Raw genomic sequence first — 72,089 nt, forward strand, 5'->3', positions numbered from 1 at the left:
CAAAAGCAGCATGCAACATGCAATTGTTTTGTCTAGATTCTAGAACATAATGCTTCACTCGTGAAAATGAAAATTGAAAATGTTTAACCACATGTAATACACCTTTCTAAATATGTTTTAGTACTTCATGCCTTGACTTGTGACACTAACAGAATGTGAATCATGAGAGTGAAATCTAACAGAAATTTGTTTTAAAATATTGACCTTTCCAACCTCCACCACTCACTTGTTTTTTTTCTCCTGTTTTTTTCTAAAATTACCTCCTCAGATCAGCATTTTGTGGATGTGCATTTCTTAGCTCTGATTGACAGAGTCAAAGACACCAAACACATCCTGGACAGGCTCAAGCATATGGAGATCATCTTAGACGAGACTTATGAAAATATCAAAGCTAAGGAAGGTGAACATGAACAGATGAGGGAGATTTTAAAGTTTGTGTGTTCAGCTGGAAAAACAGCAAAAGATGACTTCTATAAAATCCTTAAAAAGATGAAGAATCTGAGGCCTCTCCTGTCTGAGCTTGAAGCACGTTGACAAAGCAGCAAAACCTAAAAGACGGTCATGTGACTTTGAACACTGAATGGACCGTAACCACATTGATGACACAATGCTGAGTCTAACAGGATTTATTGTCCACGTTAAAATAGTCCAAATATGTTCTGCATCCATGTTTTTTCTGTTATTAAATTGCGTCATGAGAGCAACAGTCTGACCAGAGTCCCGGAGCCCCCTCCTCTAACGCTACCAGGTGTTTCCATCTCCACCTTCTCCTGGGTCTGAACCGAGGTGTCCTCCTGATGAGACATCTGGACATGTCTTATCAATGTTTGACATTAAAACTTAAACGATGAAACTGCAGAGGACACATTTATGCTTAGAAACAGACTGAAGTCATGTTTCATTTGTGTGGGATGTTTCTGAAGCGTTAAAGTGTGATGCAGAGGGATTTATGTACTTAATCTACAAATGTCACAAAAAATGTAAATATGAACTTGTGACTTTTGATGTATTGAAAAAAAACCCAAAAGATGTTTTACTTTGTTTTGCATAATATGGGAGATTTACAATGTTTTTCATCTTTTTTTCGTGCTCATGTCCCATTATAAGCGTCTCTTCTGCTGCAGAGTTAGAAAGTCCTTTGATTTGGACGATCATTTGTGGTTCCTCAGGATCAATAACTGTTCCTGAAGTGTCTTTTTAATGTGGAAAGTAGAAAGATGAAAGCAAAGGACAGAAAACAAGCAATTAATATCAGTTTTATGTGTCATGCGACTGTCACAAACAAAATGTAAATATGAACTTGTGACTTTTGATGTATTGAAAAAAAAAAATGTTTTACTTTGTTTAACATAAGAAGGAAGATTTACAATCTTTTTCATCTTTATTGGTGCTCATGTCCCATTACATGTGTTTCTGAAGTGTCTTCTTGATGTGGAAAGTAGAAAAAGGACAGAAAATGAGCAATTACAATCAGTTTCATGTGTTATCACGTATCCATGTCTTTTTATTAAATATTTTTTCATTGTTGCAAAATATTAGTCATTTTTTCTTTTCTTTTACATTTTCCTTTCCTTTAATCAACATTTTTGTTTTTAACTCATTTTTCTTTAGTTTCCTCACTTGTCTGTTATGTAATTGCCATTTATGCTGAATTTGGTGAAATAATCAGCGTAATAGGTGGTCATGGTAGGAATGACGTTCATAAACTGAGCTTCAAGTCTGCCTGAACTGGATAAAGTGGAACTGGATAACCCCAAACTCACATTTCATCCACCTGGACGGCTACGTTCAGGCTAGTGGCCTTCCACAAGTCTTTATTCACAACTCTGAAGTTCATTCAAAGTGTTAATTGATGACAGATATGTTTGGCGGCGTAGACTTTTAAACCAGTAATTTGTAAAAACACATCCTTAACTGCATTAATTGGTGACAGAGGCGGTTGCATGAGCCAACCAGCTCTGGTGGCAGAAGAATCCTCTCCAAACACTAGCGTTAAAATAGCTCCCCTGCTCTGTGTGTTTAAAGAAAAAAGTGAATCTTCATAAAGTCAATTTTATTTCAGATTTTATTTCACTTATCTAGAAATTAAGCAATAACAAAGCTGTGCTTCTTTACAAGTTAGTCTTGTTTCTGTGTATGAACATTGAACACTTGAACATTAGAAAACTCATCTCTTTTTTTTTGCCCTTACAAGATCATAAAACTGTTAAAAAAAGTTTACATTATTTTAAAGTCTTAAAGAACTGTTTTTTTCAAATGATGTTGCTCCTGAATTATCAACTAATTTTCTACTTTTTTCTCCTCAATATGTAAAATTCTGTCAGAAAATGAGAAAATAAAATCCAATAGTTAAGTAATAAATGAGAATAGCCACAAAATAAACGGCAAATGAGCTCAACATAAGCTTTATTTTTTTAACTTAATAAAGAAATGGATTTATAGTTTACATTGACTTAAATGTTTTTCAGTATTTGATAGGAAAGACGTTTAATAAATAAACAGCCAGCTGGAGTCAGGAAGCTGGACCTTGAGACAGTTTCAATAGCTTATCTGAGCCATGAGTCCCTCCAGCTCCGGACGCGCCTTAAACCGCGCTTGGAAATCTCCTTCGGTGTGCTGGAAAAACAGACAATAAAAAGGAAGAATGGAGCGATATTAACAACGACAAACTAAAAATGTCTCATAAAAATATTGAGTTCACCTTTTAAACTTAGAGAATATTTAACAGGATAAACTTGTTCAACTTTTTCTCTCACTATCAATAATTTTATTTCGCTATTATATAAATACTTCATAACTGATAGATATTATTGATTGTTTTTATTTCCAATTACCTCAAGAGTAAATAGATCTTTCCTTTTGACATAAAAAAGTGATTTTCTTTTTAGTTTTAGCCCATTCAGTCCTATCTTAACATATTCTTACCAGATACGTGTAACGTATTAATGTTATTTTGGAAGGTCTCATGTAAAGTCCAGATTAGATTTTACAGAGTTTGATGTCTCAGAGCAAACAAACAAACAGAAAACCCTAATAGTTATATATTGTGGACAACGTTGACGTCCCTGCACGTCAAACTGTCAGATAAACAGAATTACTACAGGCGAGGCGACATCTACGCGCCAGATTAGTGGAAATTATTTAGATATTATACATATATATTGGGTGTCTTCAAAAATACATGAGAAAAAACAAAGCACAATTGACCCATTTAGCATTTTCACAAGTTGACGAAATGTTTCACAAACTCCACACTGTGTTTAGTATATTCTTTACAGTCTAAGAGATCATTTAACCCAGGTTTGACCCGTGTATGTGTTGTGGTTTTTGAACTGGACCTGGTATAGGCGGCCTTGTTGCTCTAGAATGTGGTGAAATGGTCCTTTAGTCTTCTGGTGAATCAGATTCTAACTTCAGCATTGTAGCTGTGCTGCTAGTTCTTCTTAGGAGGATTTCAAGTTTTCATCTCTACATCTGTGGTTCAGTATCATCCAGAACGTCAACCATAACTTCGACCCAATGACTCACCTCCTTTACAGAGAGCTGTACGCCCTCCGGTTGGTTCTTGAGAAGAAGGTCCATGAAGACGGGACACATCGCAGTGTTCAGGCTGCTCAGCTGGAAAACAACAACAACAACATGGATTAAGTCCGGAGCGTGGAACTGCAGCAGAGAGGATTCACACACCAGTCGGGTCTCACCTGGACGACCCGCTCGTGGGTTTTCAGGACGGCGTCGACGTACGTCTTGGTGCCTTGTTCTTGCATCAGCATCACCTCGGTGGTCTTGGTTGGCAAAGCATAGCTGCATTTATGAAAACATTTGGAGACAAATTCATGAATGAGCCTTTGCTCTGCTTCAAAGATGTCCAAGTCAGATCAGTTACTGGACACCGGGGAAAACTTCTTCTCATCTTAATTCATGGTTGCAGACTAGTAAAATAAATTATTTTAAATTAGTGAAATAATTAAATTGTTTAAAAAAAAAAAAAAAAACAATGGACAAGATGAGTTAAATGATAAACTGTTGGTAGAATTGGAGTCTTTCGTGGAGCTATGATGTTACATAACTGTTAAAGCTGCAGATTCATGTAAAAACCTCATATTGTGCTTGATTTTACAAGGATGTGTGTTTATCTTTTTGAGGTCCACATGCGTCACCGTTTGAAGAAATATTTTTAATTCAACCTGAACATGTATTTAAGTGATTCATTTTTCCAGTTCTTTGTCGAGAGTATTGACCCGATTGGCAAGTTTTATGAGGTAAGATGAGACTAATTCCTCCATGTACATGTGTACTGGCTGACAGAAGAGGAGCTGAGTGCTTTAATTGTTCTCTAATGATTGAAGGGACTTTACTGGGAAATAGCAAACAACTTCCTTTCAATGGAGCTCAAATGCAATGAAACTTGTTCTGCTTCAGATGAAGCCGTTCTGTAGCTCCTTCTGCAGGCCCGTCATTACTGAGTTCCTCCTCGATGATCTGAATGCAGAGCAAACAAAGTTGTGCATGGAAGGAGGTTGAGTCGAGCTGCCTCACCTCTTTTCAGCTCAATCAAATGCTACGAGGATTCGTGCACAACAGACTGCTTCGTTTCAGTTGGTCCAGGAAAAATGAGTCCGAGTGAGAGTCTTGTTGTAGCTCTCTGGTCGGGGTGGATTTCCCTTAGTATTTAGTTGATAATCTTTTAAAATGTTATTTTTATTATTGTTCTTGTCATCCAGGAAAAACTACCTCTGTCCTTTTATTGTCTGTATCCTCTGCTGGTCCGTTATGTTGTTTTACCGTCTTCTGTCTGAAGAAGCAGCCTCCATCATCCTTTCTATGAATAAATACTCATTGTGCCTCTCTGCTTTAAATCCACTAGCTGCATGTTACTGGATAGTAATAATGACATCTGCATTTTATAACTAAACCGTCTGTCTTTTACAATCTTTATTACACAAATGCACTTTATTTTTCAGTTTGCTTTGCATTTACTGGATGTTTTGGTTTTTTATTACTGTGTAAAGCGCTTTGAATCGCCTGGTTGCTGTAATTTGCTTCAGCTGCAGATGAGTCACAGAGAGTGAGGTCTGTTCCAGTTTTTAGCCAAAATACTTGTGCCATGTAGAGGCTACATTAATAACAAATATCACGTCTTTCAGAGTGAAAATTCAAGATGTTGCATAATAAAACAACGAGTTGTGCAGCGTTGCTGTTACACACGTGCAAATAACATCTAAAGACCTTAAACAGCTCTTACATGATATTCAATAATACATTCATGATTTTAAGTCAGACTCAACTAAAGACACACTCACCTTTAGTTCATAAAGGTGTACTTATTTAAAAGTAATGAAGATAAGAAAACAAATATGTGACAATCATGTTCATTCAGACTCAGTAAAACCTCAGTAGACCAAACAGATCTTAAGTGAGTCAACATCTCTGCCACCCGTTTCGCGGGTTTAACTTGGAAAGCTGCTGCGCTGCTCGTCCTCACCTCTCTGCCACGTTGATGCCGAGCCGGTTGCAGACGTTGTGGATGTACTGGGAGTAGTGCTCCACCACCGTCATGTCGTAACCCGACACGTTCACGTTCAGAGTCCCGTACGCCGTATCTGTGGCTGCAAACATCTGTTTCATCTGGATCTTATCCTTCTTTTTCTTGGGCTGAAACAAAGAAACACAAACATCCAACAAGATTCTTAAGTGACTCATAAATTATTTGTTCAAAGCGCAAAGAGTAATAAAACGTTTTGTAGAAGACATTAGCATCCAAGAATACTCCAGATTATTATTGTTATTATCATTATTATGTCATTGTCTTGACATCTAAAACCTTGTAACAGAGAGAAGGTTAAACTATTTTCCTCTATGATTGCAATCATGTTTCCTAATCTTAAAGCCCACCTAAAAAACATTTAAACCTCTTAATAAACTAAATAACAAAAATACATGCATTACCAGGTAAAAACTGTGAATTGGATTCATTATCTCAGTTTTATATCATTTAATGTCTGCTTTCATTTTTCTTGTTTCTCTATTTTCATGAAAAAGGACATAAACAGAATAATTTCAAAGAGAAAACTGATGCTCATGTAATGTTATTGGGTTTCCTCTTACTTGCTTGTAGTAAAACTATGGCTAATTATGACAAATGTTTATATACTCACCGCCTGTTTGGGTAAAAGATATTTCCACCTCCCAATCCCGTGGGTTGGCATACTTCTGTACTGTCTTTCACTTGTAAAAGCCGGGCCTTGAATGGAAAAATAATCAATTTAAACATATAGATTGAAGCAAAGTAGCAGTAACACAAACAAATGTTGACGGTTTCAAACAACAAATGTTTCATAAGTCTGATTACTTACAGCACACAGGATGCTGGATGGACTGTGTGGCCCTTTAAAAACAAAAAGGACAAAAATTGATCTAAAAGACAATTCAACAGATTAAGGTACGTTTACCTTTCGTCTCTCACTGTCAGGTGCATCGTCTGCAGCATCCAGCCTAGTTTAGTAAAATCAACCTTCAACCAGTAAATATTATCAGCTGCTGCAGACACAGTTTCAGATGCAAACCAGCTCTTGGAGTCTTGGAGATGTGGATTGGCAAATTGAATTGTTGCCTGATTCACCTAACAAACACCAGCAAACTGGACCACATTACACCGGTCATGAAATCACTACACTGGCTTCCAGTGAGTCAAAGGATAGAGTTTAAAATCTTACTGCTGGTCTACAAAGACCTGAATGGTCTTGGACCAAAATACATGGTTGATCTGTTAGTTCCTATGAAGCTCCCAGACCCCTGAGGTTCATCTGGATCTGGTTTGTTGTGGTTCCCAAGAACCAGAACCAAGCAAGGTGAGGCAGCGTTCAGTTATTCTGCTCCTCACCGGTGGAACAAACTTCCTGTAGACCTGAGGTCTGCTCCAACTGTCAGCTCCTTTAAATCAGGCCTAAAAACATTACTGTTTACTGAAGCGTACTCTTAAATTAAATACTTACCTGCTGTACTCTACTGCCCTTAGTTTTCAGCAACTTGTGCTTTTTATTATTTTACCTTCTTTTCTCATCATTTTATTTAATTGTATTTGTTATTTACTGTCTAATTATGTCTTGCCGCTTTTAATGTTGATGTAAAGCACTTTGAATTACCTTGTGTTGAATTGTGCTCTATAAATAAACTTGCCTTGCCTAATCCATATCATTTTGACATTTGACACTTTGAAAACTGTAAACAAGGAGATGGATCAGCAAGTGCTGCTGGTGTTCTCGTCCCTGGTTTGTGCTTTTAGTCCGTTTTAGACTAGATTAGATTGTCCTTTATTCATCCCTCAGTGGAGAAATTCACTTTGCGCAGCAGCAGTACACACAACACACACATGCAGCAAAAGGGGGATAAAAAGTAAAACATGTATAATTACAAAATATAAACAGTATATACAATGGAATGAAAATAAAAGTAGTGCAAAAAAAAAGCAGGTAGGATGTGTATGAGGTTTAAAGATATTGCACATCTTGTTGTTACTGTCCCTTTGCTTCTGTGAGCAGGCCTGGTTGTGGAGTCTGATGGCAGCAGACAGGACTGCACGTCCAGTTGTAATCAAATTGAAAGTGCATTTTTTTCCCGAAACAGTCAAAGTTCTCTTTGTAAAAGATGTGGCCTTAATGCAACATTTTCTGCTGCAAAATTTGTCTCTTAAATCTTCATTACCTGAACAAAAATAAGGGCCATGGGGACTAATAAACCCTAGTGTTTCCCAATCCTGGTCCTCGGGGCCCCAGTCCTGCATGTTTTAGATGTTTCCCAGCTTCAACACACCTGATTCTAATAACCGATCCTCATCAGCTTGTCATCAAGGTCTGGACACCTCTGTTGATGACACTGCTGCTTGTATCACAGTGTGCTGCTGAAGCAGGAAACATCTGACACATACCAGGATTGGCAAACACTGCCCTGCACCATCACCAACTGATACAAAGTGGTTCACACTGAAAGAATGCAATCAAATCACATATTTCATAATATTTGCATTAAAGTGCTTGAAAAGAAAAAAAAAGTTTGCCAAGGGCATTTTTGTTTAACAATTAAACGACTCATTAAATAAATTGAGACTGAAAAATTCCTCACACACATCCAAATTGTTTTCATTTCAGATAAATGTCTCAACATTCCGATTATATAATTATGTTCCAGATATGTTATACATGTCAAGTTGACCATTCTACAGGAAAATTAAGTTAAAAGTGAGTCTTACCTGCATAATGCGAGTGTTTGACTCAAGACGAGACCCTGTTGTCTGACTGACACCTGCAGCTGGAAACCACAAAACCCGTTACAAAACAACTGTTATGAACATTTTGATTTAAATAAAACACAAATATATAGTAAAAAAATACACTAAAGGGTAAGTGGTTTATTCCAAATGAGTAATTCCTGTGAGTTGGACTCGGAGCTGATTCAGAGCAACACGCCGCTGTGACCTCTGACAACAAACATGCTGCAGAAAGAGGTCGGTAATACAACATTACCTGCCGGAAGATCGGGTTCATCGCTCAAACCCTTTCAGCACAGGTTATCCAATAGTGGAAATTGCTAATCAAAATGTAATTAAAAACACACGAAGCTCACACACGGGGGGAAAAAACACGGGGGGGAAAAAAACACGGGAAGTTGGAGCGTTTTCTATTGTGTCCGTCGGCTACACTCGCAGGAACAAACAGTTCCGGTCCTCCACCTCCCTAACAAGCTCCACCTGAAACGTCAAAGTAAAACTTAACTTCTTACTTTTCTTCATTGAAATACAATATACACTCTCAAAAATGTTATTTTTAAATGTTATCAATAAATAAGCAATCCATATGCCTAATATCAGGTCTTACACCTTTAAACCACTTTTGTTTATACTAAAACGTACTCTTGAATAGAATTAATTAAGCAAAAGTGAAGCTACTGCAGCAAATAGTTTTTGATGTTCATCCATCTCCTTTCTTCTTGTACTATTTATCTGCAAAGTAACACAACAGCTTAATCATTCACATTCAAGGGGCTTTATTATTGATATGCTGTTTTAATTAATCGTATCAAAATTAAATCAACTTTTCACATTCAAACATTATCAGGTTTCAGTAAAGTGCAAAATTTCACATCACCTGAAAATATTTTAATAATGTATGAACAGTGCAAAGGAACATCCAACATGTTTATAAACATTGCATTTAGTGCTTTTAAAGCACTACAGAATCATTCTGTGGCCTATAATTAAGACATTGAAGTTTTTCTTCTAGTAGCATGCCAAGCAGATAAACTTGTTATAGTAGCCATACAATCACACAACCTTTTCCTCTTTGGCTTGCAATGTTTAACTAAAATATGAAACAATCCTCCACACGACTTCAAGTCATTTGTTACTGGTCTGATGCGTCTACATTTCCATCTGATCACTACATCACCAATTTAATAAATTATTTAGAATGTGCATTTTTGTATTTATGCTAATTAAAGTCAAGAAATTGGTTTCAAAGATGTGTCTGTCATTCATCTTTTTCTGCACTGGTTGTTTGATCAGCACAGATAAAGCTTTATATGAACTGATAATACTTCTCATTTAAAACAAATGTTTGTGTAGGAAATATCTCACATATAAAGACTTTTATCAAAGTGGTTAAAAACATCAGGCATTGCAGACATGCAACGTTTCACTCCTGTATTTTGTCATACATTCAAATTATTGTGTGTACACACAGTATACCGTAAATATCTTCTACATTTAATCTGAAGCACCTGGATAATGTTTAGCAGAACTTTTCACAGGTTTAGCAGGAGATTCCCAATGGATTTACAAGTCCAGCTGGATCGAAGCTCAGGAGGATCAAGTGGGGAGCTTTGAGGCAAAATGTGGCTGCTGCTGGAGTTCGTTTCTGTTCATGAGCCATCCAACGAGAACACGGATGCAACTCGGCAGCTGATGTTGAAGTCTGAGCATCTGCTGCAGCCACAGTCAAAGTTCATGTTCTTTAACAGCTCTGAGAGTGTCGTGTATACAAATATTTTCCTCATGTATACGCTCTCTCTTCCTCAGATTCTTCCTCCTCCTCGTCATCCTCCTCCTCTTCTTCACCAGGGCTGAAAAGGAAAGGAGATCGACCTGGCACTTCTTCTTCTTCCTCCTCCTCCTCTTCTTCCTCCTCCTCGTCGTCATCTTCCTCCTCATCATCATCATCTTCCTCCTCTTCCTCCCCCTCACTCCTCATTTCCTCCTCGCTGCTGTCGTCGAGGTCATCGTCGTCGTCATCGTCGTCATCATCATCTTCCTCTGCAGCCTCTTCATTATCCTCCTGCTCCTCCTCCTCGGGATCCGAGAGATGACCTGATGGGCGACAGAATGTATCAAATTTGGGGGGTGTTTCTATAAAAACATAGCAGTTGATCATTAAAAGAAAAAGACTAAACCTTTTTGTGAAAAAGGATTCTTGTGACAATAAACTTATCATTAAATCACGGCTGATGTAGCTACAGATTAACTGACTGATGGAAATATAACTAAATGAATGAAAAATTGGTACACAGGGAATTGATGGCAGCAACAATGTGACACGGTAGTTCTTCATCAAGGAATTTTCTCATCTCCTCCTCCATGATCACGCCAACGACTTCCGTCTCCATGTCCACGTACTCTGGGTAGAACATAACTTTCCTCAGCTGCCTACGACACCTTCAACAAAAAAATATATATATAATGATATAAAATCAATCAATCACATGAAATAAGGCATAAAGATTGGCTTTAAAATCAGAATGCAAATCCCATCTTTTAATTTTGGACTTTATTTTACTGAACATGAAACATCTAAAGCTGGCAGTCAACTCCAGAATCTACTGAACTGAGATGCTTCCTTTCACAGGAGAAGACGCTCCAAAATAAAGTTGTAAAGGTTTTCAGCCACCCACATGGACAGAGAACAACGAGACACGTTTATTGTCTCCTAAAACAAAACTGTGTTGGTTTGAAGAAAAAATAAAACTACTCTGTAGTATACAATGATAATGAGGGTACTACAACTCAGCTGGTTTAAGGATAGTGGTATTTGTAAATTACACAAAGTGTATTTAGGAAGAACCTTTCCAAAGTTAATATTTTTTAACATATGAGGACCTGTCTAAAAAAAAAAAAAAAAAAAAAATACAACTAAAAGTAAACTGCATTTACTCGGAAATGGAAACAAATGTGTTAATTTTAGGGAATTTCATGGTACCCCCACCCCACTACCACCACCAAAATTAATTAATTAATCATCAAACGTAAAGTATAATCATATTACATATCTGAATTATTATGGAAGAGGTACTTACTGTTTTCCAGTTGTCTTGTATGCCTGAGTTAAAGACAAATCAGTCATTTTTAGACAAACGAAAATATAAAAACACTCATTAAAAACAAACAAAAAAGAAAAAACTGCTTAAAATTACACAGGATTAAAAGAAATACATTAATTTAATTAAATATCAAATTTTGTTGCCTTCACTTTATTTGCTGCTAATTGTGGAACATCTTGTGTTTATTTTAGTTAATTTAAATACTTTACACATATAATTTAGTTCATGAACATGACCTACATGTTACATGAGGTTTAATCATACAAGTTATTAGACTCTAGGTTCTCCTCGACGGTAAAGTAACCGCTGCCTCGTGTTATTTGTGCGTAACTGACTGAAACGGTGTCCAGTGATGCGTTTCACCTCGATGAATCGAAAAGGGTCGCCTTCCTGCAAGAGGCTTTCGATGTCAGAGTGAACTTGATGGAGACGAGCTTGGTCCTGACAGATCCTGGAGATGTTCTTCTGAATCATTGGTCCGCTGGTGTCGCATTGATTGTGCGTGCAATCTCGCAGTCTGGTGATGAAGTGGTTTACTTTGGCCTTCATCTCCTCCCCCAGTGTGGTCAAGCACTGCTCCGTGTCATCCCTGAACTTCTGGATGAGGAATCCAAGAGAGGAAAAGAAAACACGTGTCATCAGGAAACAAAAATTCATTCATCATGATGTAAATAAAGATTGTATTATTCCATATAAAGTCAAATGGATTTCAAGTCAATTTTATTAAATGGAGATTTTTTATATGATGTCTTCCAAGTAATCTTTCATTCAGTGCAGACATTAATTTATTTATCTAGCTTATCTGTCTCAAACAGTTACTACAAAGTAGCAATCATTTATTAAATACATTAAAAAGTATTCCTTCACATTTTGACACATTTTAATGATCAAATAAACAATATGGACAAAAGTATTTGATCACATGATGTTTCAATTAGCCCCATTCCCCTAGCTGTATAAAATTAGGCACCTAGCCACACAAATGTTTGTGAAATAAAATGGGTTGTTCTGAAGAGTTCAGTCACTCAAGCCAGATAATTTGACAGGATGCCATGTAAGATCGCTCAGGAAATGTCATCGCTGCTGGAATGGTGAAAGTAGGAGTATTTAGGAACCAAGAAAACCACTCAGCTGAAGCTACTCTGTAAGATCACAGAGCAGGGTCGATGACAGCTAAGGCACATAGGGCCTGATTTACTAAAGGTTTGCGTGTGTAAAAACCTGTGCAAACTTGACATCACCCGCAAACCAATGTGCAAGCTGATCTACTAACAGCGTGCAAAGAGGACTGCGCCTCTCAAATGCGCAAAATAGCACACGCTATTCATTTAGTACTTTTGCCCTGATGAATAATCAATATGGGGCGTACCCGCCAGAAATCCTAAATACTGGGAGGGGAAAATGCAAATTGGTCCATTTACCACGCGCAATGAGATTTACCAAGCCTGAAAGTTTTTGCGTGGATTGTGATTGCGTCTGTATTTAATACGTTCGAAAGGAAGGTGCTAATCTCCACATGCAAAAGGAGAAATATTTTATTTGAATGTTAAATCGAGTATTATTCAGCAAAAGGTTGCCACAGGAGGCACATTCATTTTTTTATTTGTGATAATAAATAAATAACGTGTTTTCATGGAGAAAAAAGTGTTTCTCATTGTGCGCCTATACTTGTTCTGCAGTTGTCATACCCCGGTGTTGTGCCGTATTCAGCACCCCTGCCGTGTCACGTTCTGTTTAGCGTCCAGTTTTGTGTTAATGATTCATGTTTAAATGCGCTCATGGATTCCACAATAGTCATACTTTCCCACAATCACAGTCACACATAACAAAAATCGGGTAAATGGTTATTGATGTCATTAATTAATAGCCTGCTTACTGTGTTGTCTTCCATAATATTTGTAAATATATATAATATAAACTCCTAAGTATGTGTTTGTGTGAGTGTGTATATATATAAATATATTGAAGTGTCAGTGTGTTGTTTTTTTTCTTGGTCTACTTATCATTGAATATACGAGGGGTGCTTTTCACGGCAGGGGTGCTGAATACGGCACAACAATTTGCCTCTTCCACTAATATCTCTATAACTCCAACTCGTCAAATTTAATTTTGCGCGGGGCTTCCGGCTTAGCTGTACATGGGGTGAGACGTGATTAGCGGAGCTCCTGCAGAGTTAATTTTAATTCAACATTTATAGGCACTTTTTGCATCACTCCCACGGCTTTGGTTTTAACTAAATTATTTTCAACGCGGTTACTTCGACAACTTACCACGGAAATGCCTCCAAAGTCCATTAAAGCGGGGAATAACCCTCCAGCTAACCCGCGGCCTGCTGCTCATGCTGTCTCCTCGCCCCGTGGTGATTCTCCTCCTCCGGAGAGCACCTGCGCTGCGCAGGTTCCAGCTGCGGAGTTCAGCCGGCTTAAAACCGAACTCCTCTCCGCTCTCCGCAATGATGTTGCAGCTATATTTCGGTCAGAGCTTCAGGCAGCACTTACCGAGAATTTAACGTCCATTAAGTCCGAGCTGCTTTCTCTTAAAGCCGATCTTTCTGGCAGTATTTCCTCCATGAAGGCGGACGTCGCGGGTCTCGCAGCCACGGTCGCTGGGATCGAGCTCTCGCTCTCAAGCTGCTCAGACGACATCGTTGCTCTCCAGAAAAAAGTGGATCACTTGTCGAAAGAATATGTGAGGCTGGAGGACAGATGCGAGGATTTGGAGTCAAGGTCTCGTCGGCAGAACGTACGGATTATCGGCGTCCCGGAGGAGGATCCTGACTCTTCATCTGCAGCCGGTGTTTCCAGGCTATTGGCGGAAGCCTTCTCCCTCGACGCAGAGCCGGTGGTGGATAGAGCCCACCGCACCCTCATGCCGAGACCGAAGCCCGGGGAGCGGCCCCGCGCAATAGTGGCAAGGCTCCATTATTACACCGACTGCGCTGACATCCTGAGAAAGGCGAGAGAGCGGCAGCAGATAAAAGTCCGGGGTATGAGCATCTCCGTGTTCCCGGACCACACAGCCAAGACAGCGCGGGCGCGCGCTGCCTTTAATGACGTGCGCCGTCAGCTGCGGGAGATTGAAGGAGTCCGGTATGGATTGCTGTATCCCGCACGGCTGCGTGTAACCCATGACGGCCAGCAGCGGGACTTCACGTCGCCAGATGAAGCCCTGGCATTCATCAGGAAAATAAAAAAAGTGACTACCAGCTAGTTTTCTGGGACGATTTATCCAGCTTGATGTCCGTGCGGGACTCTGGCCCGGGGTGAGTGACTGAGTCAATTCAGAAAATGGGACTTTATGTCGTAATTTTTTATTTTTTATTTTTTATTTATTTATTAATTTTTTTTTCTTTTCTCTTCTAACTATCAATGGGAACAACACCGTTTTAAATTGATGGCCTAATCATTTCTCTGGTATGATGCCTTGATTAGAAAATATGCACGCACCCCTGTCTTTTCTTAAATTGTGTGCATGTGTGTGCGTGTCTGTGTGGGTGTGTGAGTGCATATATGTATATATTATTGTTCTATAGGCCAAAGATCTCCTTAATTTACGTTTGTTGTTACCCTGACAAGACAGCGATTGTCAGAATGCCTCAGATTGATGGTTTCATATGCCTCATATTTTTTTTTTTTTTTTTTTTAAAGGTTTTAACTCTGCAGGAGCTAATTTTGTTTTTGTTTTTGTATTTAGCTTTATAGTCGAAAGCAGCTCTTTTCGAGAATGGCTTCCTTCGAAGCCAGTACGGCTGTTTCCATCGTTTGGGGATGGGATCATCTAATGTGCGTTGGGTGGGTGGGCGGGGGTTATGGGATGTTGGCTTTTTGTCTCTGTAGGTATGTATATACTCCTGAGTTTTGTTTGTTTTGGTTTTCCCTTTTACCTCTTTTCCTTATATCTCCTCTGGTGGTGGGTGAGTCGGTCTTATTTTCTCTCATAGAATGCCTATGAACGATCGTAATCTGCGCAAGCCTGATACTGGATCAAACATTACATTCACTAGCTGGAATGTGAAAGGTGTGAATAATCCAATTAAGCGATCAAAGATTTTTTCACATTTGAAACGCCTGGACACTGACATAGCTTTCCTTCAGGAAACTCATTTGCGAAATAAAGATCATTTCAGACTCAAACGAGCTTGGGTGGGTGATATTTTTCATTCAAATTTTGATTCTAGGTCTAGAGGAGTAGCAATTTTGATCAACAAAAGAGTCAATTTCTCCGTCTCCAGGACAATATCCGATAAGAATGGTAGATATCTTATTGTTGCGGGCACTCTATACTGTAACCCTGTATTGTTGGTGAATATATATGCCCCTAATTTTGATGACCCCAATTTTACGGATAGGCTGTTTGGCAACCTCCCTTTCTTAAATACGCATATTACAATACTGGGCGGTGATCTGAATTGTGTTATTAATCCTTCTTTGGACCGTTCGAATCCTCGTACTTTGACTCAATCCTCTATGTCAAAATCTATTACCGATTTTACAGTCAAGAACGGGCTTGTTGATCCGTGGAGGGTCTCACATCCTGGAGATAAGGAATTCTCTTTTTTTTCACAAGTACATCAGTCATATTCACGTATTGACTATTTTTTTGTTGATGGCTCTCTTCTCCCCAAAGTTACTTCTGTCGTATACCACCCAATTGTTATTTCGGATCACGCCCCTCTAACTTTGAATATAACATGGTCTGAGCGCCCCCGTTTTTCTTCTCCCTGGAGGTTTAATCCATTGCTTTTATCCGACGATGCATTTAATGTTTCTATATCTGCTTCAATAGATGATTTCATTGCATTAAACAAAACAGATTCTACCAGTTTTTCGCTAGTATGGGAATCACTCAAAGCATATTTGCGAGGACAGATTATCTCTTATTCAGCATACGCCAGTAAAATCCGCAGGGCTAAATTACAGGAGCTCACATCTAAAATTCAGGACACAGACAGACTAAACTCAGTTAACCCGAGTCCGAGTTTACTGAAACAACGGCTTGATTTGCAGTCAAAATTCGATCTTATAGCGACAGCCGATTCTGAACGGCTCCTATTACGCGCTCATGCCAACTATTATGAACACGGCGATAAACCAAGCAGGTTATTGGCTCACCAATTAAAAAGGCAAGCAACGTCGAGACTGATTCCCAGCATTAGAGATTCTAATGGCACACTTACCACCGATCCAATCGCCATCAACACAATTTTTAAATCATACTACTCCTCTCTCTATGAGTCAGAATCTCCACTTGACACAGCAGAAATGACCTCCTTTCTTGATAATATCACTGTCCCTACTATTAATTTGGATGTGGCTAATGGCCTCGATGCTCCTTTCAGCTTGCAAGAAATTGCTGCCGCCATTGAAGCTACGCAAAGCAACAAGGCCCCTGGTCCCGATGGGTTCGGAGCTGAGTTTTTCAAAAAATTCAAAGACAAATTAGCCCCCCTTTTACTTTCAATGTACAATGAGTCCCTTGATCATGGCTCATTGCCTCCCTCTTTAATGCAGGCGTCTATTGCCCTCCTTTTGAAGAAGGACAAGGACCCTGAATCATGCACTTCTTATAGGCCCTTGTCTTTACTGAATGTAGATGTCAAAATTTTAGCCAAAGCACTAGCAATTCGTCTTGATAAGATCCTTCCTAGCATCATATCTGAGGAGCAGAATGGTTTCATCAAGGGACGCCAGCTCTTCTATAATGTTCGTACACTTCTTAATGTGATTCTCTCTAAAGATTCTTCTCCACTCCCTGAAGTTGTTATCGCAATTGATGCTGAGAAAGCTTTTGATCATGTCGAATTTAACTATCTTTTTGCAACACTTCATAAATTCGGATTTGGACACAGGTTTATATCGTGGATTAGACTTCTTTACACTTCCCCTCAGGCCAGCATTCACACCAATGACAACTACTCCACTTATTTTACATTATCACGTGGCACGAGACAGGGCTGCCCTCTCTCCCCTTTGCTATTCGCTCTATCCGTCGAACCACTTTCAATTGCTTTAAGAACTCTTCCTCTATTTCGCGGAGTCTCTAGGTCCAATGTGGAACTTAAATTGTCACTTTATGCAGACGACCTCCTTTTATATGTATCTGACCCTTTAACCAGCATCGCACCAATATTATCTCTGTTGAAGAATTATGGATCCTTCTCCGGCTATAAGGTCAATCTTCACAAGTGTGAATGCTTCCCCATAAACTCCTCTGCTTTACAACTCAAACAATCTGATATCCCCTTTAAACTCAGCCTGTCAGGCTTTAGATACTTAGGGATTAATGTGACCCGCACTCTGCCCTCTCTTTTCACCGCTAATTTTTCCTCACTGGTAACTCGAGTGAAGGCGGACTTACAGAGGTGGAACTCCCTACCATTGTCACTGATAGGAAGAATTAACACAGTGAAAATGACTGTATTGCCTAAATTTCTTTTTTTGTTCCAATGCACTCCTTTATTTCTACCAAAATCTTTTTTTAAATCACTTGACCAAATTGTTTCCAACTTTTTATGGGCCGGTAAGACACCCAGAGTGAGGTATTCGCTTCTCCAAAAATTTAAATTTAATGGGGGTCTAGCACTACCAAACTTTATGCTTTACTATTGGTCAGCGCATATTCACAAACTAATTTATTGGCTTCAGTCTCCTGAGTTATTATGGTGCAGATTGGAGGCTCAGTCACTCCCTTCATCCTCTGTAACGGCCCTACTCTCCTCCTCTTTACCATTGAATCCCTCTAAGTTTACAAATAGCCCTGTGGTGCTTTCCTCCCTTAAGATTTGGTCACAGTTTAGGCGCCACTTTAAATTTGCTTCTCCATCCATCTATACACCTGTTACTAAGAATCATCTGTTCCCTCCATCACTAGTAGACACCACTTTTATGATTTGGTACAACCGGGGCATTAAGCACTTCAGGGATCTATATAAGGATGGTATCTTTTCCACATTTTCAGATCTGAGGTCAAAGTTCAATTTGCCTGCCTCCCATTTGTTTCGCTACTTCCAGCTTCGACACTGCGCCTCTGCTCTGTTTTCATGCTTCCCTTCCCTTCCTGCTAACCAACCGTGGGATGATCTTCTAACAATGAAACTCAGTCAAAAGTCTCTGATATCTAAGATATATGCACTGTGTATGACATTTGATGATCATTCTGTAGATAAAGCTCGGGAGGGTTGGGGACGAGAGTTGGGCCTTGACTTCACAGGGGAGCTGTGGGATAAAGCTATCCGTAGCATACGATCTAGCACGCCTTGCGCTAGATTTGAACTTATTCAATTTAAGGTGCTGCATAGAGCCCACCTATCAAAATCCCGATTATCGGAAATATATCCGAATGTTGCAGACCTATGCGACAGGTGCCAGGGTTCTCCATGCAATTTAAGTCATATGTTTTTCTCCTGTCCTAGGTTACAGAAATTTTGGAGTGATTATTCTGTGATCATGTCTAAAGTTCTGGGTAAAAAAGTTGTTATGGCCCCTCTCTTAGCAATATTCGGACTCACTGTTGACTCCTCACATATCAGCCCCACACAGTCAGAAGTATTGGCTTTCACATCTCTTTTAGCAAGACGTCGTATCTTACTTCTATGGAAATCCCCCAAGTCCCCGTCTATTTCTATTTGGCTTAGTGATGTTATGTTTTTTCTTAAATTGGAGAAGGTGAGATACTCTTTAAAAGGCAACGCAGCTAAATTCGTTCGCAAATGGCAATCTTTCATAGACCACTTTACCGCGTTGAAGACTCTACCCACCGACTGACCCCCCCCTCCCTTAATTTTCTTTTCATCTCCTTAATTTGTTTTTTTTTTATGTTTTATTTATTTCCAGTTAATGGGATATCAGTTATGGGCATCTACATTCACCACTGCATTTGTTTTTTGTATGCATTTTTGCTCATACATTACTTTCCTCCTTTGATCATTTCTTGCTCATCTGTTTATTTATTATTTAACGCTACAGAGACTCTGTTCCTTAGTTAGGTTTTGTGTGTTTAAAAAAAAAAAAAAAAAAAAAAAAGGAGACAATGTATAATGCGTGTGTTTGACTACAGATTTCCATGTTTTCATTGTATGTTGTTTCCTATAAAAAGATCAATAAAAAAAAAAAAAAAAAATTTAATTTTGCGCTTGCAACTATATCCTGCTTTCCATCCAGACTCTCCATGGCGCAAACAGTTTGCGCCGCAAACCGTAAGACACGCAACACCTCATTTAAATACTGAGGTTTGCACCTGTTATCAATTGCGCACGCAATCTTAGTTGATCACCCGCAAAACACACAACAACAGCACGCGCAAACTTTTTCAGTGCACACGCAATTTAGTACTCTTTATTTAGGATCTTAGTAAATCGGGCCCTTGGTGTGTAAAAGTCACAGATGTGCTGTCGATTCCACAGCTGCAAAGTTCAAAACGTCCAGTGACATTAATATAAGCACAAAACTTGTGTTGTGGGAGCTTAAAAGGGGCGGGTTCCCACAAGGCTGCACACAAGGTCAATGCCCAGTGCTGGATGGGGTGGTGTAAAGTGGAGTGTGGAGCAGTGAAAACGTGTTCTGTGGAGTGACGACGTCAGGTGGGTGATGGCAGACTCTGGGAGAACGTTTTTGGTGGAGGAGGGGTCATGATAGGGCTGTTTTTACGTAGTTTGGGCTAGGTTCCCCATCTCAGCAGTCTTAATGCATCAGCATACCAAGACATTTCAGACAATGTTACGCCTCCAACTTTGTGGCAACAGGTTGAGGAAGGTTCTTGGTTAAAAAAAAAAAACTTGGTTTGCTCAGTTCAGTGTGGAACAACCTGACAGGCCCAAACGTAGCCCTGACCTCAACCCCATCCAGCACCTCTGGGAACAACTGGAATGGAGATTGTGTCAGGGCTTCTCGTCCAACACCAGCGCCTGACCAAATTTCCACTGAATAGAAAGCCTTCCAAGAGCAGCTTATGGTGTAATAGCTGCTTGCAAAAATGCACCAACCTCATATTTAAGTGTACGTATTTGAATACAAAGTCATTTTAATCCCTGCTGGTAAAATGGTCAGGCGTCTGACTACTTATGTCCTTACAGCGGATCGTCTTCCTGCTGAGCAAACGCATAACTAAGTTGAACAGCTTTTTGTTTGTTGAGGTTTAGGACATTGCTTATGTTTCATGTTTTAATAAGAAACACACTTAAAAATAAAAACAAAACAAGTGAATGCTACCGGACAGCCTAGACTTGTAATAACAGATTGGAAATACGGTACATCTTGCTTGTGAAATTGTAGTTTCCTAGCATTTTATAGGATATAATCCCAGACTAAACTGGTTGTAGAGAAGGTTTTGTTTGAGAAAATATCTCAGGATTGAGATCAGAAAAAGTCTGCAGAGTAAATAATGTGAAGATGGTCAGATTGTGAACTCTTCACACGTGTTATTCATGCTGGACGTGTCATTGTACCTTATTCTGTCTCTCCTTCTCCTTCTGCTCCTGGAGTTTTTTCTCTGCCAGGCTGCGCTTCCTTTCTAACTTGTACAACTGCTTTTCCAGGTTGCCCTGGTGAAAATAAAGAAGAAGACATTTAATAGAAAGAGATTTAGATTTCAAATATAGATACTGAAAAAGTAACTATTAGGGGCGACATGGAAGTATTACAAATTTTCAACAGGTACGGTAATAATCCAACAATTATTTTCACTGGATCATCGTATTTGTTATTTACTTTTCTCACCAAGAGTCAAACAGTGATTTGACTTGAAACCACTTCATTTTTAAGCAATATCATGCTTTTGACGGCACCCTCTCGAGTATACACCTTTCAAATATTTTATAGACAAAATAATTCCAACTTTCGCATAAAATAATCCAAAGATTAACTGGTTATGAAAATATTATATGGATATCTCCTTCAGAGTAAAAGATATGCAATCTTTCTTTCTATCATCTAAATAAAAAAAAAACTGAGCCAATAATGAAACTATTACTAGCATGTCTGTCATCTTAACATATACATTTCTATTTAGGCTAAAAAACGCAACGCTTGTTTGTCAGTTTCCACTCATGAAACATTCAGCAGGTTGTGGACTCTAAGCAATGATCTAGAAGCATCACGATGTCACACTCTGTTCGGGAGAAAGAAAGAACAGGAAGTAGACTTCACACCACTACAGGAGCTCACCCAGTCATGTGACTCTCTCCATTCATTCACACGCAGCCAAACGACAATCAATACTCATTCTTCAGGGTTCCAGATCCATCACAGGCCTTTGTCTGAGGCATACACAGCAGGGCTTACGTGCACTGAAGAGGGGGAACATTTCCCAGCTCAGATCTCTACGCTAGTTTCAGGCCGTCATCTTCAATTTGAACATCATTATCTTATAACATTTATTCTTCATTTTTAAAAATGGCTATTTTTCTAAAAGATATAACTGTACAGGATTAAGTTGGTAATAGCATTGTGTGTGTGTATTTTGAAATAGTGCCTCAGTAACTCAGAAAAAAATGAATTTAAGAGGCACGAGCATTAAACTTTCTAACTATGCCTTTCAGCTTGGCAGCTGACATCCAGCTGACTAACCATGCAGCTTTGTTATGCAAATTAAACTCCCCTAATTATTAAAATCTGCAGAACACCTCAGCCTCCTTCTCGTCTCTGGAAAGAGTCTGGACAGAACTGGAGTTAAGCTCTGTAGGTTGCGCTACAGTTTCTGTTTTACAAGGTTTCCTTTGCAGACTGGGATTGATGGAGAAATTACTGGCACTTGAGAGCAGTGATGAACTAATCCAGACTGCATAGTTGACAGTATATGCAGTCTAAATTACTGTATGTTGTTTGGTTTGATTAAAACTCATTTACACAGTATGGGGTTTGAGATGGTCGGAAATCATCCAGCATGGAAACACAGAGCAACAAACACTCATTTCTTATGACTTAGGTCTTTGAATTCATGTACTTGGCAATGGTTTTAATCATTTATGATTACCTGGATTGTTAGTAACACATTTACCGTATTTTCGGCACTATAAGGCGCACTTAAAATTCTTAATTTTTCTCGAAAACTGGCAGTTATGTATTATGTATGAATTTTGTTGTGCTTACTGACCTCAAACCGTGTGATATGTGGTACACTCACTGAGAAATCTGTCAAAATGTTTTAGTGCGACTTTGGTAAGTGACGGTCGGACGCTTCAGCTGACACATTAAAGTCGGTCCTTGGTTAGATACGGGTTGCAACGTCAGGCGTTAGATAACTAATTATGTAGTGCTGGTAAGCAACCATCATCCAACATCTAGTCAATGTTACCTTACTATAATTAGACGTCAAGCCAACGTTATATTTTTAGCGTAGACGCAATTTTCAAATCTATATCATAATCTAGTTATAATCAAATGTTGGGATACAACGTCACACTAACTTCAGGTGTCCGCCTTCGCTGGCAACCATGAACCAATCAGAGAACAGGACGTACACTTACCTCCGCCACTTTTTATTTGTGGATTTGTGGAAGACGAAGGATTTAAAAAGTGAGTGTATTTTTCTGTATTAGTTACAACTGAACGATATTCTGAGTTATTGTGAATTAGTTGAATAAAGTTTGACTTACCAGACTATTTTATTTCGCTTTATATATGTTTTATCATGCGCCTTAAAACCCGGTGTGCCTTATGTTTGAATATAGACCTGTTCATTGATATTGCGCCTTATAATACGTTGCACCTCATGGTCCGCAAAATACGGTATATGTGGTGTGGCAAAAATCCCAAGGCATAGCCATTTCTGTTTCACTCAGTGTTTGATTTTTTTTTTAAAGTTATTTTTAATAAATGCTTTTTCCGTAAAAGTAGAGACTTTGAAAAAAGCCTGATGATCTTGAAAACAATACCTTGAGGTCTTTCATCGTGTTTTTCAGGGTCTTGATTTTGTGTCCCGAGTGAAATCCCTCTATGGTGCAGGCATTGCAAACACACATCTTGTCATCCATGCAGAAGTATCTGGTTGTGAGAAACGAATGAGAAAAGGATTGCGATAAAAGTTAGTGAATTAGTTTTGTAAAAAAAAAAAAAAAAAAAAGAAAATACATTCAAGTATACAAAAGAAACTTCATTCAGGCAATCTACAGTACAGACCAATAGTTTGGACACACTTCCCCATTTGTTTGAATGAGAAGGTGTGTCCAAACTTTTGGTCTGTACTGTATATATTGAAGGAAAAATGGCCAATTAAAGCAGGACAAAGGATCTTATGTCATTTTTAGTTCAATGAGTCCCTCAATACACACAGAGCTTAAGTACCACTAACCCTGTACAAGACTTTTATCTCATTTTTTCTTCCATTACTGACATAACTAATTAATTGAGTCTCTCTCTTGCCTCTGCCATTCTGTCTCTGTAGCTCTGAGAGATATTTTAATTTTGTTGATGTGTGACATAATGCCATTGTTGCAAGATACAACTGTGACAGCAATCCAAAGTTACTCTGGCTGGTTTTTGCTGATAGTGCAGAGTAGGCAGTAAGAGCAAATACACTTTCAGATGAAATTGAAACAGACATTTTAATATGAAAGAAAGTGCATAAAAACTGTTTTAAAACTTATCCATATAGCAAAGAATAAAATAACAATAAACTTGTAGACCAACATAAAGAAAACTGGAAGAAGTGATGTTGATTTATTTATTTCCATCTCCACTACCACCATGCTAGTTCAGTTATTTGCTTGTAACTCACACTTAAATGATAAACAGATTGATGAGTTCAGATAAACTAAAACTTTTTCTTTAAGTAGTTTTTTGCTTTGTTTAATATTTCCTGATTGTAACTGCTTCATTTTTTCATTATCTTTTGAAGAATATATACAAGTGTTTAACTTATAGTCAAAATACAACAAGATTTGTCAGGACGTCAAAAAGAAGTTTTTACTTTTTTTTTCTCCATGTATGAATGTATTTTAGGACTTATCACCAGCAAAATCATCAAACATTAAAATTACAAAACACATGGGGATAGAAATAGATACAATTATGTCAATTAGTTAGTTATTTCTTTGTCAATTCCCGAGAGTTTCAAATGACAGAATTGATAAGTTTAGAAGAATATAGTTCTGATTCTTTATGAAATTTGGCATTGGTTTTTGAATTTCACCACTATATACACACACGTATAGTAATGTCTGAACAGCAACCCACAACACTTTACATGAACATAATCATAGTTCAGGAAATAACTTTATATATAGGTGTGAGCATGTTAGAAACTTTTTTCAAAGACAGAAGCTAACCAGTACTGACTTATTGACTGATATGAATAGTTACAAAAATAAACAAGTTTAAAAAAACCACACACAAAACCCTGACAGGAGTAAATCCGAAAATCAATCTAAGGGAAAAATATATTCATTAATTTAGAGAAATGAACAGAATAATAAAACATTCATCCTACCTGTATATCTCATCATGCTCGGGACATTTCCTCTTCCAGAAGTCATTCATCGGCTCCGTGAGAGGATGTTCGCGGAACGCCGGCAGCTCCAGATGTGGTTTCACATGTTCCTGGCACATTGACACCTCACACTTCAGGCACGTCTTGACTGCAAGCACCGATGCAGCCGCAGCTGCAGCTGCAGCTTGCTGTTTGTCAGCCTCTTCCTTAGGAGCAGAGGAGGTGGAGGATCCTTCTCCAGACGTGATGGCTGATGCGTCGGCGCCCACCGAGGGGCAGTAGTCACAAGGAACAGCAAAAACACCCCTGACTTGTTGCGCTCCCAGAGCGCATGACGCCAATTCCCTAGACTTTAAAGCCGTGGCGGCCGTAGTGGTGCCTCTGCGCCTGTAGCGGTAGTCATCAGCAATATTGGCTAGTTTGAAGTTTTTCTGAAACTTGGTGCCACAGCGGTGGGTCTCGCGACACTCCGGACAACGGAACCGGCCTCGCTCCGCCTGTCGCCTTAGGCGATCAAGGCACACCTTACAGAAGTTGTGCCCACAAGGAAGCAAGTGAGGGTCACGGTACAAGTCCAGACAAACTGGACAGGTGAGCTCCTCCTGGAGCACGCTGGACTGCTCTGGCTGGGCCAAGGCCATGCTTGTGTCCAGTACAGAACTTTAGTCTTTTACAGATGATACTGAAACAAATGGAAAGGAAATATATGAAAAAAAAACGTTATTTGACAACATCTTTCAGGATTGACATATATAAATCTCTTGCTCTTTATTTAATGTATTACATATAAATAACTAGCAATGTATTGTTCATTCACACCACATTCTAGGGCTGTGCGATTAATCGATTTTAAATCTAAATCGGATTTATTAATCAAGACGATGTTAAAAAAAGGAAAATCGGAAAATCGATTTTCCTTTTTTGCAGCTGGCTGCATTACAGACAGAGCTCGTCTAGTCATCTTTGTTTGGTCAAGAAAATTGTAAATTTTGTCACTTTACTAAACTCAAGGAGGATTTACAGTATCTTTCAATTGCACTTAATTCCCAATAGGGAAATTTGTTTGCTATTTTTCTTTAAAATAAAGATAAAATATTTGAAACAATTTATTCCATTGTCTTTTGTAGTTTTACCAAAAAAATCGAAATCGAAAATCGGGTTTTCAGAAAAAAATAAAAAAATTAAAAAAAAATAAAAATAAAAATTAAATCGGGATTTTATTTTTGTCCAAAACCACCCAGCCCTACCACATTCACCTGCCTACTTTTGTTTAAGTAATTATTGTACATTTTCTGTAAATCCTGTAAACTTCATTTCACTTCTGAAATATCACTGTGTTTGTCTGCTATATGATGTATTTAATTGAAATGGTTGATCCTAACAACCAATGATTTATAAAGTAAAATCTTGAAATTGATCAGGGGTGCCAAAACCTTTTCACACCCCTGTATCCATGTTCTGGAAAGATGAACTGATAAGACAACAAATGTTAAATGGTTTACCCAGTACAGTGTGTTTCAACATCGTCTGGGCTCTATAGTGAATGTGCCTCTCGCTTACACCTTCACATATACTTTTAAAAGTGTTTCTTATGATTCAATACCAAGAAAATATGTGTAAACCCTGTGGGATGTAGCTTTTAGGATTCATTTGCCATGAAATGTGATCTGGTCTTCCTTTAAAATCAACAATAGATGAGCACAATGTGCTTAAACTGTTAACATTTGATTATTTAGACTTTAGACTCAAGCAAAACCAACTGGAGTCAGTAGTTTGTACATCTGGAGTCTAGTTAAAGAAATGAGCTTGGAAGTGTGCTTTAATTGATAAAAGATATTCCAAAATTTTAATCATACTGTTCATAAGAAACATCTTATTTTGTAAATCATGCTTCGCCCAAAAAAATGAATCTCTAAAGACGCACGATTAAGGGTATTGAACTGGATAAGGCTTGGAAAGGATACAGTCATCTCAAAGTGCACATAATGGAGACAGTTCACTAATGTAGTTTCACTTCCTAAATGTGGGTGATGAGCCAAGATGACTCCAACAGCACAAGTAACAGCTTGAGTAACAGCTAAAGGCAAATGTCTTTTTCTTTTATGCTTTTCTTTTAGAAGTTGTGTGAAATGAAGAAATGGTAAAAACAGAACATTAGAAGGGGTAGGACTAGAAAAGTTTTTTGAAACTTCATCCTACACCCTTTCAAACAGGAAATATTTATCTACATATAGATTTGTCTCTTTAATTTGCTTTGTTTTGCTTGTGTTTTTTTTTGTTTTTTTTCGGTATATACATTTTATGTATTCTGATTATTTTTTTGTTTTTGTTTTAACCTGTTTGAATAAATAATTAAACGAAAACGAAAACAAATGTCTCTTTTCATGAGTCTAACATACGTACTCACTGCTTACCAAAAAGAAAGAAAATTTATAAAGTCTACAACTTCACCGGTAAATGCTTTGTAGCCTCAGGACCATTACATTTGATTTGTTTTAGGAAAAATAAGGGCACAGCATACCAAAAGTGAAGTATAGTGGATGAAGTATCATTATTTGAACTTTATTTGCTACCTTAAGAGTCTTGCCTTCTTGGAAAATGGAAAATAAATTCCCAATATTACCAAGAGAAGATAAGGTCAGGATGGATGTTAGGCAGCTGGATCTAATAGCTGAGCTGAAGCTCTTTCATTAGGAGGAATAGTTTTTGTTTTAAAAAGAAATAAAAGAAGCTCTCAGAAGTGCCAAAAGTACTTGTTAAAGCCATTGCTGATTTGACCTGCTATTACTTTCAAGTCCTCCCTCACCTTTTTCAACAATAAACAATTGCAATTGTAATTGTTTGTGTAATTACCTTAAACACATTGTGTTTCTCTATTATTGTGGCTCATTGTTTTGACTTGAAGACGAGATCACATGTCATGATATATGACAGATTAGAAAGACAAATAAACAAGTTTTAATCATGTTCAAATCTATTCAAGTATCTCTTGGTCAAGTGTGAGACTCAGTCCTCCATAATCACATTTCCATCACTTCCACTTCCTTTGCTGTGCAGATTTCAGCAAAGGACAAAGAAAACCTCAGGTAGCTGGATAAAGAAAACCCAATATTACCAAGGTATCCTGCGGGATAAGGTCAGGATGGATGTCAGGCAGCTGGATCTAATAGCTGAGCTGAAGCGCTTTCATTAGGAGGAATAGTTTTTGTTTTAAAAAGAAAGAAAAGAAGCTCTCAGAAGTGCCAAAAGTACTTGTTGAAGCCATTGCTGCTTTGACCTGCTATTACTTTCAAGTCCTCCCTCACTTTTTTCAACAATAAACAATAAGGACATTGCAATTGTAATTGTTTGGGTAATTACCTTAAGCACATTGTGTTTCTCTATTATTGTGACTTATTATTGTTTTGACTTGAAGCCGAGATCACATGTCATATGACAGATAAGAAAGAGAAACAAAACGAGTGTGAGACTCAGTCGTTCTCCATAGTCACATTTCTATCACTTCCACTTCCTTCTTCCTGTGCAGATTTCAGCAAAGGATAAAGAAAACATCAGGTAACTGGATAAAGAAAACCTCAGGTAACTGGATAAAGTAAACCTCAGGTAACTGGATAAAGTAAACCTCAGGTAACTGGGTAAAGTAAACCTCAGGTAACTGGATAACAGAGGTGTCAAGTAACAAAGTACAAATACTTTGTTATCTTACTTAAGTAGAAATTTTGGTTATCTATACTTCACTGGAGTTATTATTTTTCAGACGACTTTTTACTTTTACTCCTTACATTTTCACGCAATTATCTGTACTTTTTACTCCTTACATTTTAAAAACAGCCTCTTACTCTATTTCATTTCGGCCTTTAAATAAAAACTATCCAGTTAAATTGCGCCGTCCGGATAGTGAATTTGGTTGTGGTTGTGGCACAGATGTTCTTGTCCAGTTTTGTTCTTACATCAGATTCCTGCAACTAAACTTGGATGTACATTCCAATAAAGGTTAGGATAAATGATAACATGCCTCTGAAGTATGTTTTTTTTTTTGCACCATTACAATACTTATAGGCAACTAGTCATCATATCTCCTGCTCTCTGAAACACATGTTAATGCTCAATAGTACACATATATGGTTCTTTAATATATTTGCATTATACTAAGATGCATTCATTTTCAATGGCTTTTGTCCTTAATGGCTTTTTTCCCCCTTACATTACTTTTACTTTTATACTTTAAGTAGTTTTGAAACCAGTACTTTTATACTTTTACTTGAGTAAAAAACTTGAGTTGATACAGGAGTATTTTTAAACTCTAGTATCTATACTTCTACCTGAGTAATGAATGTGAATACTTTTGACACCTCTGAGTAAACCTCAGGTACAGTAACTGTAATAGTCCCCTCTGTGGGACTATTAAAGGTTTATCTTATCTTAAGTAGAGTTGTCAAGTAACAAAGTACAAATACTTTGTTACCTTACTTAAGTAGAAATTTTGGTTATCTATACTTCACTGGAGTAATTATTTTTCAGACGACTTTTTACTTTTACTCCTTACATTTTGACACAATTATCTGTACTTTTCACTCCTTACATTTTAAAAACAGCAACTAGTCATCATATCTCCTGCTCTCTAAAACACATGTTAATGTTAATCAATAGTACACATATATGGTTCTTTAATATATTTGCATTATACTAAGATGCATTCATTTTCAATGGATTTTTCCCCCTTACATTACTTTTACTTTTATACTTTAAGTAGTTTTGAAACCAGTACTTTTATACTTTTACTTGAGTAAAAAACTTACGTAACGTATTTTTAAACTCTAGTATCTATACTTCTACCTGAGTAATGAATGTGGATACTTTTGACACCTCTGAGTAAACCTCAGGTACAGTAACTGGATAAAGTAAACCTCAGGTACAGTAACTGGATAAAGTAAACCTCAGGTAACTGGATAAAGAAAACCTCAGGTATTGGATAGAGAAAACCTCAGGTATTGGATAAAGTAAACCTCAGGTATTGGATAAAGTAAACCTCAGGTATTGGATAAAGTAAACCTCAGGTATTGGAGGTATTGATCATCCCTAGACGAGGTCACGTGGTCCAGCTGAAGGCCAGGACCACGTGACCTGCTCCTCGTGGTCCTGGCTCGGTCCAGCACCATCCCGAGCTGTCCTGCAGTTCGATCACCGGTTGTATTTTTTTAATCACCCACTAACCGCCGGTAGAAACTCCAACCGTCAATTATGTCCGCACTAATCTCCTCCTAGCAGCCACACAGACCCACAGAGGGAAACCAACCCCTCCCCGGCTCTTACCTCTCCTCTTCTCAGCAGACTCTACACACGCCGAGCCCTCGAGCAGCTCAAAGGTTGCTGGTTCCCAGACATGTAATAATAATAAAGGTGATCGATATCCGGCTAGAGTCTCAGCGCTGGGAGCTGCACCTGCTCCTGCTAACACCACGGCGTGTTGTTTTCCTCCCAGTCCCGTTTACTCATAGTAAACGCTGAAGTGATCGCAGCCCCCGCCTGTCATCCAGAGCTTTCTGTTGTGTAAAAGAGGAGGCAGCGAGCCGACATGCACCTGTAGGACAGACGGACGGACGGACGGAGAGCAGGTCGATGCGGGGAAAGTGATGCCTTTAATGCGCCTCGGAAATCCTGGCTCCGTGTCATAAGGCATGGTCACATGGTTTAACAGTCAGAGGCAAGGTGTGGTGGCAAGTCGTTGATATAAATAGATTTTACCTTTTTAACGTGAGTGGAAATGTTTGTATGTTGGTTTTGGTTTTGATTTGTTTAATTTCAATGTGGAGATCTGTGGCTGCGTCCGAAATCGCATACTTCCACCCTAATGAGTATGCAAAATGAGTATGTGAGATTTTTTAGTGCGTCCGAAACATAAGAATGTACTCGATAGTATGCTCTATCCTACGGAGCTCCTCTGGTGACATTTGAAAAAAATAAAATAACTCGTGGCCACGCATTAATAACTCGTGGCCACGAGTTAATATCTCGTGGCCACGAGATAATCAATGCGTGGCCACGAGATAATTAATGCGTGGCCACGAGTTATTAATGCTTGGCCACGCATTATTTAATTTTTTTTCAAATGTCAAATGTTATTACTACACTCGCCATGACAATACTCTTGCTCTTTAATATAAATAGACTATAATTACCGTTATTAATGATGAATAACCATCCCACTAAGGAAGTTGCATCCACGAAGTCCAGACAGTAGGTTATAATGCCATCCACGAGTAAAATAATGCGTGGGCACGAGATACATAATGCGTGGCTGGCCACGAGATATTAACTTGTGGCCACGAGTTATTAATGCGTGGCCACGAGTTATTAATGCGTGGCCACGCATTATTTTATTTTTTTCAAATGTCACCAGAGGGGCTCCGTATATCCATACTCATTCTGGAGAAATGTATTAATGTGGATTGATGGACACTAGCCGAGCAGAAACTTCCGACAATGCAATTCAGTGGTGTTTGGTTGCTAAGTGATACGTATATGTCATAATATAATATTAAGTATAATAATATTATTATATAATATTAATATTGTAATATTCGTATATAATAATATTATATAATGTCATCTTGTTTCGGCCAGGAAAAATGGGAAAGAGCGGAGCGGTGCTGCTACTGCTGCTGTGCGCTCCTAATAGTACGTCCGAATTAATGCATACTATGATATTTACTTACTTATGTTTTTCAAACCATCCCTTGAGGACCCCACCTTCCAGGAATGGCACAGGAGGGGTATGATTCGTTTTAGAGATATGTTCATAGACGGCACCGTGACATCTTTTGAGCAGTTAAGTAGTAAATTCGGCCTTCCAAAATCACATTTCTTTAGGTATCTTCAGGCTAGACATTTTGTTCTTTCCCAGACACCCAGCCCTGGTGCATCGATAGGCTTGACCAAAGTTGACAAAGTTCTTGCCACAGACCCATTCAAAAAGGGGCTCATTTCGTCTTTCTATGGCATGTTGCTGGATCTTAGGAGTGCCCCTACAGATAAACTCAAAGCAGCATGGGAGCAGGACTTAGGGCTTCCCTTATCAGAGGATACCTGGGAGTCCATACTCAAACTGGTTAATACAACCTCCCTGTGCGCACGTCACTGCTTAATTCAGTTTAAAGTGGTACACAGGGCTCATATTTCCACGGCAAAGTTATCCTCCATGTACCCAGATATTAGTCCATACTGTGTAAGATGTAAAGTAGCAGAAGCCTCTCTCATCCACATGTACTGGTCCTGCCCATGTCTAAACAAATACTGGATGGAAGTATTTCATACTCTCTCTCTGGTGCTTAAAATCAGATTAGAACCAAACCCACTGACTGCCCTGTTTGGGGTCATGGAGGGAGGAAGGAAGTTAACCACTGCACAGGGGCACACTTTGTCTTTTGCCTCCCTTTTGGCTCGTCGGGCAATTCTGTTCAGGTGGAAGGATCCCTTCCCTCCTACTCGTGCACAATGGCTGGAAGACATCATGTCCTGCTTAAAACTGGAGAAAATTAGATACTCGCTTCAGCAATCAAATAAGTTCCAGAAAGTGTGGGGACCCTTTCTAGAAGCATTCCAGACCCTGTGAACTATACTTCATATTTCTTTGAAGTATAGTTCACAGGGTTTCTTTTGTATTCCTAGTGCAGGCTTTTGATGTTAGAATGACCTCATATTGTGATTAGTAATCTGGCAGTGACATGGGAGGGATTAGTTTGGTCTGTAGTTTGTTTTTGTTACTATTTTATATTTTTTCATACTGTTTAATTGTTTTTTTATATTTTGTACACTGGTGTATGCTATGATTAACATACCTCAAAATATTTGTAATTGACATTCAGCATTTCACCTGTTTTACTTTGTGAAAATTTTAATAAAAAGATCTTGAATTAAAAAAAAGTGTGCCAAACTTAAGTATACTTTTTAGTATATACTTTTTAGTATGGCATTTCGGATTCAAGTGTGGTTGCAAGTCGTTGATATAAATAGATTTTACGTGTTTAACGTGAGTGGAAATGTTTGTATGTTTGTTTTGTTTTTGATTTGTTTAATTTCAATATGGAGATCTCTGGCTCCGTCCGAAATCGCATACTTCCACCCTAATGAGTATGCAAAATGAGTATGTGAGATTTTTTGTGCGTCCGAAACATAAGAATTTACTCGATAGTATGCTCTATCCTACGGAGCTCCTCTGGTGACATTTGAAAAAAATAAAATAATGCGTGGCCACGCATTAATAACTCGTGGCCACGATTTAATATCTTGTGGCTACAAGATAATCAATGCGTGGCCACAAGTTATTAATGCGTGGCCACGCATTATTTTATTTTTTTTCAAATGTCACATGTTATTACTACACTCGCCATGACAATACTCTTGCTCTTTAATATAAATAGACTATAATTACCGTTATTAATGATGAATAACCATCCCACTAAGGAAGTTGCATCCACGAAGTCCAGACAGTAGGTTATAAATTTGCCATCCACGAGTAAAATAATGCGTGGGCACGAGATACATAATGCGTGGCTGGCCACGAGATATTAACTCGTGGCCACGAGTTATTAATGCGTGGCCACGAGTTATTAATGCGTGGCCACGCATTATTTTATTTTTTTTCAAATGTCACCAGAGGGGCTCCGTATATCCATACTCATTCTGGAGAAATTTATTAATGTGGATTGATGGACACTAGCCGAGCAGAAACTTCCGACAATGCAATGCAGTGGTGTTTGGTTGCTAAGTGATACGCATATGTCATAAGTATAATATTAAGTATAATAATATTATTATATAATATTCATATTATAATATTCGTATATAATAATATTATATAATGTCATCTTGTTTCGGCCAGGAAAAACAGGAAAGAGCGGAGCGGTGCTGCTACTGCTGCTGTGTGCTCTTAATAGTACGTCCGAATTAATGCATACTACTGATATTTACTCAAAAGTGTGCCGAACTTAAGTATACTTTTTAGTATATACTTTTTAGTATGGCATTTCGGACGCACCGAAGGTGTGCAAGTCGTTGATATAAATAGATTTCACGTGTTTAACGTGAGTGGAAATGTTTGTTTTGTTTTTGATTTGTTTAATTTCAATGTGGAGATCTGTTTTTTTTTTTTCTCCCACTAGTGGCATACTTGTCAAGTCTCCCGTTTTGGTCGGGAAACTACCGTAGTTAGTTAGTTAGTTAGTTATTAATCTTTATTTCGGTCAATTATATGCATGAAAATCAATAGCAAGATAATAAACATTTACAGGTTTTTCTTTGGTCAACATGGTGATTTTTGACCGAAAAGATATGGGCTTGAAGCATAAAGTTTATCTTGCCCGCCCACCTTTTAACATAATAGAATATGCAAAAGAACAAATGAAGTATCATGAGGTTACACAAAATAATAATAATAATAATAATAATAATAATAATAATAATAATAATAATAATAATAATAATAATAATAATAATAATAATAATAATAATAATAATAATAATCATAATAATAGTAATAACTGTAATAATAATAATAGTAATAATACTGATAATAATAATAATAATAATAATAATAATAATAATAATAATAATAATAACTGTAATAATAATAGTAATAATAATGATAATAATAATAATGATAGCTCTGAAAACAGAAAGTGAAAAGATGCTAAAGTAACCGACAAAACCAGTTTAGGTTGTCGTTTCATCTCATGCATGTGTATTGTGTCTATACATCAAATCCTACATACTATTCATGCATATGTTCATACCGGTGCACACCCACACACAGGGACACACACCCACATGCAAACATGTGTACATTCTTCTTTGTTTGCTTATTCTGCTTCTATATACAGTATGTGTCCATTACCTTTGCTTTGAATAATAGCTTGTATGCTTTTATTGAGTTTGCTAATTTAAGGTTGTTGTCTAATGAGTTCCACAATTTTACTCCTAAAACGGATATACATCTACCCTTTGTATTTGTTCTTACTGTTGTTGTCTTACAGTTTTTCACAATTGTTTAAACACATTTCCTGATAGACTACCTCACTTTCTCAAAACTCTAAACAAAAATTACAAAACTCACACACAAAATGCAAAATCCTACACTTCTCTTGCAAAAGCACACTCTACCCTCAAAACAGTGTTAACTCTTCACTAAATGGTATTTCCTTCTCAAATGGCAAACACATACGTCATTTGAGTAGACATTTCTAAGCACCCACTGAACACTGATGTGCAGAATGGAAGACACTATAGTATGAATGGAAAACACTATATGAATGCCTCAGTAGAATCATGCTTTTGTATGTTCAGTGTTACACTTTCAGCTGTTGGATGTAATATATCACCATATAGTATTCATATGTATAGGCTACTCTAATAGAAAACAACACACAATTCTTTACTGTAACAACAAATACAGTAATATTTTACAGTATTTGGACTCAAAATGTGCAGTCCACTGGACATCACAGCAAGCTGTGGATGAAAACTTGACAGAAAATAGAAACAGAACAAAAGTATTAGGCTGCATCCTGCCTTTCATCCCTGGCTGGCCACAGGACCTCATCCACGTCGCAGGCGATGTTCTCCCTGGCCGAGCAGCGGGGTAAGAATCTCCTACAATGCCGCATGAAGCCTTGACAGGCCTCAGCAGTGACATCGCCACATGCGTCCTCCATGGCCTGCAGCAGTGGGATCCGTGTCTGAGGATTTCTCTCGTATACCTTCCATCTCCAGGCAGAGAAAAACTCCTCAATTGGGTTGAGGAAGGGAGAGTATGGAGGGAGATATAGGACATCAACTTCTGGATGGACCCTGAACCACTCACGGACCAGAGCAGCCCGGTGGAAACTGACATTGTCCCAGATTACAACGAACCTGACCACTTCTGTGTCCTCCATCTGGTCTGGCTGGACAATGATATTGTAGAGCTGGTCCAGGAATGCTAGAAGAAGTGCAGTGTTGTAGGGGCCAAGGGTGGCATGGTGATGGAGGACGCCGTGGTGATTGATGGCAGTACACATTGTTATGTTCCCTCCACGTTGGCCAGGGACCTCTGTGATGGCACGCTGGCCAATGATATTCCTCCCTCGGCGCCTTCTTTTTACAAGGTTGAACCCCGCTTCATCAATGAATATGAATTCAATGGCAAATTGCTGATTGCATATTTCACAAGAGCCTTTGGAGTTTAGAAATGTGATTGACCGTGTGTTCTGAGTGAACAGCAAGAGAGGGAATTCAGGAAGAGTGTGCAGGGTATTGGGAATTGTGTGTAGTGTTGTGAGAAATGTGTGGTATGGAAAGGGAATTTGAGTCTAGAGCAGTAAATGTGCTTGGAGTTCAGCAGGATTGGTTCAGCCACCTGAAACATGAGTTTCAGGTTATGCACATTGTGTTTGATGCTCCAATAAATGTGTTTAAACAATTGTGAAAAACTGTAAACATTTCTGATGTCCAGAAGAGGCAGCGAGCGTATTTTACCCCTCTTTCCCGCCGTCATCCCGTATTAATATTTTCCCGTAAATTTCCAGTTTTATAATATAATAATTTTTAAAAAAAAGAAGCATTCCTGTGCCTCTCCAAACTGAATTGTAAACACCCTCGCGAGAACTGCCACCGACTGTAGCCTGGTTCTCGTGAGGTTAGTGGCAACAACGGGAACAAACTCGGAACAACAAATCAGAGATGGATGGATGTAACGTGAGACAAGACATTTCTGCCAAAAAAGCGAAGCCTTCGTTTAAATATCTCTAAAAATGGGACACCAAATTTATTTCCCTAAAGAGGAGCAGGATCGGGCAAAGAGCCACATGAGTTAAAATGACAAATTAAAAGAAAATGTAGATGTTTCACTTGAAGACAATCAATGTGTATATTAATTGAAAATATTTAAAATAAATAAATGTGCTTTAATTCCCTTTTGTGTTTTCATTTAGGCTCTATTATAGGAATAAGAATGTCCACAGTATTTCAGTGTCAACAAAGGTCGGCCTATCAGATTCTGAGCACATAATTGTAGTTTTTAAGTGGTTGACGGGTAATTATTTTAGATTTATTGTAAACCTGTCTTAAAATGTAATACTGGACCTCAGTTGGGCTGGTGGGACGGCTGGCAGTGGAACATTTCCCTTATTTTTAAATCCAAAACTTGACAGGTATGACTAGGGGAGTTTTTTACCTGCCAGTGTTTATGTTATTTTTATGTAATAATTGCTCTGGGGTCATGTCCTGGGTCTCTGGAAAGATCCTAGAGACAACTGTTGTGATAGACAATATATGAATAAAATAGAGTTGAATTGAATTGTTTTGTAGACCTGTTCTGGAAGGTGTATTGCATTATTTGTAATAATCAAAGCAGTAATAGACTATTGGTTAAATCAGTTCATTATTAGTAATTAATGGCAATGCTTTGGCTGACTTTATTGTTTAGTGTCAAATGATGGAGGCTAGCCTACTCTTAAATCCATCATTGAGAAATGTGTTCTTTAATTTCTAATGTATCTACTACATTTCAGAGAAAAATCTTTATCTATGATTTTCTTTTTTTAATTTTTATTACGTATGTGATGGAAAATTCAGCCTTGGCTACTTGATTAAACCAAAACTGCTGAGAGCAGCAAAATAATAGCCCTGGCCCAGCTAAATATACAGTCTGCTCAAAAAGGATTAAGGCCCAATCCCAATTCAACTTCACTTGCCCTTCTTTTCTCCACTCGCCCTTCTTTTCTTCCCTAACCCCTAAAAAAGAAGGGGGAGATTTTAGGGCACTTGAAATCTAGGGCACTTGGCCCAGGTGCCTGTCCCATTTCTCCTACTCCCCCTCGTTTTCATCCCTACCCTGATCAGGAGGCAGAGAGACAAAAGCTGTTTTAATTTCAGCTGTAGCGCTGTTAATATGGCATTTTATTAAGTTTTAATATTTTTTCAGACATAAAGGTAACCTTAAGATCCGCAACCTGGGCTCAGTTTATCCTAATAACGCCTGTTAAGAAATTTGACCCGATTTCGGAGATGAGAATAGCCGCCGCCCCCGGGGAGCAGCACCAGCTCACAGCCCGAGAACAGACGTGTCCGCCGGGTCAAGCTGCTTCGTCGCCCCGGGAGAGAACCTGCAGCTCCGTTGAGAATTACGCTGGCTGAAATAAATCATTTAGGAAGATGTTGGTTTAATAGATGAAATCTAACAGTTGTAGCTACGCCTGTTAAGAAATTTGCTCCGAAATTTAGAGATTTCTGTCTGCCGGCTCCGGAGCTTGGGTCCGCGTTAAATCGACGCAGAGCCCCCGGCGTAGAGTACGGCGCACGGCGCGCGTCGCCGCATACATCGACGCAGACCTTACGGCGTAGGTTACGTAACATACGCCGTAGGCTCTGCGTTGGTGTAACGCGGAACCATAAATCCCTTTATTCTGGCGTGATCTTCCGCAACTTTATCTGAAAGTGTGTAAATTACCCAGATAACAGCTGGATTACTTTGTGGTTTCTGAAGACTATTATATCAGAAACATCCAAAACAAATCTGACGAGTCACAGGATTATTTATCTCTATTTCTCTGAGACGAGTCTGCCTGTTTGCCTTCGGTCGGCGAGTCAAATCGACGCAGAGCCTACGGCATAGTTTACGTAGCCTACGACGTAGCTTACGTAGCCTACGGCGTAACCTAACAGCCTTTACTCCGGCGCGATTCTTCGCGAACAACGGACAAAAAAGGGATTATGTACATTCACTGAGTGAATATTATGAAAGTAAAATATTGGTTTGTAACTAGAAATGTAATCAAAACACATTTTTATGCAGAAACTAACTCAAAATATTGATTTTATACACAAAAAAATTAAGAAATGTCCGCTATGTTTTTTTTTTTTTGATTCAGTCCGCAAATTACGACGAAAAGCATTCTGGGGAATTTTCATACCCCCTCGCTCGCGAAGTGAGCATCTGAAAACCCTCGATTTGAAGGGGCTATTCTCAGCCCCTAGCCCTCGTTATGCCCCCTCCCCCTAGGTGAAAAGAGGAATTGGGACACCACTACCTTCACGGGAACGCGCAAAAGTTAGGGTTAGTGAAGAAAACGAGGGCGAGGGGTTCAATTGGGACGCAGCCTAACACTGACCTTAAAGATGTTTTTGTCTACTTGAATCGTAAGAATGAATCATCCTTTGTGCCTTAAAATCAGTATGCTTCCTTTGTTACGTTGTCATTCTGCATTGAGACGCCTCATGTATGTTCTGACCCTTTTGCATGCAACTATTTAATTAGATCTAGTGAAATCTGGATCATTTCTCAAGTCTTAAGTTCTTGGTACCGGTAACTTAGACACTCAGTTTCCAGTTATTCACCTAGTTGGAAAGAACACATTAAAGAGCATTTTATGGGCTTTTCCAGAACAACATATATTATTATATTGACATTTTCTCATATGTGAGATTAACAATATCAGAACCGGTGCGCAAAATTTGGCTTCTTAACCCTCCGGGACACCTTTAATAATTGTTACACTCTGACCCCTTCGCGCAAAAAACGCGCGTTTCATAAGGTAGCTATAAAACATATTATACATTAATATTATATTCTACTTTAATTGAGCTAATTTCTTTCACCAATATCTGACCTAAGTATTGATATCAATTATTCATGATTTTTTTAAGATTCAATCCTTTAAATGCCAGGTTTTTGTCACGATGCCACCATGTTTTTAGATGAAAAAAACTGAAAAATTGAATTATTTTCAATATACTACATGCAAAGTAGATTTTTTTGTTTTGGGTTATTACAGCCTGGGATATGTCAATGATGAGTAGCAACATTGATTTTCATGCATTATTATTTTTTGTGCAGTGTCAAATACTCACACTTTGACCCCTTCGCGCAAAAAACGCGCTTTTCATAAGGTAGCTATAAAACATATTATACATTAATATTATATTCCACTTTAATTGAGCTAATTTCTTTCACCAATATCAGACCTAAGTATTTATATCAAATATTCATGATTTTTTAAAGATTTAACCCTTTAAATGCCAGGTTTTTGTCACGATGCCACCATGTTTTTAGATGAAAAAAACTGAAAAATTGAATTATTTTCAATATACTACATGCAAAGTAGATTTTTTTGTTTTGGGTTATTACAGCCTGGGATATGTCAATGATGAGTAGCAACATTGATTTTCATGCAAAATTATTTTTTTGTGCAGTGTCAAATAGTTACACTTTGACCCCTTCGCGCAGAAAACGCGCTTTTCATAAGGTAGCACTACTGAATTTCCCCACTTCTGGAAGTCTCATCTTCCTCACTGTCAGAGGACACATCCAAGCTCTCAGAAGACGATTCAGACACCGGTTCCTCGTCTGTAGTATCTGTGTTCTCTGTGTCAGATTCCTCTTGCTCGCGATCAGAATCAGACTCCATCACTATGTCCAAAGCGTTGTGCACTCAATAGGCTCTCTCCATCTTGCCAAATAAGAAATTACTAGTTCCACAGGTTGCATTTTTATAAACTTTGGCTGCAGTCGCAGCTGTGTAAACGACTCAACAAAAAGCAGGAGTTTGTTATGATTCTCTCTATGGCTGCACCTTCCATGTGATTCAAAATGCCCCATGTTTGGATTTATTTGTGTTTATGGACCTCTTGTGTAAGTGTGTGTGGTGTGCATTTATACAAAATAATCTTAGAGGGGCTTTGAACTTCTGCACAAAAAACCATATGAATGCATGAAAACAGTGGCACTTGAAAGCCTTTGCTCATAATGTCATAAGGTCACACACACCACACACACACAAACACACACACACACACACACACACACACACACACACACACACACACACACACACATATACTAACTGTACATGCACACATACACACACACACACACACACATTAAGGGAGGGGGAGGGGTGAATTGTGACAGTGCCATCCAGTGGAAATAGCATGTTTTTTCTCCATATGCCAAATATGGTCAAAATGACGTCATCTGGTTCAGAGTAGTAAATATGATCAATTCCAAGGCAAAAGACCAGATTGACACCTAGATATAATAAAATGCATTTATTATGCTTTAATGGAAGCGAGATCAAAAATTGAAGTTTGAATGGGTTTCAATGGCGCGTTTTTTGCGCTAAGGGGTCAGAGTGTAACAATTGTATTTTACAGAGTGTATTTTACACTTACTGTAGGATCTGAGCTGGAAATATAAAGATCATATAAAAATACACAATCTCACCAAAATTCATGCACTATGGATGAACTCAGCCAAAATTATCCAAAAATGAAAAGTGAAAAGCGCGTAAAATGCGTCTAGGTGTCCCGGAGGGTTGTTAGTTTTCAATTTTCCAACAACATGAAAAGCAGCAACACTCAACTCAGTTTCTGATCATTTCAACAAACAGTTATGTTATGATCTAAAGAAGTATAACAGAGCAAATTATGTTATCATATATGTATTTTATTACCAAATATCCAACCATACAATCAACAGTTTATGAAACATCTAAATCACACTGTGACATTATTGCTACTACATAACGTTCACATTAAAAACTAGGGAAAAAAAGATAATTAACTTTTTAATAACCATTTCCACAAATTTCATGTAATTCACTGATACCATATGTGATTCTGATATGATTAATGTCTAGGATTAAAAAAACACATAGTTTGTACAATGTTTTTTTTCATGGTCAATTGAAAATATCAAAAGATGTACACATGAGCTTGAATAACATTTTAATATACCACCACCTTCAAAAAAAAACAATTCAGCACCATTTACTACTTTACAAACAAAGATTTTTATCTGATTCAACAAGTAAAATCATCAGCGTATAGTAGTTTGCACAGTATTTTGTGTCCTGAAAAGCAAGAGGGATTTACTTGCAGCACTGTGTTGCTGCTTTCCACAGGAAACTTCAGAACCATGGGATCTTTATTACGACCCACGAATCTTCATTGAGGGTCATACACTTCCACTTCAAAGACAACAGGACCCTTGATGTTGAAGCCAAGATAAAAAAGCTTGGGGCTGGATGTTGGGGTCTTGTTGATTCCAGCGTTTATCTTCTTCCCTCCTGGACAAACTAACACTTCTCCTTTCTGCGACTGTGGCATTGTAGGGGAGTCGCTGGGCTCAATTTGGACAGGGAGAAGGATATCTTTGACTTTTGGCAATTGCCACACTTGCCCACTCATCCACATTTTATTGATCATCCTCCTTTTCTCTTTGTTTTCATTCTGCGTATCATCTTGCTCAGCATCCACATTTTCTTCCACAATTGCATCCAACCTTGACTTGTGAATCCACTTGGCCAATCCAGCGCCCTTTCCCAGGAAAAACAGTGGCAACAGGTAACGGCCTCGAAGGTACCTGGCATAGTTTTTCTCAAAAGCATTTTGCATATAAGTGTCGTATGGTTGCAGGTCAGGGTAAATAATGATGCCAGGAGGTTGTGGTGAAGACTTCCCTCCCATGTCCTGCTCGTCAGGAATGTCGTTGTCCGTTTCTGTAGGCCTGGTCTCCTCTGTGGTCTGTTGTTTTAACTCCTCTGTGTCTTTTTCTTCCACCATCTGATGATGTTCCTCTGGCCAAAACAACAGCAAGACTAACAGGTAAAACTCTGGGCTTCTGAGTCCCACTGCAGATTTCAGGAACAAGTCAGCTATAGTTTGGAGCTCTTTCATCAGGCTATGCTCAGGTGAGTCAGGTTTCTTGTTGTTCAAGATGATGTTGGAGAGGATGTATCTCTCTGCCATGTTAGCATCATCAACATTCTCCTCATAGGCAATTTTGAGAGCATGTCGGATTGTTTCTAAATCAGACCTGGTTTTCACAGTCTCCATAAATCCGGCACGCTTCCACTTGGATGTGAAAAGGCCGTGATTCAGATGGTCAAGAAGACCTGGAAAACTGGTGGAGTCAGCGGCGGTTTTTCCTGTGTAGCTTTTATAACAATGTGCAACATTTTCCCAGAAGTAATCCGGCTCCTGCTCTGTCACGTCAAGACTGGAGTAGCCCAGATACCATTCAAAGAACTCAAACTTGGTTTCGACCTCAGATTTGAGAGTAAAATCTGGAGTGTTCTTCTCCAAGAGTATATTTGCCACTTGAATGAAACCAAAAAGGCCTCTGTTGTTGAAGGAATCTGTTAAGTGTACAAGACCAGCCAGGTCTGTGCTGTCTAGGTCTTCTTCCTTCTCAGCTAGCACCTCCACATCTTTAAATGCTTCAAAGGCTTTGTCAGCCATTTCTACAATATCATGTTGTTGTCTGCAATTTTTTAATCTACGTTTTTGGATCTGCCCAAGAGTATCAGCTACATAGGAGTTGTTTGGAGCTCGTTTAATGGCTATCTTTGCCCAACTTTCTGCTGGTTCGTAGTCAGAGCATGTTTCTCTGGTATAATACAAACGAGAAACAGTTTGGGGGAAGATGTGTTTTTGTTTGAATTTATCTGATGCCGTTTCCAAGACAGATTTAGCTTTGTCAAAATTTTCTTCCACCTTTATGTCTTCAATCAACCTTGAGAACTTGTTCTTCCCTTTTTTACCCATTTCTCTCTTGGTTAGCAGATCTTTGACTAACTCGATTGTCTCTGGTCGGGTTTGTGCTCCACAAAGTGAATCCATGCACTTCTTCACCGTGTCACTTCTGGAAATGTTCAAGCCAGCCAGGAGCTTCACAGAGCTCTCTGCTGTCATTTGATATTTATGATGTACTTGTTGTGGATTAGATGCGTTGATTAGTCTGGTGAAAGGCTCCATTCTGTTTTCAAACGGGGGGCCTCCGTGGATGGGATTAGGCGGGCCAAGGATCCTTTGACATTCCTCCATGGTCAGGGAGGACTCAGGAACATAAGCATTCAGCAGTGACAGTATGGAGAACAACCTTGTGTTGGTGGTGTTCAGGTTTTCTTGTACATACTGGAAAATTTGTGTTTCCAAGTACTCAGTGTCATAGAGCTCCATCTTCAAAAAGAAGTAGAAAAAAATGTGTGTTGTTTCTTCGATTCTGGTTCAGCAAGACAGATCAGTTGCGTACGGAGATCTGAGGAGCAGAAAATAAGAGATGTAAAATGTTACACGTCAAGAATACATTGTCATTTATATAAAAGCGCCATGTTTGACAGTCAAAAGTTTCGTATTCAGTCTTGTCTCAATTCAGTAAATATCAGATTATTGTTGTCCACCTAAAGAAATGTTGGTTATATTTGTGCTTTTCTTTAATTTTGCATCTTGTAGCAGCTCACACACTGGAGCACAGAACACAACCCAGCATTGAACCCCGTTAAAGTCTCATCAAACCATCATGCACGTGGAAAAAATATGCTGACAGAGCACAGAAGTCCAGACCAAGTGTTCAGCTTCAGTCTTCCCGATTCTGAGGCCTTGTTTCAAATGAAGTTCAAGTGTTTAACATATTCTGTCTGGCTCTGACGGACAACTATTCATCAGTAGCTGATGTAACCACAGTTATGAAGTTATGACGTAAAACATTTTGTCAGGTATGGCCTCTTACTGTTGCACAATTAATTGTGGACAAATTGAACCAAATGACAAGTGAAATACTTAATGACTTCACGCAATGTGTGTATTTCAATAAATTATATAAAACTGTTTTGAAAAAAATGTTAAATATGATTTATACGGTCTGCATAGACATAAAGGTAACAAAGTGTCGTGTGGTTTTTGGTTTTGTTTTGGAGGATTTTTTCAGCATCTTCCATGTAATCCCAAATCTCTTGATTTGGGCTTGTAAAACGTTTATCTGACAAAAACCCCAAATTACACCTCCACAATGAGATTTGGAAAACAGCATGTTTTTAACAATAATAATAAAAAATTAAAGCTGCAAGCAGCGATGAACGGGCCCTCACACCCTTGTGCACGTTCAGGCGTGCTGCAGTGGAAGCGCTTGTATGACTTGCATGTAGATTCTTCAGGCCTGGATATTTAGCTGATGACACCAGCCACGACTCTCTATATCAAACCATTCAAAAGTTATGGCAGAAAGTAGGAGCTATCAGATATCGACCAATCAGATGAAGGGGCGGGGCTAATTTGCAACAATTATGTTCAAGGACTAAAAACCATGTCCGATGACACCACCCACGAGTCTTTATGTCAAACGAATTGTCAACCGGTGGTCCGCGGCCATCTGGTGGTCCGTGGCGGTATTGCAGGTGGTCCGTGAAATTGTAAATGGAAAACAATAGTTTTAAAAATACATATTTATTCTTTAGATTCAATTTATTTTCCATGTATTATTCATTTTTGTGAATAATTTACCCATCCAAATCATGTCAAATGAGTGAGAGTGAACTTTGTAATATTATAAGCCCTCTTGGCTTCCTATTGTTCATTTTTCATTGACTGTTTTTTGTTTTGTTTTTTTTTATAGCAAAAGATGCAAATAAAAATAGACACTGATACAAATAAATAGCCTATATAGGCCCATACTCTTATTTAAAAGCAAGGTGCTAAATAAAACAAACATCCCCAAAAGCAGTGGTCCCCGAGTTGCTTCTTGTCATATGATAACAAGTAGATAAAGTTGTTTCCATGACAATCATCCAAGCATCCACAATAGGAAACCGTCACAATGAGGTCTAATGAATGTTTTTTTTTTTACATTTTTACATGCAAATAAACAGTTTTCATGATTCTTATTGATAATTTTACACTTCATTTCTTTTTGTATCCCTTTTTCATACCTGGAACACAGCTTTCATATTTTCAGTTTTTATCATGTATCGAACTTAAAACTGATCTAAGTTTTGTCTTTAACCCGTCATAAGACGGCCAATAAGATACTTGTATTTTTGGAGAACATTAAAGGACATTGATTTACTTGTAACCTCTTTATTATTTTCATCATATGTATATGTACTAAAAATATAAACTATACACCAAAGTTACTAATTTGACAGGAATGTCTTCAGGGAGCAGCTCCTCTTTCACTTCCTCTGTTTTAATCCAATGATGAGGACATAATTGTTAATAGTTTTATAAATAGTTTTCAGAAACACGAAAGTTATTAATAAAGGCTGGTTTGCCAATTGACTCATTTGCGACTCATTTCCATAAGTCGACCACGAGCAGAGATGACAAAGCAGCAAATACAACCAACCATGACAAACACTGATCAATATCTCCAAGAAATCGAGCAGAAGTAGACTATAAATCCAGGTTAGTAAAAATGGAGAAATGGGGTTCTGCAAGTCCATCAACAGCTGTTTCCAAACTGCATAATGTGCACTGGACATCCAGCGTAGTACAAAGTATGTACTGACCACTGACCCACGACTGCACACCATCATTCAGCTCCAACCTCTTCATTAAGTTTGCTGATGACACAACTGTGGTTGGTCCCATCAACAACGCAGATGAGACCAACTACAGGAGGGAGGTGAGCAGCTGGCCACGTGGTGCCAGGACAATACTCCCCACCTGAATGTGGAGAAGAACAAAGAGATGCTTCTGGAGTTCAGGAGAGAGAGCACACCCAGCACACTCCACTAACCATCTACGGTGCTGCAGAGGAGAGGGTGAGCAGCACCTAGTCCTGGGTGTGCACATCTCTGAGACCTGTCCCGGAGCCACAACACCACATCACTGTACTTCCTCCGTAAGCTCAGAAGAGCAGGTTTATGTTTAGTTTAGTTTAGTCATTTTAACAGTGGACCATTTATTTTTAAGCTTCTATTGTATTACTTGTAATTTGCACTGCGGGTCATAGAGGACTGTAATTTCATTTGTGCTGTATGTCGAACATATAGCCTATCTGACAATAAAACTTGAAACTTGAATGAATTAAACAAACTAACACATTTTAGACAAAGACGTTTACTTTTCTGATCAGCAGAGTAAAAACGTTTCTTAGTGGCTGCACTGGTTCAACTACTGACTTTTAATTAAAGTCCCAAAGGAATACAAAGGATTTAGATATTACATTTTCAACTAAACCACAATCTTAAAAGCTGATTTGCCAATAAACATTCACACACATATATTAAAAACTATATTATCGTTTCCATGAGGAGACATAACTTCGGGAGCTTATTCTCTGAAAAACAAGCCAAAAACAACATCAGAAAAAAACGCCAAATCCGTATGTTGTTTTCTGTAATAGCTCTCTTATAGATGGTCACATTTCAAGTGTGTTATATATTGTAGATATTAAGATTTCTATTACAATAATTCAGAATCAGAACAATTTGTCAGGTTTGCAGACACAAGTGAAGAATCTGGAGTCGGTTACTTTGTTCTCTGTGTGCAAGAGAAAACTTATGAATTAAAATAAAAACAATACGACAAATCTTACTTGTTATGGTTCAGCATCACAATGAAGTTTCTGGTAAAACCCTTAAACAGATCTTACTGTATATCCTTCCTGGTTCTCTGGTTTCTGCACGTAGACTCGCTTTTACTTCCTGCTTTAGTAAACAACTGGACAGAGCAGATTATCATGTCCTTCTTAAAACGTAAAGTAAATTGGTGCTTTCATTTTCAAATCACTGTAATAAAGCTGTTTGTCAAGTTGACTCACACTTTCAATCTATTCTTCTGGCAAAAAAACAGGAAAAAAACATTATAAAGACAGATCTTATTGCAAAAAATGGTTTACTTGAATAAAATGTGACGATAAATGGGGCAAAGCTACACCTGTGCTGCTCTTTGAGTGTTGCCACAAGTGTTTGCAAAGAAAAAGTGGAATTAGATGGATTTTGAGTTATTTAAAAAGTTAAAATACAGAAATGTTACTAACGACAAAGAAAATGTTTTCATTGCAGTATGTCCTGAAAGAATTTGAATTAGAGACATTTTACCTGTACAAACCAATCAATTACCTGTATATCATTCTTGTTTCTCTGGTTTCTGCACGTAGACTTGCTTTTATTTCCTGCTTCAGTAAACGACAGGACAGAACAAAAAAGTACACAAATTTTATGTTAATAGGTTGCTCACCAACTTCCTCATTTCCTTCTCCCTAGTCTACACCACCAATTTTGTTTGTGTTTTAAGTTTTTTCCACAAAGCAGTCAGCAGCCTGCTGTCAGTCACATAACCTTCATACCAGAAAATCTTGTTTTAGATGGATTTTATAATTTCTGTCGTGTGATCCACATTTTTTGTTACTGATCCTATGTAATTTTTCTGTCAATTAATACAAAATTTCAAATATGTTTAATTTATTCATCAGTGAATACCTGAGTACTCCATCTGATTAATGTGGAGATAACCTAAATGTATTTGATACATATTTTCTTTTTTTTAAGATTTTTTTGTGGCCCTAGTGGCCTTTTATTCAAGTTGCAGACAGGAAGGGGGTAGAGAGAGAGAATGGGGATGACATGCAGCAAAGGTGCGCAGGCCGGGATTCAAACCTGCGACCGCTGCAGGAGGACTGTAGCCTCAGTATACAGTATATGAGCCGCTTGCTGAACCCACTGCGCCACTGAGCGGCCCATTTGATAAATATTTTAAAGATTTAATTTACCTTTAGTTTCCAAAAAGTATTACTGTTTTTTAAAGTATTTTTGTATTATTTAATACTACTTGTCTCACTGCGATAATTATTTTTATTAATTGTCAAAACAGAGTCTTTTTTGGATCTTACATTCAGAAACATACGGAAGTTGTTAAAAATACCCATTTTAATAATGACATCCTTCAATTGATTAGTCCTGAGACTACATGTTCTTTGCCAACAAAGATTTTTCCTACCTTTTTCATAAGATGCGTTCTTCTCCGAGGTCTCACGACATGCTACTTACTGCATTCAGCAGCTGTGACTGACAAACCTAGCGTCTAACATGAAATATATTCTGCATGCCACGCCCAAAGTGGGCAGGTGTGATACACGAAATGCATGCCAGGACAGATGGTATGTCAAGATCAAAATTTTATGAAGCCATATTTGTCTTGACAAAACAAATTAAAACGGATTAAAACAAGAAATAAATCAATTGCTCAATAAAACAAGTTTATTGGAAAAAGGCCATACAAGGATCGTTGTTGGAAAGTCATATATCATGAATCATATATATTCATGCTCTACATTTTGTTATGTTTCAGTCTAACTTGAACATACAGTACATCTATTGTTCCCACCAATAATCGGCCAAAAAACAAACAAACAGAGAACAGAACTACTGAATGAAGATGCAAACTTATTTCCAGATAGTTAACTGTGTTATGCAATAAATGCAAGCATTGTTTTCTTGTGTTACAGCAGAGCAGTTTTACTGATCGACTTTCATGGCTGAGCGCTTTTATTTTGAAATACAGTTGACAAGAGGCCTTTTGAAGTTATTGAAAAAAAAGACAAAAATAATCAATTTCATTATTGTTAGTCAGCTGTTTAAAGAATATATAACTAAATCAGTTTGTACAAAGTAAAAGTAAAACAAAACACAATTTAATGATCAACAATGAGTCCTTAAGTTTTGTTCTCATCAAACAAAGAACCATTACACTGCTCTATCATGTAATCTGTGTGTTAGGTAAACCGCAGTTGAACCTAACACACAGGTTAAACCGAGGTTTAACCGTAAATCTGGACGGAGTACATCTACCTTGAATTAAAATCACTGAATTATAAATGATTTTCATGATGCTTCTTTGAACCCCTTCTACCACACTTCTAACAAAACTGTACTTTCATTGTGTAATGATCAATTTAGACAGTTTGTTAGTAATGAGATTATTTTAGTTTTCCACTTTTTGTAGTTACAAATATTTCCTCAGATGTTGAAAGCAAATAACGAGTTAGAAAAGGTTTAAAATGTAAGACAATTATTAGTGAAACAGTAATTTAACTGATTGTATTGATAGCAGTTACTCATTTGTAGATGTAAAATCAATTTGTGGTTATTTTGGAGAATATTTTCTTCCATTTGGATGCTGATAAAAGGCATCGACTGTTCGTGGACTAATCCTTTGTAAGGTTTCATCATAGGAACAAATCTAAACGACTCATAATTTAAATGCATTTTAGATTGTAATCTCTTAGCGGTTTAATGAGCTTGATATGACTTTCTTTGGTTATTTATAGAAGGTTCAAGTGGTGAAGATCACATACATGACCACAATGACATATTTGAATATATGACGTTAATCTCTTTTATAGAAGGGTCACCCATAAAATTAAAAAAAAGAAGGGTCACCCATGTTGAATGATAGTCGTATACATTTATACATGCTTCTTATTCAGTTATGACCTACAAATGTTAGTTTTAGCCTTCACATTGCAACAGGTGTATTTGCAATATATCCAGTTTACGTGCATATTCTGACCTTAAACTCGCAAAACACAACTATGGAAACGTAGTTTTAACTCAGCGACAGTTAAAGTTGTCATACAGATGTGACAAGTATACTAACTTGATTAGGTAAACACAGCCAGGAGTTCAAGCAGGAAATAGGAAGTAGGATGTAGGAAGTAGGAAGTAGGAAGTTGAGACAACAAATGAGGGACTCCGGAGGGCAAAGACAAGCCGGGGGCAACAAGCAGACGCTGAATCACCGCAGCGGGTCCAGTAGTTGGACCTGTATCGGTAAGTTTTTGCTGCTTGCTGTTTCTCTCTGTGGTTTCACCTAATTCAACAGTCTGCTAATACTATCACACCGCTGTGGGCTCCTGCTGGAGCCCTTGTGAGTAAGTACCTCTGACCTCCCTGTCGACACAGTTACAGCTGGTCGAAAATCGTCTTAACTATAAAATGTCAGCCCCGTACTGCCCCCCTGTTTGTTATCTCTGCCTCTCAGCCGCTCCACCCAAAACCATGGCTCCACTCACCTCTCCCTCCGTATGTATATAAAAAAAGAAAAAAAAAAAAAAAAAGGTGACTAAAACTGAGTTCAGGACACTCCTTCAGTTTTTAAGCAGCTGTGGAAAATCTGTCCTCATTAGCGGACCGCTCTCCCCTCACGGCTGTGGGTTCAAAAGTTTGAACTCTACCTCATTGCAACGGGCATCGCAGAGAAGAGTGAGAAGGTGAAATGTGCGACATTCCTTCATGTTCCTGGAGATGAAGCTATAAAGGTATTTAATACCATGGACTTTGATGAAGACGTGAATGATTTTATTGGACTTAAGGAAATGTTTAGAGACTACTGTGAGCCACGGAAAAACATCACGTACCTGAGACATGTGTTCTTTACACGAGTCCAAGGGCCGAATGAGACGATTGATGCCTACATGACGGACCTAAAGAACAAGGCAAAGGATTGTGAATTCGCGCAACTGACAGATGAACTGATAAAAGATTGCATAGTCTGTGGCATAAACAATGATGCTGTGAGAGCTAGGCTGCTCAGAGAAACAGATTTAAACCTGAGAAAGGCTGTGGATATCTGTCGAGCAAGTGAGGTAACACAAAGTCACATGAAAGCACTACGCAAGGAAGCAGATGTAGCTGTGGATAAAATAAAAGTTACCAAAATCAAGAAAGCTAGTAAGCAGTTTGAGACTGATAAAGAGAAGGGAGAATGCAAGAGTTGTGGCTACTTCCAAAAGAAGTGTCCAGCATATGGGAAAATATGCAACCAGTTTAAAATTAAAGAACCAGTCGCATGTGCAGGTCACAAAAACAACAGTTTAAACAAAGGAAAACTGAGAAAAAAGTACAATAGATAGAACAAGAAGAATTTGATGTCATGTTTATGGGATGTATAGAGATCAGAGTAAATGAGCAAACAGATTCAGAGTTTCAGCTGGATACAGTTTCAACAGCAAACAACAACAGTAAGAAATGGACTCAAAAGCTCAAATTAAACAGCAGTGTGCTAACTGTAAAGCTTGATACAGGAGCAGAGTGCAATGTGCTGTCAGTGAGAAACTTTGAGAGAATGACAAAAAAGGATGCTGTACTATAGAAGTCAGGATGTAAGCTAGTCACTTACTCTGGCCACATGATAGCAACAATGGGCAAGGCAAAGCTCAAGTGTGATTTCAGACAAGAAATATGAGCTGGAATTTCATATCATAGAGAGAGACTCACCTGCTATCCTTGGAAGAGAATCCTGCACAAAACTAGGACTAATCAAAAGAGTGTACAGTGTGGATAAGAAAGACAATACTGACATTCTGAGCAAATATAAAGATGTGTTCACTGGAATAGGGTGTGTGCCAGGACTGCACCACATCCAACTCAATCCAGATGTCACTCCAGTCATTCACCCACCAAGGAAAGTGCCAATAGCACTGAAGGACAGAATAAAAGTGGAACTGGATAGGATGGAGGATCTTGGAGTTATTGTAAAGCAGACTGAGCCCACAGACTGGGTGAATAGCATGGTAACTGTGGTGAAGCCCAACAAACTGAGAATCTGCATTGATCCATTGATTGATGAATGTTGCAGCATCCTTTGCCGGACACCGGAACCTGCAGGTGGTCGTGGGTGGCTTGTAGCTTGCATTACGGAGCACAAGTCTTTCCCTGACCCTGCACCCCAACCTGGGACTTGCTGATTGGGCCGGAGCTTCGGGAGCTGTGTGCTGGCCTGCGGTCCCCACCCCTGGTCATCCCGTTGCTGCCCCCCCCTTCTCCTCCCTTTTCTCTCTTTTGTCCTGCAGGTGGCCGTGGGTGGCTTGTAGCTTGCATTACGGAGCACAAGTCTTTTCCTGACCCTGCACCCCAACCTGGGACTTGCTGATTGGGCCGGAGCTTCGGGAGCTGTGTGCTGGCCTGCGGTCCCCACCCCCGGTCATCCCGTTGCTGCTTCCACCTGCCTGCTGTGCTGTTGCCGTCCCTGACCCACCAGTCTGGCCCTCGGCAGGAGGGTCCCCCCTGATGAGCCTGGTCCTGCTCAAGGTTTCTTCCCTCCTAAAGGGGAGTTTTTCCTTGCCACTGTTTGGCTTAAGGTTTTTCTCCCACTAGGGGAGTTTTTTACCTGCCATTGTTTATGTAATATCTGCTCGGGGGTCATGTTCTGGGTATGGGTCTCTGTAAAGCGTCTAGAGACAACTCTGTTGTATTAGACGCTATATAAATAAAATTGAATTGAATTGAAAATCCCCAAGATCTCAATACAACACTAGCCACTACACACAGTTGAAGAGATCATCGCAGAGATGCCATATGCAAAGGTTTTCTCTGTCGTGGACGCCAATCACGGTTTCTGGCAAGTACAGTTGGACGAAGAGAGTTCCAAGTTATAAGTTATTCCATTCAACACCCCTTATGGACGTTACCGCTTCCTACGACTTCCTTTTGGAGTGTCGTCAGCTCCGGAAGTGCTTCAGAAGTGCATTGCACAGAGACTGGAAGGCTTGGAAGGAGTTGTGAACATAGTGGATGATATCTTGGTGTGGGGAGAAAATGAGGAACAGCATGACTGAGAGCACTGATGGACAGGATCAGGAGCATCAACTTGAAGTTAAACAAAGACAAATGTAAGGACAGAGATCACGTACGTTGGCCACGTTCTGTCTGCAGAGGGAGTGAAACCAGACCAGGAGAAGGTCAGAGCTTTACAGGACATGCCCGGACCAGAAGACAAGGCAGGTCTACTCAGGTTTTTAGGGATGCTTCAGTATCTGGCAAAGATTGTCCCAAACCTCTCGGATGTGAGTGCACCCCCCCGGAAACTCCTGGAGAATGACGTAGCCTGGCATTGGGAGGCTGAGCAGCAGAAAAGCTTTGAAAATCTGAAGATGCTTGTGAGCAAAGTCCCGGTGCTCAAGTATTTTGATGTGAAAAAGGATTTAACACTGTCTGACGCAAGCTCGGAAGGTCTGGGAGCAGTGTTAATCCAGGATGGACAGCCAGTGGCCTATGGCTCAAGAGCGCTGACTGACTGTCAGAAGAGATACGCACAAATCCAAAAAGAGCTTTTGGCGATTGTGTATAGCTGTGAGAAATTCAAACAATATGTGTATGGCAAGACAGTGCATATTGAAACAGACCACAAACCGTTGGAGACTGTGTTTAAGAAATCACTCCAGAAGGCTCCACCGAGACTCCAGAGGATTCGGATGAGTCTGCAACCCTATTATTTGCGGGTCAGCTATAAGCCTGGAAAGGAGCTCTACATCGCAAACACACTTAGTCGAGCGTACCTGAAAGAGAAACCAGAGCAACTCCTGGAGGATGAACTACAGGTCCATCTACCAACAGCCCAGCTACCAATCACAGAAGAAGAACTTCACACATTCAGAACACAAACAATGAGTATTAATATCCTGCTTGGATATGGTCCAAGCAGGATGGCCACAAGAAATACGAAATGTACCAGCAGACATCAGAAAATATTGTACATTCAGAGAAGAACTTACCTGTGTTGATGGTCTACTCTTCAAGAACACGCGACTTGTCGTTCCAAGGAGCTTGAGAGCAGACATGCTTGCGAGAGTCCATTAAGCTCATCTTGGAATTGTCAAATGTAAAGAAAGGACAAGAGACGTCATGTTTTGGCCCAACATGGCTAAAGAGATTGAAGATGTTGTAATGAAGTGCGCTGTCTGTGACACTTTCAGGAGGCGCAACACTAAAGAGCCACTCATCTGCCACGACATTCCAGAGAGAGGCTGGGCAAAGGTTGGAGTGGATCTGTTCCATTATGAGCAAGGTGATTATGTGCTGTGTGTGGACTACTATTCCAAGTATTCTGAAATTGCTAAACTCACTGGAATAACCAGCCGACATGTGGTGACAGCCCTCAAATCGATGTTTTCCAGGCGAGGTCATGTCAGACAATGGTCCGCAATTTTCAAGTGCTGAGTTCAGGACATTCACGGAGAGCTAGGAGTTTGTACACACCACATCCAGGCCAGGATACCCTCAGTCGAATGGACAAAGTGAGCGAACAACACAGAGAGTAAAGAATTTACTGAAGAAAGCACAAGAGAGCCAGAGTGATCCTTACATTGCTCCGTTGGAATACAGGAACTCACCTTTGGATGGAGTAAAACTGTCCCCTGCCCAACTACTCATGGGTCGAAGACTGAAAACTAAACTGCCAACATCAGCACAGCTGCTGAAGCCACAGCTGTATGACAATGTTCACCAGAGCATCAAGGAGAGGCAGCTGAAACAAAAGCAGTACTTTGACCAAGGAGTAAGACGGTTACCGCTTCTGATGGAAGGAGAGAAGGTGAGAGTGAGAGTCAAAGATAACTGGCAACCAGCAGTCATCGTGAGAAGACATGACAACCCCAGGTCGGTAATAATCCAAACAGCAGATGAAAACACCTACAGGAGAAATCAGTGACACCTGCTGAAAACCCGACAATCACGCTCTGTAGATGGAGGTGGAGGGATTTTGTCCAGTCACTTACAGAGACTGATAGGCCCATAACATCACATTCACAGTCATCAGTGCAATCACCTTTGACATCGTCACTGAAAGGGACTGTGACACCAACCGTGAACAGAGAAGAACCAGTTAAAAGGTCAAGGTGTAGCAGGCCAATTAGACCTCCAAAATGTTATTCTTAGAGATAAGCAGTATTTAATTATGTTGTGAGACTCATTTAATATAACAGAAAATACTTTTGGTTAATTTGTTTGAAGTAACTTTTGGTTGAAATCAGAGGCTGCACAGTTTCGAGTTATATATGATTAGAAAGTGAACTCATAACAGTATTTCATGTTTTTTTTATTGTATGCAGGTGTTGACTTTATTAACCTGTGAAATGTTAAAGGGGACTGTTGAGGAATTTATCAAACCAGTTCAGAAGTCCGCTTTGTGGTTTTATGAGGTTTTATTGAGCCGGCGGTGAGCACGTCTACACAGACCAGGGGTCTGGTAGAAATGCTGACCTCGAGTGACGTTGTAACCAGATTTTTATACAAGGGGTTTAACAACAAAATGCAGGAATACACGAATCAGGCGAGAAACAAAAAGTAATTTACAGTCGGATGTGAATCGGGCCAAATGTCATTATCAGACATTTGGCATGACTGTCACAGACCTCCAAATCACCCCATAGGGTGCTCTCTTGATTAAAGTCTGTTTGAACCAACTTCCAGGTGTCGGGATCTGCCCGGGGGGTAGGAAGCTGGGTAGGAAGTTGGAGCTACCTCAAACGTGTTGAGTCCAGTTGTCTGTTTGAACCAACTTCCAGGTGTTGGGATCTGCCCGGGGGGTAGGAAGTTGGGTAGGAAGTTGGAGCTACCTCAAAAGGTCTTGAGTCCAGTTCAAAGCCCTGCAGGAGGTAGGACTGGGGCAACCTGCCCCTGCAGGGGGGCCAAGCTGTCACAATTCTTTATCAGGACCTATTATGAAAAACACGTTTTTTCTTGTTTTAACATATATAAAGTGGTCTCCCCTCACCCTGCCAGCACAGGGGAGACAAAATACCATGAAATTCTGCAGGGTCTCTGACCCCCGCCTTACAGAGTCCCCCAGTGTCACGTGACCTTTTTTTTTCTTATCGTGAGGAATTTTTTTGACGGTTTATCGTGAACGGTAAAATATCACCCATTCCTAACGTCTAGTTCTTGCTTCCAGCAACTGTGACCAGATGCCCACGCTAATTCTTTTAACAATATTTGCCTCACCATTTTGGATCATATGCTCCTTATAAATCTAGACACGTATGTGGAAAACAAACAAGCTACAAGTCTCCCTTGACATACTAAAAAACCTTATGACCAGCTATCAGGCTGCTGTTAAAGAGGCAAGATCAGCATATTTCTCCAGTCTGATTAATAACAATTCCCATAACTCAAAAGTTTTATTCAAGGCCATCGACTCTGTGGTTAACGGTCCATCCACCTCAACTACTGAGCCCAACCCTGATTTGGTGGAGGATTTTCTCAACTTTTTTGTTAAGAAAGTTGAGAATATTAAAACTCAGATTGTCCCAGACTCACGTGTCATAAGTATTCCCCCCTCTAACTCTACACTGCTGACTCAATTCCAATCAGTTTCCCTCTCAGCTCTTGAAACCAGTATGTTTATTCCCTCTAAGCTTTCAAAAGACATTTTACCCACTGTAAATCCCTACATTTTAACAATCATTAACCGCTCCCCACACCCAAACTAAACAGAGAGTTTAGCTTGTATATTGTCTAAATAATTTCCACTAATCTTGCACGTAAATGTCGTCTCGCCTGCAGTAGTTCTGACAGTTTGACGTGCACGGACGTCGTCGTCCATAATTAATAGCTATTAGGGTTTTCTGTTTGTTTGTTTGCTCTGAGACATCAAACTCTATAAAATCTGATCTGGACTTTACATGAAACCTTCAAAAAGTAACATTAATATGTTTAACGTATATGTTAAGATAGGACTGAATGGGCTAAAACTAAAAAGAAAATCACTTTTTATGTCAAAAGGAAAGATCTATTTGTCTTGAGGTAATTGGAAATAAAAACAATCAATATCTATCAGTTATCAAGTATTATATAATAGTGAAATAAAATTATTGATAGTGAGAGAAAAAGTTGAACAAGTTTATCCTGTTAAATATTCTCTGAGTTTAAAAGGTGAACTCAATATTTTTATGAGACATTTTTAGTTTGTCGTTGTTAATATCGCTCCATTTTTCCTTTTTTATTGTCTGTTTTTCCAGCATACCGAAGCAGATTTCCAAGCGCGGTTTAAGGCGCGTCCGGAGCTGGAGGGACTCATGGCTCAGATAAGCTATCGAAACTGTCTCAAGGTCCAGCTTCCTGACTCCAGCTGGCTGTTTATTTATTAAACGTCTTTCCTTTCAAATACTGAAAAACATTCAAGTCACTGTAAATTATAAATCAATTTCTTAAATGGGTTAAGAAAAAACAAAAATAAAGCTTATGTTGAGCTCATTTGCCGTTTATTTTGTGGCTCTTCTCAGACATTTATTACTTAACTATTGGATGTTATTTTCTCATTTTCTGACTGAATTTTACATACTGGAAAGGAAGGAAAAGAAAGAGAAATAACTTATGATACTATTAAAATGATTAAGATGTCATTTCATTGGGGGAATCCTTTCATGATAGCTCAGGTAGTTGAACGGATGCACCGTATACAGGGGCTGTCGCCCTTGTGCAGGCAGCGCAGGTTTGAATCCCGGTCTGTCACTCTCTACTATGTCTTTCCTGTTTAGCCACTTTGAAAATAAAGGCTACTAGAGTCACAAAAATAGATGAGAATGGTGTTCTAATGTTCAAATTCATACACAGAAATAAGACTAACTTGTAAAGAAACACAGATTTTTTTATTGCTTAATTTCTAGATAAGTGAAATAAAATTGACTTTATGAAGATTCTCTTTTTTTCTAATTGTGACTTAAACACACAAAACAGTTGAGCTATTTTAACGCTAGTGTTTGGAGAGGATTCTTCTGCCACCAGAGCTGGTTGGCTCATGCAACCGCCTCTGTCACCAATTAATGCAGTTAGTGACGTGTTTGTTACAAGTGATTGTTTTAAAAATCAACGCTGCCAAACATATCTGTCATCAATTAACACTTTGAGTGAACTTCAGAGTTGTGAATAGCGACTTGTGGAAGGCCACTAGCCTGAACGTAGCCATCCAGGTGGATGAAATGTGAGTTTGGGGTTATCCAGTTCCACTTTATCCGGTTCAGGCAGACTTGAAGCTCAGTTTATGAACGTCATTCCTACCATGACCACCTATTACGCTGATTATTTCACCAAATTCAGCATAAATGTACATATGTACAAAATACGTAACAGACAAGTGAGGAAACTAAAGAAAAATGAGTTAAAAAGCAAAACAGAAAAGAAAAGAAAAATTGACATAAATTAATATTTTGCAACAATGAAAAGATATTTAATAAAAAACACATGGATACGTGATAACACCTGAAGCTGATTGTAATTGCTCATTTTCTGTCCTTTTTCTACTTTCCACATCAAGAAGACACTTCAGAAACACTTGCAAGAGACGCTTGTAATGGGACATGAGCACCAATAAAGATGAAAAAGATTGTAAATCTCCCTTCTTCTGCAAAACAAAATAAAACATTTTTTTTTTTCAATACATCAAAAGTCACAAGTTCATATTTACATTTTTTGTGACATTTGTAGATTAAGTACATAAATCCCTCTGCATCACACTTTAACGCTTCAGAAACATCCCACACAAATGAAACATGACTTCAGTCCGTTTTTAAGCATAAATGTGTCCTCTGCAGTTTCATTGTTTGAGTTTTAATGTCAAACATTGATAAGACATGTCCAGGTGTCTCATCAGGAGGAGACCTCGGTTCAGACCCAGGAGAAGGTGGAGATGGAAACACCTGGTAGCGTTAGAGGAGGGGGCTCCGGGACTCTGGTCAGACTGTTGCTCTCATGACGCAATTTAATAACAGAAAAAACATGGATGCAGAACATATTTGGACTATTTTAACATGGACAATAAATCATGTTAGACTCAGCATTGACATCAACGTGGTGACGGTCCATTCAGTGTTCAAAGTCACATGACCGTCTTTTAGGTTTTGCTGATTTGTCAACGTGCTTCAAGCTCAGACAGGAGAGGCCTCAGATTCTTCATCTTTTTAAGGATTTTATAGAAGTCATGTTTTGCTGTTTTTCCAGCTGAAATCACCAACTTTAAAATCTCCCTCATCTGTTCACGCACACTTGTTATTCGTCTGAGATCGTCGTAAGTCTCGCTTGAGATGATCTCCATATCCAAGAGCTTGTCCAGGATGTGTTTGGTGTCTTTGACTCTGTTAATCAGATCTATGCGATGCACATCCACAAAATGCTGATCTGAGGAGGTAATTTTAGAAAAAAACAGGAGAAAAAAACAAGGAGGAGGTTGGGAAGGTCAAAATGTTGTACCTTGATACACATCATTGTTATTTAGTGTCACAAATCAAGGCATAAAGTAGTGTTTGGCATTCGTTTTATTACATGCGTTTACATGTATCGTTGCAATTAATGTATTTTAAACTCAACAATCATCTTAATAAAAAGACTGTGGCAAAATGTTTTGGTTACAATTTTTGCTGCTTCAGCTGCTTCAATCAATCCCGGTGACTGAATAATTAGAGCTTGATCGTAACTGAAGGAATACACTCAAGAAAGATTGTTCTCTGATGTGGTTACCTAAAAAACCCCAACAAAAACCCCAACAAAAAACAAAAACGTGCAACTATCAATGCTTTGAATTGAAATGGTCTCACATGAAAGGAAATTGTAGGATGAATTACATTTTTGATCTGTGACAAGGAAACTTCTTAATCTACATCTTAATCCTATTGAGAGGATCTGATCAGCCCTTAAAAAAAACAACTGCAAAACATTTGAAAAAAGGAGCAACACTGTTAATATGAACTCGGAATAAATATATTTGCCAATGATAAACTATTGAAACGTCTTCAGTGTACAAGAGAAACACATGAAAACATGACCTTAAATAATCAGAACAGGCAGTTTATCCCGTTTACAAGTCCATCAGTCAATGAAAGAGAGGGAGTACAAAACAAATGCTCCAGGTTGGTTTTCTTCAAGACTTGTGAGGCCAACAGTACTGATGTTTTCTTGGGTTTAACCCCATGTTCTGTAAGAAATCATACGACCTCTTTAACCTCATTATGCAGTTGCTGATGCCTTCGAATTAACCTGCAGCTGGAGGTCAGTTTGAGGTCATTTGCTGTTTTTCCAAAAACACCCAGAGGTGCACATGTTCCTAGTAAACGTGATGCAGGTCAGTTTTAACCAGTCTAAGTTATTTAATTATTAATTTATTTATTGTATTAAAAAGCAATATTTAGGGTGAGATACATGTATTTTTCCATAAATATTACTGTCATTAACGCCCATGCAGGTTACTGCATCTAAATGAGACCAGATGAAAAATATATTTATTGTGCTTTTTTCCAATCAGGATAATCACCCAACCTGGACACACACAGACACACATCATGTGCAGCTTTTGAGACTATTTTTTTTTAAAGTTTAATGACAGTACAACTGGTCATCATAACTTTTTTTTAGGGAGATGCTCTAGCTGAAGGAAACTGTATTCTGTAAGTATCTAATACTACTAAAGGTGCATTAAAACCCCAACACCAAAGGACTCCTGTGTGTGTAAAACATCCGTCACTGATGCTGTAGGACTGAGATTGAGTGGAAAAATGTCTTACCTTGTAGATGATCAGTGCTTAGACTTTGGTAGTCTCCTAACACAAACAGAAAAACAAGGTTTCATGTTTAAGTGGTTGTCTTTTGCACATTTTTTCAGGGTGAGTGTAGGAGGTAAATTGATCTTGACAAGGACAAAATAAAGAATCACACCGACAATGATATGATCATCAGTGAGTTCAGAGACACCTGGAGGGGTCAGATGGAAGCGGCCACTGGCAGCATCTGTCTGACAGTACAACTACCAAGAATCAGTGTGCCAAGACCATGATGGAGGAGGATGGCAAGTGGAAAACTGATGTTACTTCATCAGGTATATCAGCTGTACCTAATGAAGCGGCTGCATGGCTACACAGAAACCGTTTAGTGATACCAAATCAAAGAGGTAAATATGCATGTAATTTATTATTTTTGTATTATTTCAGATGGATTATGTCCTAAAACAACAGCACTGACCTTTTCGCAGGGTACACGTCCAAACGATCTCCTCTACTCTGTCTTTGTTCTGCGTTTGAAGTTGTAGTTTGAAGTCCCCGTCCACATTTCTGAGGAACACCTCAAAGTATGTTCTTCTTTTGTACCTAAGCTTCATTTTCTGTGGAGAAAAAAGAAAGAAAAACTTCCATTGATAAAAAAGGATAGTTCTGTTTTGACACTCTCTAATACAGGACTGTCTCAGAAAATTTGAATATTGTGATTTTCTGTAATGCAATTACAAAAACAAAAATGTCATACATTCTGGATTCATTACAAATCAACTGAAATATTGCAAGCCTTTTATTATTTTAATATTGCTGATCATGGCTTACAGCTTAAGAAAACTCAAATATCCTATCTCAAAAAATTAGAATATTCTGGGAATCTTAATCTTAAACTGTAAACCATAATAAGTAATGTTAATATAATAAAAGGCTTGCCAGAATGTATGACATTTTTGTTTTTTTAATTGCATTACAGAAAATCAAGAACTTTATCACAATATTCTTATTTTCTGAGACAGTCCTGTATTTAGAGGGGTGAATAACATGATTGGAAGTGCCAGTGCTTTACTTCGGGGGAAATTTCAGCAACATCTGCATCTGATTTCAAGAGGAAATCCTCCAGGATTTGCAGGGACTTTTCTGGGTTTGGTTTAGGGATCCTTATTGAGCCATAGGATGACTCCCCAATCACCACTTTCTATGTTGAAGAAAACATATTGATGAATAAATAAAAAGCAGGAAGTATAATTAAGCGTTTGCATTAATCAATAAGAGCAACCTCTTGTAGATCAGGATCAGGAGGGACCAGGTAAAGGTGCAACGTGAGGAATTCCTTCTTTGTCTTGAATATCAACACATCGTGGTAAACCTTCACTGGTATGCCCAGTTTCATCCGAAACATGACCCCGTTTGGAGAGAAAGTTGGCCGGACTAGTTTGACATGGCGTGGCGTCAGTTCAGACACTTGTTGAACAGAGTCGCCACAGGCATCGACGTGAAGGACTGTGAACATGTCTGAAGTTGCAGATTCAGTGTCTGAAAGAAATAAAAGACGTAATAACCTTCTTCTGCTAGCTTAACAGGGTTTATTTTAAATGACAATTGTATGTACATAAAATAAGAGGATATATGTTTTCTCCACAGTTCTATGCTTGAACCCCATAAAGCGTATAAAAAGAACTGGAGAAACCACCTGTGATGTCACCTACAGACTTCTTTCTGAAAGATTGATCTGAAGCCTTTTTGGGGGGAAAGCTGGGAAATCATATTCATAGGAGCTAACTCCACAAAACCACAATTAATTTAAAAGTGGGAAAATAAGCAGAAAGCCTTGAGGCTCAGTTACCACAAGTTAGATATTTTAGCTCCTTATGGTCACTGACACACTTTGTTGTAAGTCTGTATGAGTCAATTACTGAATGTCACACAGAAAACAGTGAATAGACTCAAACCATGCTGAGCTGTCACTCAAAACACCATGCCCATAATTATGCATACCTTTGCCTGATGAGGAACGTAAGAATTCAGTCTCGACTATTGACACAGATTTAAAAACTAGCTATGAAGACCACAACTGTATTTTGCTGATCAACCCCACATGGGGATTGATGGAGATTGACGAAGCCTAGTGGTGGGTCAAAGAACCACTTCCTGGATTGAATTAAGTTAGCAAAGCGGATGTAGCCCTTATTTCACCAGCAACATATTAAAAAAAAGCGTGCGTTTGCTTAAACCTGATATAGACCCTTTCGGGTCCGGAGTCACGATGATGTAACCCAACTAGCTGGGGGCAAAACAGAGAAAGCCTGGATGAAAACCGCTGTTTAGTGGTTTATATAAAGGTTTTAAGATGCCTGAATGATAAAAATATCGCTAATGGCTCCAAATTCAAATTGTATCACATACTAGCTGCAACTTGCAACAAAAAAAGAAAACAACTTCAGTTAAAGGCAATATGGTGAAAAGACTGGAAAGAGGCACCAAGATACATACGGCCATTCTGTTTACTAACAAGAAAGAGGTCTATGGTGACGTCACAGGGCGCTTGTCCAGTTCTTCTTATGTAATCCAAGATCTCACGCTGAAAATTGTATAATTTTGTTAATATTCACAAAGAGATTACTAAGTAAAGACCATCCAGTCATAGCCTATCATTTGTTCAACAAAAACACATATTTTCAGAGATATGAATCTTCCAGGTGTAACAGAAACAGAGAAAGGACAAATTATATGAAAATTGAGAAAAGATCTGATCTGTAATGTATAAGTGGATATTATAATTTTGTGTTTGTGTTTTTGTTTGTACGTAGTTGATGTTTGTTTGCTGGCGTAGGGTATCTGTGTCTTGTAAGCCCTTATAGGCTGGGCACCTTAAAGGTGTATGACACATAAATAAAAAACAATTCATTCATTCATTCATTCATTGTAACAGGTGGGTTGCAGAACTCCGATTTGTCGTGACACTGCAATCATTGCAAGCAAACTTTAAGTGCAGCTGCATGTTACAGTTTGGGTTGTATGTAACATCTCGTTAAAGAAAATGTGCTGAATTAGCCACGCACTAACCAATAGATCAACTGATCCACAGTATAATTAGGTTTTGATTAATTCACGTTTTACACACAGATTATTTGACAGTTTCAGTAAAACGTTTAAAACACATGCAAGGGTTCTGTATGTTCACATCACCTATCCAGTGTGGCAGGTACACCTCCTCTGGCTTCCCAGCGGTGAGTGAAATGTCCATCAGGGGTCCAGCAGGCATGTAGCCGATGCACGCAGGTTTCTCTCTGTGATTCTCCCAGGAACAAAACTGGTAGCTGAAGCTGATGGGTTCCTGGCAAACCCAGCGCAGTGAAGAGACGCCGCATTCAAAGCTTCCTCCGTGTGACTGCAGGCTATGTAAGAAACAGAAGCCAAAATAGTTAGCAGATGAACGATACTAATAACACGTGAAACTAAACTAAAACTAAACTGCACAGTGCTTCAGAAAGTCTGAAACCCTGCCGTCGCTTGCAATTATTTTCACCTGTAGGTTTTGATCCCATCCAGTCTTCTGACTTCTGGTTCAAGTTTAGTCCAACGACAGGAGTCCTGATTAAAGAAAAAAGAAAAACAAAATCTGATTGTTGATATTGTTTAAGCTACTGTTTCAGAAAGCATTGAGGAAAATAAATACATTTTTTTTTTAAAAAGGGAAACTTACCATGTCACAATCAGAAGTTTCAAGCTTTAACTTTTCTGGAGGACCTATAAATTGTTAAATATGAAAATAAAAAATGTAATCAACTCAATTGTAGCTGAGAGTTCACTTCAATTCAATTCAATTTTATTTACATGGCGTCTATTACAACAGAAGTTGTCTCTAGGCGCTTTCCAGAGACCCAGAACATGACCTGCACAACAAACTACAAGAACGATGGACAACAATGATGGCTATGAAATACATATAATTAATAAAACAAAAGGAAGAGGAGAAGAGAAGAAGGGTGAGGGGCACCGCTCAGTGGATCATGATGGTGCCTAACACTAACACTAACTAGAGGCTTTACTAAACACTAACTATAAGATTTACCAAACAGAAAGGTTTTAAGTTTGGTTTTAAAGGTGGAGCTGGTGTCAGCCTCCTTAACCCAGATTGGAAGTTGGTTCCATAGTAATGGTGCCTGATAGCAGAACGCCCGCCCTCCAAATCTACATTTGGATACTCTAGGACAGTGTTTCCCAACCTCGGTCCTCAAGGCCTACTGTCCAGCATGTTTTAGATGTTACCCTGCTTCAGCACACCGTGATACAAGTGGAGGTGTCATCAACAGAATTGTGCAGGCCTTGATGACAAGCTAATTAGGACCATTAATTAGGATCAGGTGTGATGATGAAGGGAAACATCTAAAACATGCAGGACAGTGGGCCTTGAGGACCAGGGTTGGGAAACACTGTCCTAGGAACTACGAGTAAACCTGCACTCTGAGAACAGAGAGCTCTGCCAGGAACATAAGGCACTATCAGGTCTTGCAAATATTGCGGAGCTAAGCCGTTTTGGACTTTATACGCAAGTAATACAATTTTTTACTGGATTCGGAATTTTACGGGTTTTTATAGAGAGACGTCTCTCTTGCTGATTCCCATCAGCACTCAGGCTGCTGCATTTTGGATCAGCTGGAGCCTATTCAGAGAATTACTTGGACATCCTGCTAATAACACAGTACAGTAATCTAGTCTGGAAGATACAAACGCATGAACTAGTTTTTACTTATTGCACTTTGTAGTTGATTTTTTACAAACTTATGACAAGATGGAAGTGACCAGAGGGATATGCCTGTAAAAACACTTATTTTTTCTTCTTCTTTTTTTTTCTTCCTGTACCTTTTACAAAGTGAGTAATTCAGTTGGTCTGTAGGGACACTATCCACAGTAATCTCCCCTGAAATGTTCTTTTAACCACCCACCCAACCAAACTGATTAAAACGACTGACAAGCATAGACATTTCGTAGTCATCCAAAATATTGTAGGCCATTTAAATCTGTAAACTAAGTCACTTCCACTATTAAAGGGAGAATAGCAGGAATGTCGGGTCAATAATGCAGCAATATCTGTCAGCTCAATAGGAGGGTGAAAGTATAAAAGGGAGCACTTGCTCTATCAATCCTAGCTCTTTTGGGTAAATGTCTGTAAACTTTGTACTCCTTTTTTAGACATGCACAGAGTGAACATCGTACACAACCTCTATAGAGATTAACCGCTCAAACCACATCCTCCTTCTCTTTTGTTCCTTGTTAAGACTTTGCAGAAAACATCCTCAAGCTGGATTCTCAGGGCTACTCAGCACCCTTACCAACCAACCCATCTATCAGTATCTGTGACACACTTCTTTCTGAGAAACACACACTGACCTAATCAGCCACACATTTCTCCACAAAACAGACACTAGCTGACACTTACACATATGCCAGGTGCCATGCATGATAGATCATGTGCACAACACTCTTTCTGATCGGGTAACTCGGCTGTCACATCATCTCCTGCAGATGTCAGTGATGCTTCTGTTGAACCCGCTCTCCTGCTGCAGCTTTTACTAAAATCACTGGGGACAACTTTTCCTGAACAAAGTTTCCTTTTCATTTCTCATCTGACAGTCATAGCGGATTTTCTTTATTGCTATCGATAGTATTTGTGGTGATCCTCACTATCAGTGTGAGTCAAAACTCCCCACCCTTAGGGTCCATTAACAGTTATAACTATCTCCATACTATCTCTAGACATCTCCAGTAACACCAGTTTTATAAGTAAGTGCACAAGTTCAGCACTAAAACCCCACAGACCGAGCTCTTCACCCTGGTGTTACAATCCAAGGTTAGATTATCAGCTTGAAATAAAGAAGGTTCACAAAAGTACGTAAGAAGTATAAGTATCAAGGGCTCAAAAGTGACAATTTATTTGGAGATACTGATATGAAGACCAAGAAGATCTCAGTAGGGGTGAAGGAGGGCACCATTAGGCTCACAAAAAACCACATGAATCCTAAAACAGAAACCATCAACAGTTGGTCGCGACCTTGAAAAGAAAGAACGCCTTACTGAGCTGAACATCAAAGGCCTGGAAAAGCACAGACGACAACTATAGTAGTTCCTTTGTGAAGAAAAACCTCACAACATAAGCAGAAGTTAAGAAGACAGGTGCGTTGTTGTAACGTTTTACAATCAAGAATGTCAATACAAGGTGTAACCCACCAGCAACATTGAAGAACATTAAAGCCATATCAGACTTTGGCATAAAAGATCTAAAGAAAAGCTTCATGGTCTTGAATCAGGTCGAAACTTGAATCAGAATGATGGGAAGAAGTATGGGGAAGTAAAGGAACAGCCCATGATCAAAAGCATAGCACATCAGGTGTCAAACATGAAGGAGGCAGTGACGTTTTTGATGATGTCACTGATGACAGACAAAGCAAGATTAATTCTGAGGTGCACAGAGCTACTATATACTCGCATTCAGCCAAATGCTGCCAAACTGGTAGGATGGCGCTTCACAATGCAGATGGATTCAAAACTCTTCAATGGCACAAAATTAAATATTCTTCAAGTCTATTGCTTCATTTCAACCCAACAGATCAGCTTTTCAGTCACGCAGGAGAAAACTGAGGGTAGAACGTCCCAGGAACAAATAAAGGCCTGTAAAGCATCTCCAGGGAGGAAACTCAGTAGTGATTCCAGACTTCAAGCAGTCAGCTCTAGCTAGTTCTCCCTCTAGAAACATAACGTTCAGGGTGCCGGATAGCTCAGTGGGTTGGGCAGGCGTACCACATGCATAGGCTATCTCCCTCACGAAGGCAGCCTGTCGTCTTCCCCCCTCTCTCTACCCATTTCCTGTCTTGCACCCTTTTAAATAAAAGCCACTACAGCCACAAAATCTCTATTTAAGAATCATAGTCTTCATTATAATCGAGATGGAAATATAATTTACTTGCAGCATATGTCTAATGTTTGATGAGGGTAATGGTTAACGTTCATACCTGCAGTGATCTGTAATCTCTTCTCGATGCTGAAGGCGACAGGCCCGTTGATAGTGAATCCAAGGTAAAATGACACGTCACCAGACTTCCACAGGCCGTCTCTCCGGTTGGCCTCGAGCTCGATCTCTGTGCCTCCGAATGTGGCGTACAGTCTGTAGTTTCGCACCACTCCTTCAAGTTTGACTAGGTTGTTCTGGACCGTGGGGTCTTTGAAAATATTCTCGTCCCTCCAGTTGGTGTCTGAGTCCAGTAGTGCATCTTTTGTCCAAAAAATCTCAATCTTCCTCCTGTGCACAAACCTGTTCAGACCTCTTCCTGGTCCGATGAAAAACACAGGTCTGAGGTACCGAGATCGAAGGATTGTCTGATAATCATGGTCAAAGGAGTGCTTAACTTGTCTTATTAATTGATGCAGATCAGAGGGTCTGTCGTCGTCATCCGTAGGCCAAAACACAAGCAGGGCTAACATGTGATACTCGGTCTGCATATCAGAGGACAGCGGTTTTTTCTGTCTTAAAGTGGTGTGAAGGTCAGAACTGCATGTCGTCATGTTCATATTTTTCAGCATGATCTTGGCAAGGATGGAGTTGACCAGGGCTTGTGTACTTACATTTTTGCTCTGACACATTTCCTCCCACCATCCTGCGATGAGTTTAACCTCAGCAGGGAAACTTCTGTCAAGACACGAGAGTACTCCGGCAGAGGTGACGGCGAGCTTTTCTTTAAGTTTTTGGAGGATGTCTTCAAATTTGTCTTTGTTTTTGGGTGCCGAGTCTCCGACATACTTTTTGTAGCATTCTGCAGCTTCTGCAGAGACGTAGGCCATATCTTTCTTCATGACGGACTGTGAAAAAGTGAGAAAGGTGTCGAGAAATTCAAATTTTTTCTCAACCTTCTCTCTGAGATGGCTTATTAGACCATTAAATCGGAAGACTTTGTTATCGCCAAGCGAATGTAGGACGGAGCCCAAGGACACGTTACCGGTGAGGACTCGTCTCCAAGTTTCATTTTGGCCGACAAGTTGGTTGAACAGAATGTTGCAAACCTGCAAGAAACCAAAGTGCCCTCTGATGTTTAAACTGCGCAAGACTTTTGCCTTTTCATCTTCCGTCATGTTTTTCTTGTGTTCGCTCTCTGCAAGCTGCTCTTCATCTTCAAAAGCTTCAATGGCCTTTTGCGCTAATTGCAACATTTCTCTTGGTTCAGCACGGAGGTCTTTGTTCTTTAGATGGTGCTTATGAACCTGGCCCAGGGTATCAGCGATAAATGACTTCTTAGGATCTCTTTCCATGGCCCTTTGTGCCCACGTTTCAGCTTCCTTATAGTCCTCTAGTTCTCCGTAACAAAAACGAGCCAGTGCCTGGGGAAACAAAGCATTGCTGGGGAATATATTCGATGCCACTTTAAGAACCGACACACTCTGCTTTTTGTCTTCCATCTTTGTAATGTGCAAAATCAGTTTGGAGAATTTTTCCAAGTTGTCATGCTCTGTCCTTCGTTTCTCACGATGCTCTTGGGCCCCATCTGGTCTTTTGACTTGTATTTTCTCTCTTTTCGTCAGCATGTCTTTGACGAAGCCAAGTAAACAGTGAGGTACGTCATCGCTGCAAAAACTGGTCAAGAAGTTTCTTGCTGTGTCACTTCTGGTCACGCCTGCAGCAGCCATCAGTTCCGTGCAGAACTTTGCTATCATGGGATGGGCCATGCAGACTTTTCTTTCACATCTTCTATCACGTTGGAAGGTGATGACAAGATGGCTGAAGGGCTGCATTTGATCGTCCAGTGACCGGTCATCGTAGATTGGGTTTCCTTGAGTGAGGAAATCCAGACACTGAGTCTCCAGCAGATATGAACCTGGGACATAGGCATTCAGCAGCGACAGGAAGGCAGCAAGCCGGGTCTTCAGAGGTTTGTTTTTTCTGTCCATTTTGTTAAATATAGCACATGCCTCCTCGACGTAATCCGGTGAGAAATTAGTATGAAGTATGTTAAAACCATGGAACTGCTTGACTTTATCACCGTACTTTCTGTTAAGCTCTTCCTTCTTTGCATCAAATAGCTGCTTTTCTGTGTCTGAGATTGTTTTTTTGAGGATGACATCTTTTATCTGGTACTCCTCTTTCTCCTTGTAAAGGGTTTCCTTTTCAAGGACGACATGGTCACTTCTGACACAGTTCAGTACGATGACTACAGGCATGTCGATGTCCAGCTGGTGTTCTCCGATCTCCTCCATGATGGCGTCTTGGAGATGATCCAAAATGAACTCATCATTTACCAACAGCAGCACAGTGTTGAGACTGTATTGGTCGCCTGCTGTGAAAAGGTGGACCACCTCCTTTGCCACTTTGGTGATGTTTAAAGTTGAGCCTGTCAATGCGGCACATCTGAAGGTTTTTCTCAAGTCCCACAACACCTGCATGGCCAGTGTGGTTCCCCCACATCCTTGCTGGTGAAACAGTTTAAGTGTTGATGTCCCGGGGCCTTTCCTCCTTTTGTTAATCAGCTTCACAAGTCTATTGTAACCATCTCTTTTGATAAATGGGGAACCGGTGCCATCCGCCTCTGCCAATTTACTAATATGGAAGTTTAACCATTTTGGTGGAGCGCCCCTGTAAAAGTTTTCCTCTGTTTCTTCAACAGTTGTTTGGCCTATGAACTCTCCTTCAAACTGATTAGCATAAACAACATCCAAAAGTGAGAAGGACTCGCTGATTTCATCCACGTCAACGTCTGCGCCTCCGGCACCAGACAGAGTTGGTCTTCTTCTTGACATTTTAGAGTTTTACTGTTGCGAATCTATGGATGTAAAAAATGTGAAATGAAAATGAAACATTGATTATCTGTATTTGGTCGTTTTACAGACACTAATGTTCTACAATGGTGCCAGTGGTTTGCACCTTTGAAACCACTGGTTCCCCCTTTTTGCTAGTAATCCTTCCTGCACATCTCAAACCTATAATTTCATACATACATTTTTTATTAGCTCTCTGTACGACTCCAATAACCAATGAATAGAGAACATATTTCAAAATAAAACAAATTCCTAAAAAAAAGAACAACCCATAAAATGAGTCATTGTATTAATAATGATACAAAAAATATTATTTAGAAACTCTTAAAGACAAATTTCTTGACAAATTTAATTTCAATATATAATAAACACTAAAAACAGGATTTTATTTATTTGTATATATTTTATTTTTATATTATTTATTTTTTTCTTATTATTTATTTTTCTTCTTTTCTTATTATTATTATTTATTTTTCTTCTCCTTCTTCTTCTTATTATTGTATATACTGTTTATAGTGTTTTTATTATTACTGTGTGATAAAAATGTTTATTGATGCCTCTTGTTTTTTGCACTATCCCCTTTGCTGCTGTAATCTGCAGATTTCCCCTCTGTGGGACTATTAAAGGATTTCTTATCTTATCTTATCTTATGTGTATTAAGTAATATGTGAGGCAGTAAATGGTTAATCCTCTGTATTTGGAAAAGTTTCTGTACTCGGTGAAACTGCCATCAATCTAACACCTAGGATTCATTTACAGTTGTCTGAGCTTTTTATCTACCTATCTATCTATCTATCTATCTATCTATCTATCTATCTATCTATCTATCTATCTATCTATCTATCTATCTATCTATCTATCTATCTATCTATCTATCTATCTATCTATCTATCTATCTATCTATCTATCTACAACATAGTACTGGATAAGCCTCACAGACTGGTCAAGTGGTGAGATTTTATGCTAATAGGGCTCTACTCTCATTTAGTGACTCCTGAGTCAGTTCACTTTTGTGTTTGAGCAGTTATAGATATAATGTAACATATAATAGTGTTCTTTCTCCTAATGTGGACCAGCTCCTTCAGAAAGCTCTTGAGATGTTTCTTCTGTGACCGGACGCTTGCTGATGAGACACCTCTTTACTGCCCGTCAGCTGGGCCCGAACCAGCGGGATATTACTGTAATTTGCACTGACAAAGGGCCGTATTGCTTTCTGATTACTGATAGATTTCCGCTGATGTCTTGCCTTTTTGCACCTCCTTTTCTTGATGTGTTTAACACATTTCACCTTATAACACATAACTTAATGTATGGACCCCTATGGTTTGATTTCCTTGCATATTGGATTACACGGGTTGAATATTTCACTACGATAGCCCCATTAAAAATATATCTACTAATATATCTACTAAGAAACATAGTGACATGTTCAATA

The 72,089-nt window shown here is 39.0% G+C and overlaps 3 protein-coding genes across 3 annotated transcripts; all 3 read right to left on the reverse strand.

Moving 5' to 3' along the window:
• Positions 1–2,423: 2,423 nt before the first annotated feature.
• On the reverse strand, positions 2,424–8,352 carry mrpl48 (mitochondrial ribosomal protein L48). Its single transcript, XM_061709921.1, has 7 exons — positions 8,249–8,352; positions 6,357–6,388; positions 6,159–6,244; positions 5,486–5,655; positions 3,702–3,804; positions 3,529–3,618; positions 2,424–2,616 (listed from the first exon to the last, which is right to left on the reverse strand). The coding sequence occupies exons 3-7, from the start codon at positions 6,207–6,209 to the stop codon at positions 2,539–2,541; spliced, it is 492 nt and encodes a 163-aa protein (XP_061565905.1). The 5' UTR covers positions 6,210–6,244; positions 6,357–6,388; positions 8,249–8,352; the 3' UTR covers positions 2,424–2,538.
• Positions 8,353–9,032: 680 nt separating this feature from the next.
• On the reverse strand, positions 9,033–30,427 carry zgc:92594 (uncharacterized protein LOC436996 homolog). Its single transcript, XM_061709920.1, has 8 exons — positions 30,103–30,427; positions 24,790–25,471; positions 23,237–23,345; positions 20,810–20,905; positions 11,731–11,964; positions 11,344–11,366; positions 10,557–10,705; positions 9,033–10,360 (listed from the first exon to the last, which is right to left on the reverse strand). Exons 2-8 carry the CDS (start codon positions 25,428–25,430, stop codon positions 10,047–10,049), a joined length of 1,566 nt encoding a protein of 521 aa, XP_061565904.1. The 5' UTR covers positions 25,431–25,471; positions 30,103–30,427; the 3' UTR covers positions 9,033–10,046.
• Positions 30,428–61,197: 30,770 nt separating this feature from the next.
• Positions 61,198–70,654, reverse strand: LOC133420465 (sterile alpha motif domain-containing protein 9-like). The gene is made up of 8 exons (XM_061710160.1): positions 67,864–70,654; positions 64,557–64,600; positions 64,380–64,444; positions 64,040–64,248; positions 62,130–62,386; positions 61,920–62,048; positions 61,326–61,464; positions 61,198–61,217 (listed from the first exon to the last, which is right to left on the reverse strand). Exons 1-8 carry the CDS (start codon positions 70,634–70,636, stop codon positions 61,198–61,200), a joined length of 3,636 nt encoding a protein of 1,211 aa, XP_061566144.1. The 5' UTR covers positions 70,637–70,654.
• Positions 70,655–72,089: the final 1,435 nt, after the last annotated feature.

The sequence above is a fragment of the Cololabis saira genome, chromosome 20 (assembly GCF_033807715.1).
Source record: "Cololabis saira isolate AMF1-May2022 chromosome 20, fColSai1.1, whole genome shotgun sequence".
Taxonomy (NCBI): Eukaryota; Metazoa; Chordata; class Actinopteri; order Beloniformes; family Belonidae; genus Cololabis; species Cololabis saira.

Bases quoted from the DNA above. Each gene is read 5' to 3' on its own strand.
- mrpl48 (XM_061709921.1), bottom strand. From the start codon at position 6,209: ATGCCAACCCACGGGATTGGGAGGTGGAAATATCTTTTACCCAAACAG. The intron at 5,656-6,158 runs GTGAGTATATAA...TCTTTGTTTCAG, and splicing joins ATCTTTTACCCAAACAGGCG to CCCAAGAAAAAGAAGGATAA. The intron at 2,617-3,528 runs GTGAGTCATTGG...CTGTTTTTCCAG, and splicing joins TACAGCTCTCTGTAAAGGAG to CACACCGAAGGAGATTTCCA.
- zgc:92594 (XM_061709920.1), bottom strand. From the start codon at position 25,430: ATGGCCTTGGCCCAGCCAGAGCAGTCCAGCGTGCTCCAGGAGGAGCTC. The intron at 11,367-11,730 runs GTGAAACGCATC...TCTTTAACTCAG, and splicing joins ACCCTTTTCGATTCATCGAG to GCATACAAGACAACTGGAAA. The intron at 10,361-10,556 runs GTACCAATTTTT...GTCGCCCATCAG, and splicing joins TGCTGCCATCAATTCCCTGT to GTCATCTCTCGGATCCCGAG.
- LOC133420465 (XM_061710160.1), bottom strand. From the start codon at position 70,636: ATGTCAAGAAGAAGACCAACTCTGTCTGGTGCCGGAGGCGCAGACGTT. The intron at 64,601-67,863 runs GTATGAACGTTA...AACAATTTATAG, and splicing joins GAGATTACAGATCACTGCAG to GTCCTCCAGAAAAGTTAAAG. The intron at 61,218-61,325 runs GTCAGTGCTGTT...GTTTCTGTGTAG, and splicing joins GACGTGTACCCTGCGAAAAG to CCATGCAGCCGCTTCATTAG.